The sequence below is a fragment of the Enoplosus armatus genome, chromosome 2 (assembly GCF_043641665.1).
Source record: "Enoplosus armatus isolate fEnoArm2 chromosome 2, fEnoArm2.hap1, whole genome shotgun sequence".
NCBI lineage: Eukaryota > Metazoa > Chordata > Actinopteri > Centrarchiformes > Enoplosidae > Enoplosus > Enoplosus armatus.
Window position 1 is genome coordinate 11,031,398 of NC_092181.1, and position 59,218 is coordinate 11,090,615.

Consider the following 59,218-nt stretch of genomic DNA (forward strand, 5'->3'; position numbering starts at 1 on the left):
AATTTGAAAAAAAACATTAATAACATACTAATGTTTGTCGCTTGTTATTTTATTTGAAATGGCCCAGGTCTTGTTCACTGTGGCAAACGGCATACTGTGTATCATTCCGATCGTTGATGCCGTCTATGCGTTTAACACTCTGTTGCTCTGACTGATGTTTTGCAGTCATAGTTTCTAGATGTCTCTTCATAATGTAAACCAGATTGTCCAAAGATCTCTGTTAGACAATCTTTAAATCCCTGAGTAATATGAACCTTATAATAATCGCTCTTGTAAGCTGATATTTAAACAAACAAAAAATAGTCAAAAGCATTTCCCTATCCCTATAATAATATTTTCTAATTTCAGGGCATTCAAAGCAAACAACACTCTGCTTGAGATTTAACCAAAGTAAAAGTAACAACACAATAAGCTGTTCAAAGAAGTATGACTGCTGATGTGTCTCTTTTTTTTAGACTGTGCATAATAAGAATGAATTGGTAATGTCATGGAAGTTGTTCCTGGTCATCCAGAGAATTACATTATTCACTTTCTCAGTCTGATCTGATTGGTATATTAATATTAAAGCAGCAGATGAATCCCTTTTTAAATTTAATTGACAAAGCTTTGACCATACTTTACATTTGCTATCTAATCCACATTACTGTTTTTTCTCTTACAACCTAAAACACACGAACATAACAGAGGAAACGTTCATGTTTGAATTCCAGTGAGTGAGTTTCTTGTTATTGGTTGACACACAAGGAGGCCGCACGGCTACATGCGCACGAGTTTCACTGCTGACGTGCTGATAACGTTGATCTAAGTCCGTTGCAGGTGAAATATAAAAAGATGCTGATGCACTATATCTGCCAAGGTTTTTCCTTTGTGATAAAAGCAATACTGGAAACAGTCATCCAGTGTTCGGTCGTGTTATATGTAATCCATTAATTGTTAAAACACCACTGCCCCATCTGCAGATTGGTCAAATTGTAATAAAATCACCCCGCTCTTTAACATGGCAGTCACTGTTAAGTCTCTTAAAATGTCACTTCCTCAGAAAGCTAATACCCCACGGCTAATAACTTAGATGTGTTTTGAACAGTCAGCGGAGAGCTTCATAAAGCTATGGTCTCGTTTTTCAGTTTTGACATTGTAGTTCAAAGGTCCAGATTTTTTGACTTAGCGGAGAACAACACATACTTGTAAATATGCATTTTCTAGGTATTTACAAACAAGAACTTTGGGAGCGCCTCAATTTTGTAGAAGCTGTTCAAAGAAGAGGTATGCCCTTTTTAATTATGCAAATTCACAAAAAAAAAATAATGATGACAATTCTAGAAATGGACAACAACAAACCAGTTGGCAGTTGCAACATCTTGTTGTAACTTTTTAGATTTATTTCTTTTTAAGATGGTGTCTGGTTGATTTGACAAAGAGGAGAATTTATGTTGCAGCTGTTATAAGACGACTTATTTCACTGTAAAATACATCATTTTCGGTATATGTTGCTGGATTTGTCCTGTTCTGTTTTCTCACCACTTCACAGCTGTACAACAATCAACATGGGTTCTTATTTTTTTTAAATGTGAAGACTTTTCTTTTCATGCATGTTGAGATGACCTGGCTGGTTTTTATCCCTGTTTTATCAGTTTGTATTGATTTGTGGATGAAAAAAAAAAAAGGAAAAAAAAAAAGCTTTTGTTCAACCTACAGAGTCAAATTTTGGTATATTATTTGATGTGTACAATAACTTGTGACATTATCAACAAAACTATTATAATATTTTACTAACATGTCAATCAAATATGTAATGGTCATGTAAGTTCTTTTTTTTTTTTTTTTTTTTGTTTCTGCAGTTACTTAGCAGGGCTAAAGCTGAGGTTGCTCCCTGGTGTGTGTCATATTTCCGAACCTTCAGTTTGGGGAATAATTTTTCCACAAAGCAGTCGTTGGCTAATCTCTGAAGTTGTGCAATAATAATATTTCACCACTTCTTCAACTACACTTTTATTTATTTTTGAAGTAGAAGAGATTGAGCCAAAGACATTTTAAAGGGATTTTATTTACACATTTTCATCAATGCTTATTTCTTTTTGAGGCTTATTTTTTTGTCCTGTCAAAAATCAGTTTCTCAGTATCTTTGCTATTAAAGTAATGGTCTTTACTCTTATAATGAAGTTGGATTTGAAATATTTTCACCACCCAATATTGCACCACATGTCATCTGATGAATAAGACATTCATCGTGTGTGGCACACGGAAAAGGGAGCAACCTTTTGCCCAGCCAGTTGAGAGCACTGTGTTCAGCCTTCTATAAACGCCACATCTCTTCCTGTTATCTGTTTGCTCTCCTCTGTTCTTCCCTCGCTGCAGTGAATCAATGGCACACCTGTTCTCCCAGCCTCCCAGTCCCATTGGTTCCTCCCTCGTGGGTACAAAATAATGAATAGATCTGTTTTACTCTTCTTCATTTCAATTGGTGGTGGTTATAATAAAGGATTTAGACTGTGTTTCAAAGGTTTATTTTCTTTTTTTATTTGTTTCTCTATTAAAGTGTTTTTATTGAAACTGCTCGAGTTCTGTCTTCGTTCTCATCTTCCTGTGCGGTACTATAGAGAAGCCTTTCTGCCTATTGAATTGAATGTATCAGCCGGGTCACTGTCTACAGGAATTATTAGATGCAGGGTTTTGCTGTTGTTTGAAGTGGTAACTGTAGTCAGAGTCTGGAACGTCAGTACCTCAATTAACCCTCACATTAAAACAATGAAAAATTCAGTGTGGAGCCAGTTTAAAGGGCTCTTCCATGGATGGCCTTGATTCAACCCCAAGAAAAAATGTCATTGTCAGCAGCAGCTTCTTATACTGGGAAGATCAAACAACCATATTTATTTAGAGAAATTGCAACAAAATACATTAACTAAATGTATGAAATGGTCGGTCAGTGAGTGTCAATGTGTAGTGTAAAGTAAAGTGCAATCAGACGAAACCAAGAAAAGACAATGTGGTACAAGGGGGAGAGCCAGCCGTGGAGTTACAGAGAGAAAAGGAATAGTCCGGTGCACCCGGGTGGACTGATGCAGTCTCTGCCTCCCAGGACCTGAAGAGGGACACACAAAAACAGAGCCAGAAGGCCGTCGCACCTTTCATCAACACCTTTTTTCTTTGGTACATGAAAACAAAGGGAACGAACAAAAAAAACACAAAGCAATCTCAGACAAAAGTTTTCCAAAGCTTATCAAGATTTAATTTTCATTACAAAGTTATAGCACATAAACACACAGAATCTACTGCATTCAAAAACTTGTTGCATGCCGTATTCAATGAAAAAGACAAAAACATAAGAAAGGCTAAGAATATAGAAATTCATGTCAGCAGTTGCCGCTACTATTACTATCCTGTTTGTTTTTTTTGTTTTATTTTACTTGTTAGTCAAACATACTGTGTTTGACTATCATAAAAGTAACACTCAAAGTCAAGTTAAAAGAAATGTAAATAGAAAACTAAATTGCCCAGAACAAGCTCATAACGTGGATGGTTACAGCTCTCACAAACAGCTGCAGATTTTGCACAAAAAGTTAAAAATATATGAGCTGCTAATCCTCTATATCAGGGGTGTCAAACTCAAATACACAGTGGGCCAAAATTTAAAATTAAACAAAGCCACGGGCCAACGTTGAATAAATGAACCTTTAATATGGACCCAAACAAGTTTTGCTTTAACATTGAATATGGAACAAGCAACGCTTATGTAACTTAATAGTGAAGACATGCAAAATCGAATTTCAAATAAAAAAAACATATCAATGGCATATTAAATAAAATTTAAATAGAAATTGTATGTTTTTTTTCTATTTGCAGCCTTCTGAGGTAAATATCAAAATAAACTTTTTCCACAGGCTAATAAATTTGAAAATAAAATAACAATAATGAATGAACCAACCATTCAAGCCTTGGAGTAGCAAGAAAAAGTGCATAAAGAAAACGTTAATTACTGCTCAGATTGCAACACACTGATCTAATCTGATGTGCCCAAGCCAGATACCTGGCATCTTTTCTTGGATGCTAGTTCATCAATGTCTGGGCTCAGGCTCTGAGCTGAGGAAATCCTCAATATTGAACGAGGGGGCTTTCCTGCCGAAGAACAGATCGCTACTGACACAGAGTAGAGGGCATGTCTGGGTCCTGTCCTGATTGACGCGCCAAAACAAGAGCAGAGCATTATGGGATTTGTAGTATTAGCGGTGAATGCGCTGTTCTGTACCGGCGGGCCAGCTCTAATATTAATTTTATATTGCCTCGCGGGCCACATATAATTACACTGCGGGCCAAATTTGGCCCGCGGGCCAGAGTTTGACACCCATGCTCTATATGCACGGGAGAGCAGCTATTTCATACAGGGCGTCATGCCAAGCAAAGTAAAAACACGTCTGGCTGAGAGACTCGGTGTGTCTCCTTAGACCCTCAGCTACAGTACAACTTCAAGATCACACATAGGTTGTTAGGTCTACTACAGCTTTTTGTTTTTATTATTACAATTTTGATGCAAGTAAGTATGCAAATTAGCTTCATTCCACTCGACCTGAATACTTTTACACCCTTGTTGTTCTTTTTCATACTTTCTTTGTTGTGAGGATGAGACTTTATTGATCCTGGGGGGTAAATTCACAAGCTACTCACCAGAATATGAAGTAATTCAAATCAGCCTCACCGATTCCAATAATACAATATGTATAATTCTGAAGTGAGCCATTCTGCATAAGGACTACCTTTACGTTTTGCACTTTTAAGTATATTTTAATGCTAGTACTTTTGTATTTTTACTTGTAACTGAGTATTCCTACACTGTGGTACTGCTGCCTGTGGTGGTTTGCGTGATTCGGCGGTTTTTTACAGTTGAAATAAAAGTCGATGACAGCTGAGCTGACACCGAATCTGCAGCTGTCTGCACACGGGGACGGGGTGTGGGGTTTTTTATGATCTCTGTACATTTGTTCTAGAAAGAGAAGGAACATGGACGGATGTAAATACCAAATCGCCGCATGTTTCAAATGGGTCACGATGACGCATGGAAATGAACAGAGAATGTTTTGTATCAGTTTGGTTTGGAAGCTGTTGACAAAAAGTAAAAGGCCTTAAATGTGCACCTGCTAGAGCTGAACCTTTTCCAGCATGATCAGTGCTGCAGACTGTGTGGGTGTTTAGCATTCAGCCTGCCACACACACACACACACACACACACAAACCTGCTCTGTGCTACTGTTTTGCTTGAAATCAGTCATTTATTCGCAAAATTCTTATTTTAATGGGATATTCTTCATATGTAAAGGTTCTTTATAAATCTGAGAAATGTACAACTTAACATTTGAATACATATGTCTCGACTTCGCTTACTTCACCGATATTTCTTGTAAGTGATTCCTTTAGCGATCCCATACAAAAATCAACAGACCAACATCAGATATGTACAAGATATCATACACAATGCAGTACATAAAATCACATAAAGTCGCTTCCTGTAGATGTCAGGCCATAACTGTATGCACTGTATTCTCAAAATGTGAATGAATCTAAAATCATCAAAAGTCTTTTTAACTAAGCTGCGCATAATGGTGACATGTGGGAGACCAAACCAGAACATGGTGAATCATTTTTAACATTTCTTTGTATATTTTCTGAGTTGTAGAGAAAAAACAGAAGCACACTAAAAGCGTTTACAAATAATTGGTAATGGTATTTGGCCCAGGTTGGCTTCTACTGAGAAGTATGGTGGTATTTGGGCCTCAGGGCAGATTTGAGCTCATGAACCACACAGGTATCTAAGGAGGTGTTGGAGAGGACTGCTTTATTTTACATTCTGGGTGGGCGTACATTGTAAGGCAAACATATGAAACTCTGACTAAAAGGCCCACATTCGAGTGGCTGTGTATTAAATTTCCTATCATGGCTATGGTCCATCCGCACCCAAACCAGTTTCTGTCATCATGACCTTACCCTTTCATGGCCAGCTCTTGTTCTTGATCTAACATCTGTACTCAAAACAAAAAGACACCGCCGCTCTCATCCTGTATTCATCTGTTTGTCTAGCTTTCACTCTACTTGCTCCGGCTCGGCATCCATGCAAGTCTCCCATGGATTCCTGGGCATCTGGGGCATGGAGAGGATCAGCAGGGCGATGCCAGTGAGGAAGAGGAGGACAAAGCCGGTGCAGGCACAAGCAAAGGACCAGGCGTAGTAGTACTCGATCCAGATTGTGTCCTCGCTCTCGATCATGCGCTTGACCGACTGGCGCATCACCTCCAGTGAGATGAAGGCACACAGACCTGGGAAGGACAGAGGAGGAACGTGTAAACTGCAGATTCCCACGCTCTCGTCACATGACGCGCGATGTGACCATAAAGTAAGCAAAGGGAGGTTTCTGCATTCCATACTGCAAAATGCTGCAGGGAGAATTGAGATGTTGTTGGTTAACTGAACCCACCTGCGAAGGCGAAAAACATGCCAGCAGGTTTGAGGAGGTAGTCTCTTCCTTTGCCTTTACCGGTGCATGATCCCATCAAACACAGAGAGCCCAGGATCATGAAGGCCAGACTGAAGATGGAGATGGCTGCAGCGGAGATGTTGTACTCTGGAAACAAAGAGACCAAGAGTGTTGACATGATGTGATTCATAAATGTCCAATGACAAGCTTACATTTGATGTTTTGTTCGAATTGTCATCATGTTATGTAATTTTACACTGTTCACTTTTCACATTTGTATATATTGGAGAGAAATTAACTTGTTTTTCTTGATTATTTCAGTAGTAAAACCTATCTCTCTCTCTATTTAGGAAAGCTTTAATTAGGCTAATGCACCATTTAATGTGTTTCTTTGATTCATAGATACAAAGAAGTAAGCTAGTGGTTGGGGCAGCACATGAGACACATCACATTTTCTACAATCAATAGGAAGTATGTTCCGTCCTTTGGAAATGGGCTAGTTTTGCACATGGGATAATTTCCTATTACTATATGTTTTTGGAGATGTTCTTAACCAGTCATTAGTGTCAGGTTAGGCCTGAGGATACGGCTTCTTATTGTCAACCAAGCAAACAAACCCATGAAACAACAATTCTGAAAACACATCAGTGTATCTCTTGAGACTTTCTGACTACCCTGTCTGTTGCACCCTAAGCTGTTTGGTTCCTGCTGGCCTTCCGGCCACAAATGTGTAGTTTCATTTTTCAGTTATTTCCAAAAACGACTGGGCACTGTAGTTTTTAGACAATACAATACAATAAACCATAATAATACACATTTGGCGCTTTGGTGAGTTTGTATAGCATGTGTGGTGTGGGATCTCCTCAAAGTAAACTACAGTGCCTGTGTTCATGGTAATGAGGGAACATGTCACCCAGTGCAACAGTATCTCTCACTGATATGTTTTTAACACGACTCTATGGCACAGAGAAACAAAATGTATTACTCAACTTATCCTTATCCTTTATTTCTTTGTGCTGTAAAGACAATAATCTCCGCTTTCACATGCAGATATGCTATATGAGTGTAATTCGGTAGATACAGTGTGTCTGTGTAATAGGAACAGCAGCTGGCTTGTTTTTCCTAGCCGAGCGGTGGATGGGATGTGAGGCCTTTGATCTGCCGCCTGTTTGCCTGTGAACCGTGCCCAGGGGAGGGGCACTCCTCTGGGGGAGGGGAAAGGGGGGTAAGCCTTCATCTCCTACTGGCAGGGGAGGATGGGGCGCACCCTGAACACTCTGTAGGTCTCTGAGATATTGCGTGTCTGTGGAGCTTGTTGGCTAGCTCAGTCTGAAACACCAAAGTTTCTCAACACCAAGGGCAAGGAAGACATCAAAAGATACCAGTCTTCCAGTCGTACAGGGATTACTTCATTGGACTGCGGAAGGATTTCTCAGCCCTCAGAAACATGAGATTGACATGTAAAGAAGTCAACTCTGTACCACAGCGAAGGGGAGAAAAAAAAAGGCTTCATTCAGGCCAAAATGTGTTTGGGTTTGAAATCACAGTATTGCAGAATATATCTTGATTTCTCTATGTGTCAATATGTCTGTGAGACAGTGTTATATAGCTTTGCTCTTCATGTGTATGCATGTAGATGTGTGTGTTAATACTGTATGTGTACATATTGTATATTCATGTATGCATTTGTGTATATACTGTGGGTTCATGTTTGTGGGATTATTTGTGTGTGTATAGGCATGTTCATACACTATATTGCCAAAAGTATTGGCTCACCTGCCTTGACTCGCATATGAACTTAAGTGACATCCCATTCTTAATCCATAGGGTTTATTATGATGTCGGTCCACCCTTTGCAGCTGTAACAGCTTCAACTCTTCTGGGAAGGCTTTCCACAAGGTTTAGGAGTGAGTTTATGGGAATTTTTGACCATTCTTCCTGAAGCGCATTTATGAGGTCACACACTGATGTTGGACGAGAAGGCCTGGCTCTCAGTCTCCGCTCTAATTCATCCCAAAGGTGTTCTATCGGGTTGAGGTCAGGACTCTATGCAGGCCAGTCAAGTTCATCCACACCAAACTCTCTCATCCGTGTCTTTATGGACCCTGCTTTGTGCACTGGTGCACAGTCATGTTGGAACAGGAAGGGACCATCCCCAAACTGTTCCCACAAAGTTGGGAGCATGGCATTGTCCAAAATCTCTTGGTATGCTGAAGCATTCAGAGTTCCTTTCACTGGAACTAAGGGGCCAAGCCCAGCTCCTGAAAAACAACCCCACACCATAATCCCCCCTCCACCAAACTTTACACTTGGCAGAGTGCAGTCAGACAAGTACCGTTCTCCTGGCAACCGCCAAACCCAGACTCGTCCATCAGATTGCCAGATGGTGAAGCGCGATTCGTGACTCCAGAGAACGCGTCTCCACTGCTCTAGAGTCCAGTGGCGGCGTGCTTTACACCACTGCATCCGACGCTTTGCATTGCACTTGGTGATGTATGGCTTGGATGCAGCTGCTCGGCCATGGAAACCCATTCCATGAAGCTCTCTACGCACTGTTCTTGAACTAATCTGAAGGCCACATGAAGTTTGGAGGTCTGTAGCGATTGACTCTGCAGAAAGTTGGCGACCTCTGCGCACTATGCGCCTCAGCATCCGCTGACCCCGCTCCGTCTTTTTACGTGGCCTACCACTTCGTGGCTGAGTTGCTGTCGTTCCCAATCGCTTCCACTTTGTTATAATACCACTGACAGTTGACTGTGGAATATTTAGGAGCGAGGAAATTTCACGACTGGACTTGTTGCACAGGTGGCATCCTATCACAGTACCATGCTGGAATTCACTGAGCTCCTGAGAGCGACCCATTCTTTCACAAATGTTTGTAGAAACAGTCTGCATGCCTTGGTGCATGATTTTATACGCCTGTGGCCATGGAAGTGATTGGAACACCTGATTTCAATTATTTGGATGGGTGAGTGAATACTTTTGCCAATATAGTGTATATGTTTGGCCGCGGTTTGTAAAATATATGAAGAACCTCCAAAGGCTCAGATCCCTTCCTGTGGCATGCTTGACTTTTCTCAACTTGCAAGATTTTCATTATTCATAAAGATTTTACTGTAAGGATGGATGTGCCTGTGGTGACATGCATCTACGACTGTATGTTCATTCAACCTTATGCACCATTCTGGTATAGCCACATGGCTCAGTCAAGAGTGAATAACACTACAGGGAACTTAGGTCAGTGCTGCAATCATTCCAGCAAACTTGCAGTGTGTCTCTCAAGGGCTTGCCGTCAGCACTGGGACGCTGCATGTGTGTGTGTGTGTTTGTGTGTGTGTCAGAGGATGGGGGAGGGGTACCCATGAAAGCTTGCATTAGGATCTGTGAGTTTAGGGTGTGGTGTTTGTGTTTATGACTTCATGCACAAAGCTATTCGCTTTTACACCCTAATAATTGACTCTGACAGTGTGCTTGGCTCCCTAATGCACATTACATGGGAGGACTAACATGCGCTGGCTGGGCTCAGTGTGGTCGCAGCTGTAAGAGGGTCACTGGAGAGAAGATGGAAGGAATGGAAGATGGAGGAAATGGGGGCTGGAGCAAACACACACAAGCTACGATAAGTTGACTGTACTGTACACCCAGTTCATGTCTTGCACTGTTCCTAAGGCACCATGTGTTGGCCTTGTGTCAGCACACACTGTGAATCCTGTGACTTGGTGAGTGAACTATGACCCCCCCCCAACTGGTGACCATCATAGGGGACACACACTCTAACAAAAAACATTCATTTTCAAAAAGCAGTGGTAAATGCATCAAAATCTTCCAACATAATCTGTGACAAAATGTCTGAGGCACACTATAGAAACAGAAACATATCACATACAAAGCACTGCCAGTGTATATATGGACTGTTTTTGCAAAGAGATAGTGTGGGACATAAAGTATTGCCAATTATGAGCCGTGAAGGTTGACTTTTGGCCAGTTGGGAAATGATGAAGGTGGTTGCCTGGTTGCCTTTCACCCAGGACTTCTTCATGGTTATGAAGGGTTTTGTCATTGACAGCCGGTCGAACACACCTGCTGTGGCATCAATGACTGTGCTGTGGTCAGAAGTGAAACATGAATGAAAATCTGAACCCACAGAGAGCAGAGCAGCAGCAGCAGCTGCAGCAGGTGAGGTCAGTGGGGACCTGCGACGCAGCCAGTTTGATGTTCGATTTCACACAGACAGGGACGTCCAAGGAACATATTAATGAATCTGACAGGATGGAATGAAAGTGAGGGGAACCAATGACAGAAACCTACCTTTTTGTGTTTTATATTCAAATATCTCAGCATCCTGCCCTGGAGTGAAGTGTCTGAAGTAAGTGCAGTTTTCCTCTGTGAAAAGAAAGAAAAAAAGGATTTAATGAAAAGTTAAAATGGCATTGATTGATTTTCTGGCCACCTGGGGGCAGCACAACAAGCTAACCCACATCCAGCAGACATGGAGCAACATTATCATTTATTTGGAGACACGTTTGTGACCACCTGACAAATGTAAGTCAAATATTCACTCTATTTTAGCTCCTTGTTTTGGTCTCCAAAAGCTCCTGAGGGAAATATCTGGCTCTTTAGCTGCTACGTGCTCCACTACATTGATCAGCCAACCGCTAACTTTGTCTGTATGTTTGTAACAAATAGAAAGGTGATCTAATATTATATGAATTCACAACTCGTACACTATTATGATTTAATAATAAAAACTTACTGGATTTGATTAAACTGTGCTTTATGTATTTTTTTTTAAGTCCTTGTCTCATGACATTTCGTGACATTAAATTTAATTTCTTCATGTGCAAATACGTGCTCCGTGCACAAAAAGCAAGTGAACCATCAAGAGACGGAGACGTGACTACAATAGTTAATTAGTTCATTAAAATGGCACCATGGTGGAAGTCTAGATTCTCTTGCTTTGTTGACCAAAATCTTTCTTTAATTTAAATCAAGTTGCCTAAGTTCAACCAAATTTTAGTTGCAGGCAAACAAACTAAATCTTTATCAAATGTCATGTAACAAACAACTTTCTTTTCGCTTTTGTCATAACAGAGTGAACTGTGTTTTAGAATTTATTTTTATTTCACAAAATAATCTGAAGTTGTCTTCTTTCTTTGCTCAACCACTGAACTAGACTGTGAATACTATTAGCTGTACTCCACCTGCTGTGGTATACCGTGTGAATATGATACTTCAATTGAACACTTCACACTCTCTCAGATCTATCTCACATTGTTTTTCCAAAGCATCCCACAGATTGACACCACCAGGATAATATTACCACTAAAATGGTTATGTGATGCCGCGCAGACCCTGGTCTGCCTTGTGTGGTTTGACTGTCTAAGTAAAAATGGTTACAGCAGACGTCACATTCAGTTTTTCTCCAGCAGACGAGGTGTTAAACCTTGGGGATTTGCACAAATAGTCAGACCGCTCTATGTGATCACAGGGTGGTTTGGTAAAGTAAATATTCTCTGATGATATGCCAAGTGTAAAAAAAAAATCTAACAGGCTTTATTTTCCGTTCAATTACATCATTACATTTGACTTATCTCATACATGCCGTTGGTGTTTAAAAACAGTGAAAGTTTGAAGTAGTTGATCAAGTGCAGACATGGCGGCTCACACTTAACATCATGTAACATGTTTCTGAAAGCAGAAGAATGTCTTGGCAAGAAAAATAAATGGCATGTAGGTTTGGATGATCATATTTGGCCAGAGAGTGAGAACGTTTATGTACAGTATGTAGCACCAGACAACAACTGCATGTCACTTCATCTCATGCAAAGTCAAGTCATCAGTGATCTTGGTTGTGCTATGAGGTTTCCACTCCACGCATGTTCCTAATCCCTTTTTCCATACTGTCTCACCATGGGACATTAGTGAAATGCTTTCATGTGAAAAATATGTCGTACTGCATGGTATCATATCACAGTTAGAGCTTCATGACCCATGCTGGGATGGCAGATAATTTTCCTGTGTACCCTGGAAACCATGAAAATAAGCTTAAAAGGGATGTCAGGTGGCCCTTCCAGGAAATAACACAGAGTAATTTCATATAATAGACATAAACAATATCTCTGAATCATATTTTTCATCAAACCAAGTCAACATTGCAATGTTTATAAAAGCCTCCTTTTTAAATTACAAGCTTTTATGTGCATTATTGTGTTGGCCCACATAAAAAAAAGATGTTTTTATGAATGAGGACAGGGACTGGCCATCAAAAAAAACCCAAAACAGAGGTTGTTACTAAGCAACAAGCTCCACTGTTTTCACTGTAGAAGGCATAGAGGCTTGTCTACTAGTTGTACTTCTGAGCCAAACCTTGCATTCAAAAGGGAGCCTGAAAAATATCACTTCACTTTACTCATTTCCCCCAAAACTGTGAATATTCATGTTTTTATGGAAATGCAAATCCACACCTCAATCTACTTTATCTCTTCACTGCAACACCAGACAACTCTTTCTGTAGGAGGAAACATGGTCTCACCTCCAAGATTAGATTTCTTTTTAGGTCCCAAGTTGAAAAGTGTACTACCAACAGGCCAAGTGGCTCTTCATTCACTCAATGCAAATATCTGGTTTGTTATGTATGTTTAACCGGAGCCACTCAGCACTTTGAGTGAGCTCATTATCTGTATCAAGCAGCTTTAGTCCCACATGTGGGTGTGTGTTGCCTAATTACACCTTTTTGTACCATCTTTAGAGTGCCGGCTTCAACAGAAAATATGAGGACGAGCTGGTGGTGATGAATTAATCTGTATTCATTTGTGGAAGCATGCTGCCACAGGCAAAGACACACACACTCGCTGCTGCACCACTTGTTGTTGGTCTTCATCCTGCTAGTCTCTGCTGACAAGCGCGGTAAAGCCTCTCTTCTTCTAAATAGGGCGAGCCGTCATCATTCCAAACATACAAAGAGGACACCGTATTAGTAGCATATCCGTACATTGTCATGTCACAGGCGCACCTTTCATAGCCTTGATGTGCACCGTCAACTAATTTTGTCTGCAGAGGGAGCTAAGATTGGCCCAGACCTCTGAGCCAGTGTTTTTGTTTTGTCTGCCTCTATTTAGCCGTCGTAACTTTCCTCATTTTTGGTCTCTCAGGAACTTCAATTAGCCTATGTTGTTGTAGCGTCAACACTTAACAAGTGTACATGCCATCACAATTACATTCACTGTAGGAGCATTAGTGCCCCGGCAGGTCTTAATGCTAAACTTTTTTGATAAATCATGCACAAAATGTATTAATTCAAGGATATTTACTTAACATTTTACCTCTGACACCTGTCTCTCTGTTAATTTGAGCACTTCCACTCCACATAAATAAAGTGGAACTTTGATTGAGCTGTAAAACCCACAGAGGCATATGGACACATGTCTATATAAGTGTTAAAGACATCACCGGAAATTCCCCATCCCCATATATGATGATACTTATCCCTGGGCTGGTATGTTATTTGAGTACCTACAAAAGCAAAATACCAGTGGTTCCACTTGCTTTTTGGACTATGCATCCCATCCCTGGGAGTGTAAAGTAATTTGAGTGGCTGTGTGGGCCGCACGGAGACGTGAAGCAGCAGCAAGGTCTCGTGGGACCAGTTTGGTGGGACAGCAGGCCTTAGAGCTATGCATGACTCTTCCAGGCGGCCCCGTCACTCAGAGGAACGCTGGACTTGGAGTGAACACCTGACCCTCACGGCTTCCCTCCAAGACAGCTGAGTATTTTACGTGGCTTATATTTATAACCACGTCTGCTTGCTGAGCAGTTTGCACAATATTATTTAAAAAATCACACCTTTTCTGTATTTGAAACCAAGGGAAATACATTGCCTGCCTTTGTATGCTGTGGCCATTAAAACTTCCAAAATGTCATTAGAGCACAAAAGTGTTTGTAATTCCTTTGACAACAATGAGGAGCTTTGTATCTGTTATTGCTCATTTACAGCTCACAGCAGCTTGGGAAGCCAGTATAAAAAGAGATCCCGATATGAAAAGAAAGCAGGACAGCTCAGGCTAGAGTACAGCACCTAAAACTAAAATAGCCCTCAGGTAGATTTAGTCTTTTTTTTCTTTGAGCTGAAGCAATGTATAATGCAAGTCTGCATTTCACACAAAAAGTTTTTCTGCGATCATCTCACCATCTGTGCTTTGTCAGCAGTGCCCTAAACAACAACTCCGCCCATATTTTCCAGATGAGTGTCTCACAGTGAACAGGACCTCCTCAAACAGCATTCAAGTCCTGCTTTGGATCAGAGGTTTGACACCTCTCTGAAGACATGTGGCTATGATAAACAATAATGTTCCTGTCCAAATACAGCAATTGTTCTGGGAGAAACCCCTGGAGACTAATGGAACATCTCCCAGATTGACTTACTACTTAAATAAAGGCTGCCAAGGTGGCCATCACAAATCACATGTATTGTTGTAGACATGAAAGCCAATTTGTTAGGAGTGGCTAGTAGATATATAAGTATAATAAGATATAATATTTATAGATCACCACTGTCAGTATGTGCTTCCAAAACTTTGCAGATGAAGGCTCCAGAAGCATGTGCCACTTGTCATTGCAATGTGATGACTTCCCTGCATGTCTGGGTGGGTCGAGCTGATTTAATATATTCAGCACATGCCTGCCATGCCAGCACAAATGAACCACCCTCAGGCATGACATCTGCTCCTAGAATGGCCCTGCAGAGCAGACAGAGTCCGGGATTCCCCAAAGTCTAACAGTCACCATCAGTTAGGACATATTTTGGGAGTTTCTTGTAGCTCTGTGAGTTGGACAAATTTGGTGGGAAGTTCCAAGTCTATTTTATATAAAGGGACATGCAGGGTCAGATGACAATCAACAGTCCGATAATGGTTTCTCAGATAACGGTCAGCGTGCCAGCAGGGTTGCCACCGCTCCACAGATGAGTGACTCTCACTGCAAGTCATTGAGACGTGAGTCACTGCTAGTCACAACGTTTACATCCATTTTATTCAATTACAGTCTGCTATTTTATTCAAGCAGCTGTAAGAGCATCTGTTGTCTTAGAAAATTTATTTTGAGACATTTATAGCAAGGTGAGTTCTTGTGAGGACATCGGGATACACGTGAACCAATTAGCTGACCACATTATCATCATGAAGGGTTGTGGTGGAAGAGGTATTTAGATCCTTTACTTAAGTACAAGTATTGATACCACAGTGTAAACATACTCCATTCTAAGTAAAATTCTTGCAATCCAAAGTACTGTTATCACCAGCAAAATGGCCCCTTTTAGAGTGTTGTTTTATTCAGTATGTTACATTAAATTATTGGACTTCTTTTACTGAATAAGTAATATTAAGCAGCATTTTAAAGTTGTTGCAGGTTAATTTTAATTACTTTATGTACTGCTGGGTGGTTTAATTGACAACCATGCATCATATATCATAAACTGTTGATGTGTTTTGTATATAAAATCTCATAAAGGGCTGCAAGTAAATATTGCTATCAAGTAATTTAAATATATAGTGGAGTAAAAAGGTGAATACACTCCATTTATGTTACTTGTTATAACATAACAAGTAACATAAAATGTTAGGGTAGCGCTTTATTTTATGGGTCCTGGGACCCATCTATTGGGTGTAAGTATTGGGTTGAGTTTATAAACTGTTGTTAATTTCAAGAGGAACTGGAGAGAAGGGAGGAGGAGAAACTGATAAATATTAATTTATTTGTTGGACATTTTATTCTTCATATTTTTTTAATTGTATGCTGTCTGTAATGTACAACTAAACAGAAAGACAAAACTTTTGTAAAAGTTTACGCCAGTAATTAACTGGAACAATTCAAAGTGTACCAATTGAATACTGTCTCCCTATAATTAGTTTCTACCTACCTTGTTCTTCTGAATAAACTATATCAACTATACTGAATAAACTACACTTACAGTTTATTTTCTCTGACATTATTAGGAAACTATGTGACCTATAAAATAAAGAGTTACCAATGGGAACACTAAAGTAAAGTACAAAATTGTATCTAAATACGTTATGTTCTTAGTAACTTTCCATCACTGATTAAGGGCTTTTTTAAAGTGAATTCCCTGAGGATGTTCTGTAAAGTGTTGTATGGAGCTTCAATTGTCTGCAGGCTCTACACTCGCTGGTTTTACTAATAAACATGACTTTAAATAGAAAGGAAATCAGCAGGTGTGCTGTTTGCTGTTTGCTTAGTGAAGGCCTGCAGCCTGTGGGGACTCTGTGGCTCATGCTTGGTTGATGTCAAATATCTACTGTGGTCTGGTGAAGTCTTTAGAGCTAACTGATAGCTAGCTTTATTACCTTAATATTAGGCTGTCCCAATAAGTCCCTGAGGACTCTCCAGCTGATCCAGAATGCTGCAGCACGTGTACTGACAGGAACCAGGAAAAGAGATCATATTTCTCCTGTATTAGCTTCTCTGCACTGGCTCCCTGTAAAATCTAGAATAGAGTTTAAAATCCTTCTCCTCACCTACAAAGCTCTTACTGGTCAGGCACCATCATATCTTAAAGAGCTCATAGTACCCTATTACCCCACTAGAGCACTCCGCTCCCAGAATGCAGGGCTGCTTGTGGTTCCTAGAGTCTCCAAAAACAGAACAGGAGCCAGAGCCTTCAGCTATCAAGCTCCTCTCCTGTGGAATCGGCTCCCAGTTTGGGTCCGGGAGGCAGACACACTCTCTACTTTTAAGAGTAGGCTTAAAACTTTGCTTTTTGATAATGCTTATAGTTAAGGGCTGGCTCAGGCCTGCCTGGACCAGCCCCCTAGTTATGCTGCTATAGGCCTACACTGCTGGGGGACTTCCCATGATGCACTGAGCTTTCCTCCTCTCCCTCCTCATCTTTGCACATTCATCACAGTCCAATGCATGTTACTAACTTTATTTCTTCCCCGGAGTTTCTTTGTGCTTTGTCGACTCGTAGGTCGCTGTGGATCGTGGTTCTGGTACGCCTGGGTGCTGCTGCCGCCATGGGCCTGCCTGACTCTCATCACTACAGTTATTATGTTTAGTCGTAGTTCTGTTACTATTAAAGCTGCTATTATTAATCTAAGCTAATATTACAGCTATTTCTACTGTTAGTGCTGCCATACATCTTTGCCTACCTGTCTGTCTGTCTGTCTGTCTGTCTATCTGTGTCTCTACGTCTATCTCTCTGTCTCTGTCTCTCCCTCCCTCTCTTTCTCTCTCTCTCTCTCTCTCTCTCTCTCTCTCTCTCTCTCTCTCTCTCTCCCTCAAACCCAACCGGTCAAAGCAGATGACCGCCCACCTAGAGTCTGGTTCTGCTCGAGGTTTCTGCCTCTTAAAAGGACGTTTTTCCTTGCCACTGTCGCCAAAGTGCTTGCTCATGGTGGGAACTGTTGGGTCTCTGTAATAACATTATAAAGAGTCGGTCTAGACCTGCTCTATTTTGTAAAGTGTCATGAGATGACTTTGTTGTGATTTGGCGCTATATAAATAAAATTGAATTGAATTGAATTGAATTGAATAGCTTGTCATGGGGCCTGGTCTGCCTGGCTGCTGTTTCCGCCCTGACCCTTTGGTTTATTGAAAGGCGGGGCAGAGGGAATCATCATCCAGACTGGGGCTCAATGACGGATCTGCAAACCCCCACAAGACAGCCTAAACATGGCCTAAGCTCAGGAACTAATGCATGTGTTAGACCGAGGCATTTTCAACAACACTGACGACCAACAATGGAAAAAATCTGATGATTTTCTTCAAGTATGTTTTAGACAAAAATTCATCTATGTTCTCAGTGTAAAAAAATGTTTTTTGCATTATGAAAGGCTCATGCCACTCAGAACAGTATCTGTTTCACAAGGAAGTTTATAATGTCTAGTGACCCTGCAACAGGACCTCTATTCTTAGCTTCATACCTCAAAGCTGTGGGCTCGATTGCATAGAGGCACCTCACAGTCACAGACTCATATTCACACAGTACAGAACCACGCCTTTAGTCGAAATGGCGCAGCAACACAGACAAAAAGTGAAATGTGCCAGTTGCAGAAGGTTTTTGCTCAGAGAGTTTCTCTTACCTCCAGGCAGGCTGATGGGTCCACAGCCGTGCCCTTCCACGTAGTTTTCCGAGCTGATGTAGATGTACTTCTTGCACAACCTCCACAGGCCGAAGTGAGCTGCCTCGCAGGTCTCATTGACTTTATCCACCCGCGGGCTGAGCACTGCCCAGTGGTCCGTTACCACCGCCGTGAACATGCAGGCCATGCCCACTAGCAGCACGAAGATTGCAATCTTTATCTTTGTGCGCTTGTGCATGTTTCCAGGTAGAGAGATTTCTGTTCCCTCGATGTAATAAAAAATAAATCTATAAAATTGGATGTTCTGCAATGTGGACACACTGGTCTGTGTCCCAGGAGCTTCTTTCCTCAGTGACTGCAGCAAGCTTCCCACAAAGTCTCTTCTCTTTTTCCCTCTCCGCCTAAGACTAGTGTCTTCTCTCCCCGTCGCAAATCTGTGCCTCTGGTTCGAAGGGAAAGGGGCCAGACTGCTCTGTCCTAGTTTCAAGTCCCCCTTTCCCTACTGACTATGAGTTGCTGTACAACTGAGGGGCTGCAAGTTTAGACTTACAGCTGTTGAGGTAGATCAGGAAAGTTGATGACCAAACCAACTGTCTGCCACGGTGGGCAATGGGCGTGGGGGCTGCTGCAGGTTGGTGGTTGTTTTGCTGGGTGCGGGCTTGGATGCTATAAATGTGACTGGTGAGTCAAGCTGTAAGGCCGTCGGCTTATTCGGTTACAGTGCCAGATAGATAGATAGAGATGTGTAACATGCCACAATACTCACATAAACAGTTTCTCTCATCCATATTTACACGCAAACTTTCAAAATGGACGTGGCAGCATTGTGAGAATAGTTTCCCCCACCTCTTGTTTCCATCCATCTGCAGTGGCAGTGCTCCTACTCTCCTTCTCCCTACAACACTGCCTCACTATGGATTTGTCACTGTAAACTATTTATAAGGAGAAAGTGAACGTGTTTATAAAGAGTAGCAGCAAGGCTCCAGCTGTCAGACAACAGCAGAGTTTCCCCAATGGAACAATATTGCTTTTAGTAATTCCTGTCAGGATTCCCCCTTAACACTGTGATGACCAATGTGTCATCTCGACAGTGTTGAGGTAAAACCTTTCTTTAATGTGTCTCCTCAATTGTGTGATTAGAAGTAGTTTTAAAAGGTGAAATCAGAAAGGGCATCCTGACAGACTGCTGTCCTTCTGTTTGGTAATAATCGATTCAGTGACACTGTCATTGAAAAACTAAAATTAAAATATGACCTGACGAGCTCAAACTCAGCACGTCTCTTCTAAAGAAAGGTAAACTAACTTAAAACTATTTCAACTTGCATCCAAGACAGAGCAGACCTAATGCCAAAACAGCTCTATCAACAGCAACAGCTCCGTGGAATACAGTTTTGTGTGCGGCTCTTAAGGATGATCATGCTCATATTAGGATGGAAATAATAGTTAAAAATAGTTACAAGTTAGATTAGTAATGTGAGCATAGGCGCCAGTGCAAGTCAAAAAGTTCTCACGGCAACAAAGTAGAATTTGAGAAACCGCTACAAAATCTGCACACAAGCTAACATGCGGCATGTATGAGTGCAGTCTCCAGCTGAGGGATCAGTCAGTCGTTACCACCAACTATATCCACCCACTTACGTCCGAGAAAGCATTGAAGTAGTTCCCCTCCACAGATCCTCAATCTAATCCTCAATGAAACAACAATAGAATCAGAATCAGAATCAGAAACTGTTTATTGCCAAGTAACATACATTACAAGGAATTTGCCGTGGTCTGATGGTGCTATTGTTTCGATAACAAATAAGTAGAATGTAAAAGGTAAAATAAGAATAAAAATAAAAATAAGATAAATAACAAACAGTGCAGTGACCAGAATAAAGTAAAGTGTCCAGATAAAGTGTCCAGTAGGGGGTGGGTGCGTTAATGTAACGCAGGGGGGACAGGGGTGATGTACGTTAATATAACGTATAACTTGTGTTTGTGTTCGGGGGGGGGGGGGGGGGGGGGGGTGTCAATGTGAGTTTGTCAGGTTGACTGCAGAGGGGAAGAAACTGTTTTTGAGGTGGGAGGTTTTGGTCCTGATGGACCGCAGCCTCCTGCCAGAGGGGAGGGGGTCGAACAGATGGTGTCCGGGGTGGGAGGGGTCGGCAGTGATCTTCCCTGCTCTCCTCAGGGTCCTGGAGGAGTACAGGAGATGGGAGGTTGCAGCCGATCACCCTCTCTGCAGAGCGGATGATACAATATACACTGTTACTGTTTTAAACACTATGAGCAACAGTTTCACTCACCATTTTACCCGCTGAGATGTGGCAACACGAGGACTCCATCGGGTGGCTTCACGATAATTTCCACAGCACATTGCAAACAGGAGCCATCAGGTTTTAAACAAGTCCAGTTTTTCCGAATTATGTAAAGCACCAACAGTATTTGGACATGAAATTGAAAGTGTATGCACCCAAAGTGTCCATTATAATCATCCATCCAAACAGGCAGTAGTGTTCCAAATATAATGGACATTTGAATAATGATTTTTTTTTTGTTTGTCACTTCCAAACAGGCAGTTTAGATAATAACAAATAATTGGATAAGTGGTTCATTGCTCATGTTTGTGATGCCTTGTGAGCAAGTAAAATACCACCATAAGCTATTGAAACAAAAACTCTGAAAATATGGCTCATATTTCCCTTTAACGCTGAAGAGTTGATAACTACATCAAAAGTTGATCACTAAGTGTGACACACGCTACCTTTCATGCCTTGTATTATGTTTTGCCTTTCTGCCAGAGGAATGTCAGTGTGCAGTAATGGACAAATCACATTGATGCAATAATTACTACCCAGCAACAAGGATTCAAATCCTGAGGATTCAAATGGCTGGGTTTGCTTGTTCTTCCCACATCTGCATTAGCCTGGTTGCAGACCTCTGAACTGCCACTATTTGAATTTGTTCAGGGATTTATGAAGTGAAATTCAGTCTGATTATCAGGCTATGTGTGTTTCTATCTGTGTATCTGCACAGGTGTCCTCACCCACCATATTTGGTGAAACTGTGACTCTAAATTGCCTCACATGTGTTATCCCTGGATATACATCCTGCCTCTCACCCAAAGTGAACTTGGATAGGCTGGAATTACTCCTCACTTCCTTTGAACTATAATTGGGATATAGGACACCTCTATGGTATTACATTTGTACTTCAAAATATCTTTACTACCCCCATGTTGATCTATTTTGGTCTTAAGAGTCATGCCTCCTAAATGCTGAGGAAACCTGATTTATAGCGGGTGTTTTCCTGAGTGTTTGATGAGTTTAAGTTCATGTTAGGTGAGGTAAGCGAGCAAACTCAAAGGCATTAAATTGAATATATTTTGATCTTGGGGTTGGACAAAACAGCAATCTAAACTCGTCTTTTCAGATCGTCATTTTTTAGACTAAATGTTTAATCATAAAGATAATCAACAGATTAATCAATAATGAGGATAATCCCGCAACTAATGAAGTTGAGCGTTTGTGGAAAACAAAATGGAAGTATAGGCACTGACATGACATGAATAATGACTATAAAAAGGAGCAACCACCACTGACCTTAATGACATTGGCTGGTTCAACCTCTGACCTTTGCTGCATTGAGACGGCCAGACTAGAGTCCTCAGTCTGAGTCCTCAGGGAGGCTTCTGGCTCTTCAAATATCTTCCAAGGGGAATAACCTCATTCTGATGGGCTAATGGTGTGGACAGAACCTGAACCACTAAACCCTATTGATTGTAATCACAGAGGACACAAGGCTGTATTGACTATGGCTTATTGTTGTTGGTTTAGATCATCTTTGGCCATATTTGACCGAAATCAACTTTGTTTTGTCTTTACAAGGTTAAAAGGTGTTCATGCAGCCAGGTTCAGTCCAGACTCAGACTTGTATACTGATGGGATGTCATTTCTGAACACTGCACACAAACCCAATATGTGTGTCAAGTATGTGTGACAGAATGAATTTTGTAATTTCACGGTGTAGTCGCTGACAAGCTGAATTAATTACGTCTAAATGATGAAAGACTGCAAAGAGAAAAAGCAAATGAATCAACCTTTGTGTAATTAATCTATGAAGGCTACTATAAGACACGTTGGATAGAGCTCATTGTCGAGCTAACTTTTAATTTAATTACACTTACTGACTCAAACTGTGTTGAAATGTACTTGCAATAATCAAAGAAAGCAATAAGACATAGATTGAAAATTATGAACTTTCTTTGAAGCAGGATTTGGGACATAAGTTTTCCTTACACAACTTTATAAATGAGAGCAACAGGTGGCTACGCTGTTTTTTGTTTTTCCAGCTTTTGGGAAGACGTGTAACATAATGTACAGCAGCCTCCGCCTGCTGCGAGGCCATGTGGTATTTTTTCTTGGGTGCTGTTAATCCACGACAGAGGCTTCTGGTGTGTGACAACCTCATTTACCAAAAGTTCCGTTTCTGCAGCATTTGAAGTAGAGTAGTGAAAATGTACTACGCTCACTTTTAAGTTACTGACTGAGTGTGCATGAACATGACGGGGATTGAAAAAGTTCAGCTTTCATTTACTGTCTTTCCAATAAGTGGTCTTGATAAATGAGGGACCTGGATTAACTACTGTAGCTGTTGCCTGCTGTTATCTTGGGTTAATCCTTACTGCAATGAGTGGAAAGCATGACGGATGCTCTCACTTGTGGTACCTCAATACAAACACTGGCACTGGTGACCATCCTCATCCCCCATCTCTGATTTCTCAATAATAATGACTGAATGAAGTGTTTAGTCTAGTCTCTCTGATCCTTAACGACTGGGATCAAGAAAAGAGATATATTGTTAAATTTGACTGTTTTTCATCCTTTAAAGTCTTTGGTGGCTGGTGGTATGATTCTGACCTGTCTGTCTTCATTTTTACCGAACATTTATCGCATGCACTCAGAGTTTTTGGGGGAGTTTTTACTTTTCTTCTTGGAGAACTATCGCTGTGGGTCCATAAAGTCCATTGAGTTGTATGTGATATTGGGCAATACAAATGAACCTGAGTTGCTTGACCAGTTATCATGGGGATAAGACAAACATATCAATAATCAAAGTAAGAGTAACTGTTAATCAGTGTGCTTAAAGATTGTTTTCAGTGGATCATGTCAAAAAATAAGCATGGACATAAATCATAATGAGAAAACTTTATGCCCTCAAAGCAAATCAAACAGATGTTCAATTTTCATTCACTCCTCTTTATTTCAAAGCAGTTTATCAGCAAAAGTATATATTACAAACCTCTAAATGATTAAAGACACTTTGTATTTACAGGCTTTGTTGTACCATATATTATTAATAATAAATGTTTATTATTTCACCGTAAAGAAATGTCCTCAACTGAAACACACAATGTAAGTATTTCACACAGACCAGAGGGTTGAGGGTTGTGGCAAGAATTTTATGCACAATTATGGATAAAATGACTTAATTATATTTATAAAATTATTTAAAAAAAAAACCCATTTAACTTAGTTTAATAGGGGAGAAAAAACAACTCCCGCACATCAGCTGAGGAGTCCTGTCCCGTGTGTTTAAAGGGTTAATTAGGTCTCAGGTTTACAGTGAGGGATGTTTGCTTGTTATCAGGTAAGCTGTATTTCTACAGACATTGAAAAATAATTGGATATATTACACTATGCCATGGTGATTTGCTGTTTTTCATGTGTCATAGCAGATAAAAAGGGTTTAAGCTCCGACTGCTTTTGGCTAAATCCAGTCTTAGCACAGTCACAGATGTCATCCTAATGGAAGCCTGTGGTTCCTGGATTGACAGTATGGCACAGATATCAACAGGGAGCAAGGAATCGAGCCCCCTGCTGGGAGAAATCTCAGCCATTTAAAATTTTCAAAGTGAACTTGGGAGGAGAGAGAGTGCCAGTGGAGATGGGATCTCTCAGGAGGAAATCGCATCTGGCTTTCACCACATTCACAGTACATGTTGTGCTAATAAACAGTATGAAGATCACATAATATCAAACTAACATGTACTGCTGATGAAACAGCAATTCCCTCATATAAATGAATGAAATTGCATCAACACGGTGTATGTTGCTCTCTTCATGTGGCGACTTCCTAGCAGTTCATGACATTATAGACAGTCCGACATCAGAGGTTTTAGAAAAAAAAAAAAATAATAAGATGTTTTTTTCCTGTTGTCAATAGCACAAATGATCTTTTCTCTGTGTGTGGAGATTGTGTCAGCCGGTAACTCAATTAATATAAAATCTATTCCCAGTTTGTATTGAATTTGTAATTGTAACATTTACACCTGCCAGTTGTATTTGTATAGTATTTGTTAGTCCAACAATGAGCCTTCGTCATCATTCCAAGTCTCACAAGAAGAGACGTATGATTTATAACTTTATATAAGTGGCTTTTACTGACAAAAACTAGAGCTGATGAATTGCCTTTTAAACAAATAAGTGCCAGCTGTAGATGCTTTGTCATGGCATAGTGTGTCTCAGGTTAAGTATAAAGATGAAGTATGAACTGCTGCTGAGCCATTTGTCACGCCTGCAAATCAGGTTACAAAGACAGAACCTGAGTTGAGACCCCAAAGTGTTATTTCATCCGTCCTGCACAGCGAGGTACCGATGCTAACAAGCATGTTGGCTAGTTCTGTGATTGCATGGAGGGGTTACCCTGCCATTTTTCCTCTCAATTACGGGAGGAGATGTTTCACTGCCACACAACGGGAGGGGCTTTGTTGTGGATGAAAATATCAGTGAGGGTCCATGGCATTCAAATTCACAGGGCTTAACAGCCTGGGCGATGGACAGAGGAGAGAGGTGAAGAAGAATCGCTCAAATTCAAGGTTGGCATTACAAAGATACATCACACACACGCAGAATGAAAATAAGTCTATTCTAATTCAAGGCTTCCCCTTCTCCTGTGACTTCAGTGACTTGAATGGCAACTACTGTATAGCTGGGAGAGCAGCGACGTCACAGAGTACATGTCCCCCTCATAGCGCTGTATGTTTAAATACGCATAGCGACCGCCGTGACTCTGATTCACAAACCAACAACCAAATTAAACCAATTCCAATTGCTGCTAAAAATATTCAACTGGGAAACAAACCATGAAGCTGACATGGAACCCAGTGAAGTGTGTACTTATACCAAGAATGAGTAATTTGAACTTCTACTCGCCCTCCGCACACACACAACACCCACTTTGCTCCAGCTCTTGTTTGGAGACAAGGAGACAGAGCTTTTTGAAGTCTGGATGAGCATTTGGGAGCCTGTTAGTTCAGTCAAGCATTACGTTGGCTGATGCCGAATTCCTTTAACACCCTGTGGTTGCCCAACTGCAGTTTCGTAGCAGAGCATAACAGGCCCATCAGCTGCATCATTAGCTACATACTTCTTTGATAAAGAACAGCAAAGGCTGTGGACCTCAGTTCATATTAGCATTAAAGCACAAGCAAGTCTAATAGTGAACTAAACTGTAATTACAAAGTGGAGTTTTGAAGGATATTCCTCCCTAGTCACTGTTAAGGAAAGCTGTTCTTTAATTCTAATGCAATGCAAATCACAGTATTTGACTGAATGTTAAAACTAAGGGTATTTAATTTGGGTCTTCTCCGCATGGAAGGAGAGGGGAGGAGTCAGTGTCACCTGTTCAGTGGTGGCTTGTTCATGACCTACGACCAGTCTTAAATTAAAGTCACTGAGACCCCCCAAAATATTATCTCATATATATATATATATATATAGTACGTATCATATCTGAACAAACAAAATCTAGTTTAAAGTGACAATTTCTCCACAACTTTTAATTCTAAAAGCCAATTAATACAGTACAAAGTCCTTCATAGAGCTCATTCAACACCTCACAAACTCTTCCATATGGGATTCTCTAATGATGGCAAATGGCCGTACTGTCCTCATGCAACAGGTAATTATTTTCATGCCTTCTGGCTCTGCACACCGCTTCATTCCTTCTGCTCGGATGTCACTGGCAAGCTATCCCAGATACCCTTCCACAGCTTCTCCTTGTGTCCAGCCATGTCACTGCACTTCATCACAGGGACTACAGATGAAAATGAGCTTCTAGCTATATATGGTACAATATATGTATTGTGCATTGTCCCTGCTAAATAAACAGAAATTCATTTATTTTAACAGCATTAACTGTGACTAAGAGGCTCATATTGCTCAGTTGGAAAAATAGAACTGAAATATCCATTAAGCACTGGCTCAATTTGTTAACAGACACGTCCCTTCAGTACTCGATCAGCAGCTTTGAACTCAACATATGTGTCATACCCGCCAATCCATCGCTATAACACAATGTGCTTGTTTCTTTTAAAATGGTTGTGTCTCCTTTTTTTGTTTTCTATTTCAATTGTGTTGTAATGTGACAATTTTTCTGTTTCATGTTGATGTTATTCAATATACTGTGTTGTTGTCAATTCCTTGAAGATGATAATTTTTGAGACAATTCTCATTGATATGGAGCAGTAAGAAAAAAAACCCTCTAAACACAAAGGCAGTCAATGCAGAAACAAAAGTCATGTTAATTAATAGCAACACATACAGCGTGATCTCACCTCTGTTTTTACACACACCAACTATCACAGTCTGTCTGGCTTAGGTAAGGAAAACCAAACACAACTTAAACATATTCTCGTTCTCTCTCATGCTCTACATCTCTAAAAGTAGAATAATTTGTTCCACGCGTCGTCCCTGAGCGAACGGAGAGCAAACCAGACAGTCTGTACAAATAATGTTACACCGATACATCACACAGGCATACTGGAATGTACTGACATTACTGTGAGCCTTGTCAATCCATATTGGTTGTATGAATGTGTCATAGTGTGGCAGTGTTTCAGAGCCGTAACACACGTTTCACGTACAGTAACTCACATATTTATCACATGACTCACATACAAGCTTGAGAGGGGTTATTGAGATACAGGAAAAGTATTTAAATGGCAGTTGAGAAGGCTTAAGACCATCAAAGGTGTACAGATTAAGTTAGCACCAGTTGTGTTAAGTAACAAACAAATACAATACAATAATACTCAAACAATCACGTAAATGACTCAATTTTAGCAAACAATTTTGGAGACAAACATCTTTTTCTTGTCTCAGAATAAATGAAATAAGTTCATTTCCACTTTACAGCTATTTTAGAAGAAAAACATCTTTACCTGAAGTTCAATATTCAGAAACTTTATTATATTGAGCATCAAGTCTATAAAAGGTTCATTCTTCTATCAGGAAAAGTTCCTTTCAAGAATACCACAACAAGAACAACATGTTTCAGCCTTTCTGTAAGAGAAGAAGTCACAAATAGAGGGTATCACATTTTAGAATGAAACTCTTAAAATATTGCTACAAATTGTCTGCATCCCCTTCAAAAAAAGTTGTTTTGATATCACATTCCCTCCTCCTCCAAATGAAACACAGATTGGCACTTTTCTGTCACAGAGGGACGCAAGGAAAACAATTTTAAGCTCTGACCTTTCAACATCCCTGCAGCCTCAACAGCCCCAGGGAGGAATTGTCCTTTCTCATCAACTGTACAATATCTAATGTGTTCCATCAAGCTTATTGTTTTACACAGCAATACACTCCTGACCTCATACCGGCGTGGTCCTCCTGTTCACTCCATCTTTCAGATCTTTCTGGAAGCAGTTGTGGACTTGTAAAAACCCAGAGTCCCTCTCTGGGCTGTAGGGCCTTGCAGTCCCACTTCCACCCTTCAGAGGGTTCCTACTGAGAGCGTACAGGGATATATCCCCCATGGGCAAACCCATACCCAACCCTCCTCCTCCTCCGCCGCCACTACCTCCACCAATCTTCATCCCCACTGGGGAGGGCTCGCGGGACGGGTCAGTTGACCTCGAGCTGGAGCGTGAGCGCCTTCGTCTGTAGCGGTAGCTTGGGATGCGAGAGTATGGCGAAGAGGAGGAGGTGGTTTTGATGAAGTCGCGTCGGGCTCGGAAGCGCGTCTCTTTGTTTTTCTCGATGTATATGTTGACTGCGAGAACCCCCACCGATTCAGCCACGACGAAGGAGAGGGCGCCGAAGTAAAAAGACCAGCCGTAACTGTAGTGGTTCTTCTTGTCCTCGTCTTTTTTGTCACTGGGATCTCCAGCGTTGCTGGAGATGTAGACGATGATGCCGATGATGTTGCTCAGGCCTGAAGAGAGGAGAGGAGGAGGGACGGAGAGAGAGATGAAGAGAATTAAGAGAGAAGATGAAAGGAAAGCATATGGATGTAAAATGCCTACAGTTTAAGCACATAAATGGAAGATACAGATTACACCACAGGGTGTGTTTTTACCAACGTTTGTTGGTACGTTTTGTCACAGCATCAGGAGGCTGACTCAGTTTGGGTTCAGATGTGCTATGAGTGTGTCAGATATCTATACTTTATTAAACAACAAAAAAATGCACATGTATTGTATTTTTGGTTGACATACAGGAAAAGTTAGGGTAACTTTAAAAGAATGAGACGAAACTTAACACAGACTCCAAACCATCTGTTGTATTGTGTCTGTCTTCTCCCTCTCCTTCTTTCTGTCTGTGGCTCTGCACAGAATCTATTTGTTGTTGCACCAGTTTGTGTGTTTATCTGTAGTGCACTGTCAGTCTCGTCCTACCTGCAGCCACAAACAGGATGCCAGCACTGAGCAGGATGTTGTTCTTGTTGCTGTAGATGCGTCCAACCCCGACACACAGGCCACCCAACATCAGCAGAATGGTGCTGAGGATGGGGAATAGGCTTGATGCACGCACTATACCTGTTCATGCAAGATAGAGAGAGCAGCAAGTGATACATTGATAATGACAATGGTGCCAATAAAATAATGTTAATGGTAGAATTAGCTGTAGTTGTAGAAATGGACTATTCGTCATTCATGATGTCGGTGGATGTCTAAGTGCTGAATGCTCCACTAGGAACAACAGCTATTCGCTAATTTTGCTGCTGTTTGGTAGTGTGTACAATGGTTTTATCAGAGCTTTTTCACTGCAACAGCTGCTGGAAAAGAGCGAAACAGTTAAGTTGAAGGTTGTAAAAACAAAACAATGTACTTAAAGATGCTAAAATGCTCTATAGAGCTGAGGGGAATTGCAGAGCCTGGTGATAATTCTTGGTGGGTTCTTCAATATGAGAAACACCTTTCACATTACATCTGTTGTTAATATAAAAATATGGATTTGAGCAGCTTTAATGATGTCATATTAAAGTTCCCTGTGGAGTTTTTGACCTCAAGTAGTGCATGCAGCTATGAGTGGGTCCACATGTTATTTCTCCACATTGCACCTTTTACTAAGATGCACTGTCCCTCAGCATAAGAATTATGTGTCTAGCAGCAGTTCTTCCAAAAGGATTATAAAACATAGAAAGTTGTTAATATGTGTTTTCTGATCCCTTAAACCCTGTGCGTCAAATTCTTTTTCATAACAAGTATCCCTCTATACGTTCATGGTACTACTCAAGTGCCAATTAATGGCATTTCTGAGTAGCTTAAGCTGTCGTACAATTAACAATATATGGCACGCCTGGCACATGCAGTGACTCTGCTGTATGTGTAGAAATAAAGGGAGTGAAAGAAGAGCAGAAACTGCCTCAGGTTCAACAGATGAATGCCTCCACAGATAAGGCCTGATTAGCAGACGCTCCTGCCTTTCCGCGACACTAACCAAGTGAGAGCAGGATTTAATTTCCATGAGCTTATTGAAATTCATCAATACAGACAACAGCGAAGACGGGAACAGTTGCTTTGGGGCACAGAGCGTCAAACGTGATTTTCAGAGTGAAGCTGATCTGAAACCTCAAGGATAGATTGATTGAACTGTAATAACCTGGACTACCCATACTGTTCACCCATACTGTTCACCCATACTGTTCAGTTTTCAGCGTAGCTGTAGTTACATGTCTTTATCAAACTACCTTGGTCAAATGTGAGATGTGCTCTTACGTGGGTAAAGTCACGTTTTAGACAAGCCCTATTACTCATCAGCACACAACACACTTCATCATCTCCATAGCTCCAATTACTGTCATGACATCAGGCTTTTATGGGGGAGGGATGGAGATGTCATGACACATTAAGTGCCCTTGTGAAAACTCCATCACCACTCAAAGAAAGAAAGAAAGAGGATTAAGGGTTGAAGCGTTTGAAGATGAAGAGGTTGCAGTGACTTACGTAAGATGTACTCTGAGCTGTCTGTATCGTAGTCGTTATCCTCTGGAAAATGATTGATCCGAAAACAGCTTCCTTTGTTGATACCTGCAAAAGAAGCCAGAAGCACACCGAGTGTGAGTGCGGCTGATGGCAGTGACAGCCTGTGCAGGGACAAAATGGAAAATACTGCACCTTTCTAATGGAGCTGGGCATGAGAAGCTCCAATTAAGATAGAAGGTATTAAATTAACTGCATGTTGACCGTCCTCTGAATCACCATAACAATTCATAGAAAACAAAAAGTCTCTTTTTGGTAAAGAACATCTAAAATAGTGCTGAACTGTCTTGTTTTCACCTATAACCATGTCAGAAACCATTTGAGGACAGGCTGCTGTGGATCTGAAGTTCTCAAGCCCTCGGGCACCTTCTATTCAAGCACCCAGTCTCTTCACTGAGAAAATCTTCCCTCCACTTTTAAGAGAATAAAACATTGGAACGTTATGAATATTGAAAGGTTAGACTTTGAATTAAAAGTCTGATGTCTGATTTGGCTGCTGCATCCTGTCATTTCTGCCTTTGTTACTGTGTTAGTTGCTCTGGAGCTTTGCTAGACACCCGTAACACACCTGCAGACGTATCAATAGACGTGCAATCGACTGTATAAAACATGACTAAAAACATAACCTAGACTCATCACAGCTTGGATTCTCTCATACACTCTGCAATAAGCTGTAATACTGTAACAGTAGTCTGAGCTCTTTGTTATTCCTGTAACAGAAGGCATTTTGTCAATAAGTGATGTTAAGATAAGGTCATGCTCCTTCAAAAGGCACAATATGTTAAAAATACTGTACAATTCACAACCATAGAAACTGATTACTTAATCAAATCCATGCCTACTGCGGTTGGTTATGTCTTAATAAATCATAGAAATTCTGAATTGCTGATGTGAGAAAAAGTTCAAATCAGAAGGTTGGAAAAGCCCATTATCAAACATTTCATGTCGACAAATCATGAGACTGCTGATCACTTTCTCCACGCTAAAGTCAGTCCTGGTACAAGTTCTGTCAGATAACTGTATTCAAGAGGAATTCTTTACATACAGGATTTAAGATGTAAGCACTGGTTTGTTTGTTTGTATGATTCACTTTAAAATGAATTCATCAGAAAAACTGAAATTTCTCCTCTCACGTGAAAAAACAATAACAAAAAGTAAGTTTGTAAGTTCAAAGCCATCTATCAAGTTTAAAAGCATTTGGACCAAATGCAATGGACCAGCAAAGTTAAGGAAGACGAAGACTGCAAGCGAGCAAAACTGGATGTAAACAATGCAGAATTTATAATGTATTTTTTACGAGGAAGGACATACACTCAACAAGTTTGTCAGGCTTCGAGGATACACACAATGTGTTAACACTGAATATAAACATCACTGCTCCACAGGGTACCTTTAAAGCCACCGTACTGTATGTAACAGTCTCACTGTTGACATTTAAATGCGCAGTTGCAAATACCGGTAAGAAGCTTTTCAGTTATGTCTGGGATTTTTGAGGGGCACACACTGTTTGCTGTGGTGAGCAGTGTTGTGGCTACAAAAAATCAGTGTGAATATTAGCTGGCTGATTCTTTCTATGTCTGACTGGCTTTCTGCATGCTAGTTAGCATAGCCTCTGGCCTCCTACATGGCATTTTGTGGTAGACAGCTCATCTAGATGAACTACACAATTTGTGGCGGAAATGTTTTATGAGCTAGGAAACACATTTACTGTGTTTGTTTGGCCATAAGGATGCACATAATGTTTGGGTGAGGAGCGCCAAATGTAAACAAAACAGGTGTTGTTGTTTTTATGTTTAACGAGAGTGCTGGGAAAGAGAATGACAGAGAAGCAGAGATAAAGTTATGAAACATCATTAACAGTCCAGAGTCTCAGTCTTCACGGACTCCACTCTCTCAACCTCACTTTTCAGTCTCTTTTAACTCTCATCCTCTGTCCTTGTTTTTTTACAACACTCTTACCACTATCATGTCTCAATTACCCACTATCGTGTCTCAATTACCCACTTCTCTCTCCGCCGTGTTCTAAAATGATTTCATCAACCCTCTCTCAGCTTCTTTTTTAGTTTTTATATACCAAGCACACTCTTTGGGTTGATACAGAAACAGTGTGTAATATGTTCATACAGGGTGTGTGAGTGTATCTCACATGTATTTTATATTTATAAGATCAGTGTTTCAGCATAATTGGATGGTTGGATTGGTTATTTCCTGATTGTGTCATCCAAAAGGTCCAGGAAACAGCAGTGATAGGTGCAGGGTAAAAGACAACAATCAAGATGAAAAAAGTTATTTTGTGAGATCAAACAAAAAGGAAATAATTGTGTTAAGAAATATAAACAGAAGGCCGGCGAGTTAATGATCAGAGGAATGACGGTGAGAAAGATAGAGAGAGGAGAGAGAAAGAGAGTGAGCTCAGTAGGGGAGGTATCTCCCCAGAGCCCATCTGTCTGAGAGACCGGAGCCCATCTTTTATTACTCAGCATAGCTTCACCATGGCAACCTCCCCCCGGCAACCCAGAATCACATTTCTAGCTTCGCTTCTCAGAGGACGCCTTTGACATCTTACTAATGCATTCACCAGGCAACACACACACACACACACACACACACACACACTAACAAAGCCAGGAAACCAGAAAGAAGCCTTTTTGACACAGAGAAGCTCAAACAACCACATGAAGAAAAAGAAAAACTTGGGGAGAGCAAATCAGCGGGATTTGTCCATTTGAAGTCAAATGTATGTTTGAAATATGTCATATCTTTTAGTGCCTCTCCGGCATGTGCAGCAATCAGGGGTGACTTTCTTAAGTGAGAGTTCTTGTTGGATTTCAGCATGACTGGCTGCAGAACAAGACTTCGCTTTCTTTCCTTTAAAACCTCATTTGCTGTCATTGCTCACCTTCAGTGAACCTCCTCCATGTTCTACAACACTCAACACTCATACAGATGTCTGTTTGGCAAGTGTTTTCTTTCTTCATTTCTTCTACAAGGTTAGCCTACGTGCCCCGGGGCTTGCCCATTATTTATGCCACTGATTTAACCTAATATAACTGGTTAGACGCCATCTTGTACTTTGTTCCTGGAAGAGTAAAATGAGTGGAGTAAGCTATGACCCTTATTTAAAAAAACAAAAAAAACAAGTCAATCATAAAGGGAAAATATGCACTAAGAATGACTTTGCATTTGGCAAAAGAGGGTGTAACTTTAGGGGATATATCCCAATTGTTTATATGTTTGTAAGTCACTATGATCTCTAAAGTGCAAGTTTTTGATTGGATGCCATTAACATAAGTCCTTTGGGCTCAGCTGGCATCAGTTGTACATACAGGTGTTAAGTGTGGCAATAGTGCTGATGTGATGTGTGTGTGAGAGAAAGAGCAAGGGAAGGTGTTTAACTTTTAGGTTCAGCTCTGTATGTAACACACATCCCAACAATGTGAGCGTGGAAAGAGAAGATGGTGGAGAAGACGACAGATGTTTAAGAACAGCAAAGCACTCCTCCATCTCACTTCTGCTGATGATGCTCTCAAAGGCTTGAAGCGAGAGAGTGAGATTGGGAACGTGTCTTTTGATTAAATTTACAGGAAAGTCATGAATAGTTATGCATCTTTATATATAAAATCTCAGTAAGAGTACAGTTCAGAGCAAAAGAGCCACACACACCATGTGTGATGCAGCATTCGTCGGCATATGAAACAAACCTCTGGGCTGAAGTGTTGCCTCTTCACCCACAACATTGTTAGATCTCTCTACATGTCTGAGAGATGCTGCCTTAATGCCACATGGAAACATCATGTCATGGTAAACACTACATGGCTTGGGAATTAAAGTAATTTCCTTTGATTTAGTAACTTCAGACAGACAAGTATTCTCTCTTGTGATCAAGAATTAAATGGTGAATGAATGTCCAGTGCCATAAAAAACAGATTTTCCTTATGTTATACTATTATTCTGTGATGCAATTATTGTCAGTGTTCTGATGTGGGAACAATGCAATCACAGTACACAACAAATTGCTGGATTTTTCCTCTCTGCTTGCAACTGAAACATCTGTTTGGCTGCAAAACATGAATGAGCATGCATAAACATGCCGAGGTACCACCTGTAGGCAAGTATGGAAAATCTGAACAACTAAATTCTGCAGAAACCATCACAGATCCCAGTTCATCTTGCAAATGCAAAGAGTTACTTAGTTGGGTTGTTGGTGAAAAGGAACCAAATCATTCAGCGTGGAGCCTTCAGTACCACCAGCAGTGGACAGCGCCACAACAAGCTGTGCTGATGGAGGACGCCACTGGTGACCACTTTCACGGCTCATATGATTGATTTCATTGATTTGGCTTCTCTCCACTGAAGCAGTCAAGCGCAAAAGTGTGCAAGCGTGTCCAAACAATAACGAGCTGCTCGACCAGCTCAGGAAGCCCAGCCCAAAACTCGTCAAGCGTGTGTGTTGGGGGGGGGGGGCGGTGGATGCGCAGCACAACAGCTGAGAAAACGTGGACAGGATTTTATGAAGCAAGTCAGTTTCTTGCTAAAAACGATACTTCTGTCGCTGGAAATTATTTCATCAGTCTAAGCAATTTTATGGAAGTAGTTGCCAAGCAACCGTAGCGAGTTAATGAGAAAATCAGGACGAGTCCTTAAATTATTACAGAGCAGGCGACATTTCTTGCTTGTAACAAAATGTAAAACATAAGAGGAAGCATTAGATTTGGCTCTATGCCGTGATCTGTCCACTGAGCCTCCTTTTTCAGTGACAAACTGCATCATATACAAAGGAAACTGCCTCAAACGTCACATTACGCACGCACAACACCGCCTTTGCGCGCAACAAGCAGCAGTTTCCCTCCAAATTTTCTCATGCAATATAATGCCCACGTCACTTCAGAAGTGATATTTAACGCATTTAACAATACAAATGACTGATAGTTAAGTTTCCATTGTTGGTGCGTCGTCACGCCACACAAACTGGGATATATTTGTTGCGAATGCCCGTGTACTTTTTTCGCACAAACGGACAGCGTTTCGGCTATTTTCACTCGGAGTTCCCAAATTTAAATCCGTTTTATTTCTTATCAATCACGCTGCGCAGATGGTCACCTCCCCACCGTGAAACAAACAATCAGAAAGAGACCAGCTGTTGCTCAGATGCTCACCTGTGCCAGTGAGCACTTGGTATGTAACAAAAAAAAGTTTGAGAAACAAAAGTTACTAACTTATTCGACTTTATTTTACCTTCGATACAGCAGATCCTCCACAGCCCGGAGTGCGTCAGGTCGCCTCTGACTTTCTTGGTTTGCATCTGGGTCTCGTCCGAGGTGGCATTAGTGGCGTTGCAGATGTACGCCCGGGAGTAAAGCCAGTAATCGGTGCCGATGGCGATGGTCATGAGACTGAAGGCGACGAAGGCCCCCACGACGGCCAGCAGAGTCTGAACCCCTCGGTCACACCATGCCATGGCGTCTCATAATGTGTGGAGCCTCCACAGCAGCTTACGCAGACGGCGAGGAGCGCAAGGTGCCCATGAACACGGTCAGAGGAAGCGCTCGCGTCTCGCGGTTTTTCCTCTCATCAAGCCAAGTCTCGACAATTAACTGCTCGTTTAGTGCTCCTCTTCCGCCTGAACTTCACTCGGAGTTCAATCCAAGTTTCCGAGTGTGACACAATCGCAGTTTTCGTTTAATTCCTTTGAGTTATTCCTTTGACTGGACATATCTTCAGTCCTGCTACAGGTGGAAACTTATAACTTACATAAATACTGAAATGCATTCCTTGATGAAGTACAATTTCATGATGAATAAAAACGAAGTTCATGGCATCTATATCGATCACACACGGCAAAGGCTTCTTTACTATTCAATATTAAACTGCACGGTTTAACAAAGGAGGCAGCGTCGTTCATCCAGACCACACCCTCCACGGTTGCAGCCAAGCCAATGGGAGAACGGCGGTGTGAACAGCTGCTGGAAGAAGAAAACAGCAGACCTTCCCTAACAGATACAGTAATGTTAGATAGCAGGAGAACTAAGTGATTTTCTGCTAGGATAAAATAAACGCTCAGGGTTTGCAGTTTGTCGTTCACACACAATTAAAAGGCTAATCAAGCAGGTCTGCTCAATCACGCACAAAAACACATCAAACACATACACACAAACGCACATGCAGTTCAGAAACTGGGTGTCAAATGTTTTCCAAAACATCTAGAAATCAAGCAAAGGATAAAAACACCACCCCTGACAGCAGAGCGGAGATTAGAGAGATTTGATGTGGGGCCGAACTACTGTAGCAGCAACTTTAAGGAAGTTGAAAGCATCACCACTGATGAAATATTTCTTTAAAAACATCCATCAAAACCACTTTGAAGTAGAAGCAGTCTGCTTCGCAAAAGATCACCCAGCTCATAAACATAGAAAAGTAAGACATAAATCTTTGCCACGACCAGATTTCATGTCCCTAAATGAATGCAGTCTTATACAGTCTACGTCAGGGCCAGGCCTGGCACGTTAAGCCCTGGGCTGTTTGCAGTCGGGGGTCTTTTTCTGGAGAGCGATCTTCTTTTTCACACTGACACAGCGAGAGAGAGGCTACCAGAGAGGGCCTGCGGGGTTTGGCCGGGGCTGCCGCTGTTTGTTCTGTCTCATCTCTTGGACTGGGAGCCTCATCCAAAGATCCCAGGGTCTGAGTCACTTCCTGGTCCCTGCAAGGAGATCAGAAAGAGTGCAAAGAGTCTTTGTCAGGGTCTGAATGTGTGTGTGTGTGTGTGTTTGTGTGTGTGTGTACAGAGAGAGAGACTGGAAATAGGATAGGATAGTGAGGATTAGGAGATAAAGTGAGGAGAGAGAGGTGGAGGAAGGGATGGGAGGAATGGTGACATGAGAATATGATATTGAGATAGGACAAAAAAGGAGCATACAGAGGAGGACACGGAAAGGAGCTCAGTAGTTTCACATTTTACTTATTTAGGAAAGCAAGTGACAAGAATGTATTCGTGCCACATTTCTGGCTGTGATGCAGCAGAGTGGGCGTAGCTCTCAATTTGTGGATCGTCCACTGCACTTCAGTCATATTAACAAAGGGGGGAGAGTAGGGGGAGTCACAGCCGGTGAGCAGACAGAGGCCGAGAGATGTGATATAAGGACTTAGAAAACTCCCACGATCATCTTGTCGGTCTTGTATGGCCCAATATCACATACATTGTCACAATGGGCTTGGCTCTACAGGCCCACAGCAGCAACAGTTCTTGACTCAGCCCTAACTCTGCACAAGTGTATCACCCTTTAAGAAGTCAAAACTACAATTTACCAAAGATCAAGAGAAAATGTGTGAGAAAAGATGCAAAAGATAGCAGTAAGATTGGAAAAAGATGTTGGACTCTACATGAGACATCTCTCGTGGCACCTGAAAAACTCCCCTTAGAGCAAACTACAAATCCCTATTAGGTGGATCCTGGTTTTCCAGTCACACGGTCCCACTTCATGTCAGTCAGTGCGTCTGTGTCTCTTCCCTTCAAATGCTGCATGTAGTTTGGCTTTCAAGTGTATTGTCCTTGGGCTATTTTTTGCATCCTGACAAGATGTGTCTGAGTGCTGCTCAGTAAAAAAAAAATGCTGGCTTTTCAGCTAGCTTGTGTAAAGTGGCTGTGGTAATGGGAGGACACAGGGGCCACTGATAATGAGTTTAATTCTCATCATCACCATGTTCCCAAGTTCTTTTCAACTTCACTTTCTTCCTCTCTCCACTTTCCAGCTCCTCCAATTGTCCCTGCTTAACTTGAGAGAGTGCTTTGGCGCAGCTTGCCATTTCACTCTGGTAATTGACGTCTCCTCGGCCAGCTTCCTTGTTTCTCATGGTGTTTTCTTCTTCCATGCAGGTTTTGGCCTGTGCCAAGAGCGACTCCTCCACGACCTTGCCTCACAAATATGCTGCTTTAAGTGTTGATAGTGTTTCTTTGCGGTTTCTTTTTCTCTTGTTTTCCACCCAGTTTGAGAAGCTACCACAGTCTGGCTTATCCAGTGAAAGAGATTAATGCTGCGTGGCTGCCTGGTGTACAGCATTAGTGAATGTGCCAATGTGCCATTTAGATTTAGAATTGGCTATTTAGATAGGAAATTGGGGGCAGTTGGTTATTTCTTTTGAAACAATTTTGTCAAAATTCAGGCTGATTCTAGCAAAATTGTAGGGTGAAGGAGGAAGCCTTTGGATATTGTTTCTTTTGAAAAACAAATGAGAGAAACAGGGACAAAGTAAGATAGGGAAGAAATATCAACAGAGGTAAGTAGAGAGGAAACATTCAAACTTTGGATGTGCAAAGGAGATATACGAGCTGAGACATGGTGGCAAAAGTCTCAGCTGGTATGATGACTGTAGTCAGCAACAAATATTAATATTATATAATATATTAATATGAATCTTCCTTTCCTTTAAACATGAACATGATTTGTGCACCACAAGTCGCTCAGTTTACAGTTCATTCAGTCGAGGATCATACAGTAGTAATTGTTAATAGAAGACTAGAGAAGTACTGAGCAGCTCAAAGGTGTGAATGTCTTTAACTACATTCATGCTCATTTTACTTTTTCCTAGATGAGTGACAGTTACAAATAATGAACAACACCTATATCCCCGTTCTCTTGCTTGTCTTGTAGTGTTGTTCAGGGAAGCTGCCTGCTGCAGACACCAGTGTAATGTAGTGTGCGCAGACAGCGCCTTGAGCAGAATAGTGAGTTAAAGAGCATATGATATTGGGCTTAAAGAAAGCAAACACAGACTCAGCCCTGAGGCTTCCAGAGGCTTGCTATGCTATGACAAGCTGTAGTTTACACCAGCAAATCTTTCTGTTTTTTTCCATTTCTTACATTAATATTAAGGATACACAGACACATATAGCTTTAAAGGAAAAATCCAGTTTATTGCAACCACTTATCTTAATAACTTCAGCCATCATTTCTCTCAGTTGTGATAACACTGTAGACAAATAATTGCTGCGATCTGGGAACATGCTAAGATAAAGTCAGAAAGGACAAGAAATGAACAGTCAGATGATCTGACAGTCTGTAAACAAGCCAAAAGTTAAGCCCTTTCTGACTTCTTTTTTCAGCCATGTCACCATGATCCCAGATCTCAGCCATTAACTCGGTCACTGATAGGAACAATGGCCCAAACTTGGACAATAAGACCCAAGTTGTAATAAACCAGAATTTCCCCAAACTAGAGACAAGGAGAGGGAGACAACAGGCCTTTTTGAATGCAGAGATGCATGTGAGCTCCAATGTCACACCAAATGAAACAAGCTGGCACAGGAAGGGAGGGGGGGCACAGACTTTTCAGTTTTCTAATTTTCTTTCCCGTTTAGCACAGAGTGGTATCGGCACCAAGGCATTCAGCCTCTTGGTGGTTTCACAGCCATCAGTGTGGACCATCTGTCCCTTGTGCCCGCCGACTTCCCAAAGTCCTGCATGTTTAGGTCAGTGGCTGCGAGCAGCCACTATTGTGGGTGGTTTTGAGACTTTGAAAAGCAGTGCATATTGGAGGGCTGATCTTCAAAGGCTTCACATCTTCAAGTCCCTTGAGTCCAATCAGGCTTTGAGTCTACATCACTGATTAAAAGCAGGGAGTTCTCTCTGATTCTGTCAGGAAGCCAAGCTGTTATATCCCCAAATAAAGTTGCTTTTTTGGTAATTGATTTTCCAATTATCTTTTGGTATTTTTCTACTTAAAAAAGGTAAAAATAAATAAATAAATAAATAAAACAAGCAAGCAAATTAATTCATTTCATTAATTAGTAATGAGTCTGGGTTTAATAGGTAACTCAGACTTAAAGATGAGATTTAAAAGCAATTGCTTATTGGCAGGAATGCTCAAATGTGTTTCCCTCTTGATCTCGCCTCTCTGCTCTGAACAAAGTGCAGCAGTGAGAAGCACTCTATGGGCTGTTAGTGTGTGTTCGGTTGGAAAAGTCTTTGTTAGAGTGCATGAGGTGCTGACCACAAACCGCAACATCCACAACTCGACTCCGGCGGGGGAACCTTTGTTGCATGTAATTTCCCATCACTCTCTCCCCAGATTTTCTGTCATTTCTCTACAGTCCATTCTCAAATAAAGGCACAAACGGGCCAAAATGTGCCTTGAAAAAGAAAGAAAAGTCTTTATTTCTGACTAGAAGATCCCTTTTCTCCACTCCAGTGCATTACCTAAATTAAACTGCCGCAGCAACTAACAGGGCAGATGCTTTATTGTCATTATCATCATCATCATACACATGCAAACACACACACCTCATCATACCACCATCATAATCATCACCAAAGCACATGCATTTCTGTGAGTCCGTCATTTGAACATGTATTCTCAGCTACAGTGTTCATCCTAAATTTTACACAGCTTCAAAATTAAAGCTGCAAAACCACTTCTGTCTGTCTAATTTCACCCCTGTGCCTTTTTGTGTTCTTTCTCCTCTACTTTTTAAATCTTGTCACACTGTCTAAACTAATATAAGTATATAATAATACTATTTATATATCGTTCATTTTATTGTAGTAATGGGGTTGGACTAACTAGCATGTTAATGCAATTCACTAACAACACTATCACAAAATATGGCCTCAAAAATGAGTATGAAATAGAAACCACTCTGACACAGCATTAACAAAAACTATATTGTTATCAGGCTGTTTAGGCTTGTAGAGATTGTACAGATTATTATCATTATTTTTCTCTTATGTTATTTTGTCCACCCTGTAGCAACTTTTTCGTTTGTTCTGGTGTGCTGTAAATTATATAAAGAAACAATTCAATTATTCAGTAATTGTTCAGCAATTTCTGTTGTTTGTGTTTTAATTAAAAATGCTATCTAAATAGATATATTTTGATATTTTTCCTCCTTGTACAATAACTTATATTTTGTTAAAACTTTAAAGATCTTAAGTTTGTTCTGGCCCCCGAAGAGTACAGTTGGAGTGAAACAAATTCTTCATAAAAATGTCTAATCAGTCGCGTTAGTGTAGTATAAGATACACACACACACGCACACACACACACAGGCCTACAGTGTCATCAGATCATGTCAAATCAAATGTAGTAATGAATCCCTCTCAACAAAGCAAACAGAGAAGCAATGACCTCTTCATTGTACAAATGAAATCCAGCAGGAAACATTAAAAAGCCACTGTCACCATTAATGAGACTGACAAACACCCAGACTTGTCCTTCAGGCATCCCATATCCCATCCAATGAAGATGAACTAGATGGAGAAAGGAGGATGAGAAGATGCAGGAATACTGAAGAGGCGGGATGGGGCGATAAAGAGAGAAATGCCATTAAAGGAGTGTGTGTGTGTGTGTGTGTGTGTGTGAGAGAGAGAGAGAGAGAGAGAGAGAGAGAGAGAGAGAGAGAGAGAGAGAGAGAGAGAGATGGACAACTGATACATTATTCATGAGCTTCCTTCCCTGGTCCTGTTAGGATGGACTCATGGGAGTTAGTGCTGTATGTTCAGATCATCATGGCATTAAAACATTCCTATGATTTACCGAGACTTTTTTTTTCACAAATTGAATTTATTCAGTTTTATAGAGTGTGTGAATGCATTAGTTATACAATAAAAGTGTATTTCAGCATTTATTTAGCATTACTTCTGGCCCAGACTTCCAGGTCGGCAGATTCAGCTAAAAAATAAGCCTTTGAGACTGAATATGAGACTATAATAAATCATCATGTAATAAATATTGAATAGATATAAATGGAGTGGGTGAAAAAATATACATGTAAATGAATATGCGATTAATGGTTCCACAGAGGACTAATGCATTCATATTGATATTTGTATGGGGACAATGTCACACCAAACTGCCTTCAGCAATCTGGCAATTTAATGTGGCCTTTACTTTTGGTAAAAACTCACAACCCTTAAAATACAAGTCAAGGCCATTTCAGTTCCACATAAGATCTGCCAGTCAGCACACACACTGGAGTAAAATACCAACTGTGACAATTGATTGTCCTGTTTTTCTCACAGGCTTCCTCCACCAAAATATGCTGCTGTAAGTAGAACCAAGCAGTGTGAACCACCTCTACTAACTCAAACTGTAGTTTAAAGTTTTAAAAAAGTGGATCATCATCATCATCATCATCATCATCATCATCATCATCACTCAGTTTACCAAAGACATGTGTGACTTTTTCATGCACCAGTGGGACACTTTTCATTTCAGCGCTCCTCCTTTCTTATCTCAATCATATTTCAGTGTTTCTACACGCAAATGTTAGTGTGTCACCTAGAACAACTAGAATAACATGGGGCATAAAAATAAACACTCATATTCATCCACATAAACGTCACAAAACCAAAACCAGGTGGAGGATCAAAAATGGTGCCAAAGTGCCCTGAAGCTGGCCTATTAATTGAGCATAATAAGTATGATGATGAGAGCAAATATTGTTTATTAGCTTGCGTATCTCTTTTTCTTTCCATGACATTGTGCAGAGGGACTTCTAGGAGATCACAATGCCCTCTGGGTAAGATGTGGCAGTGAAGTGAAGTGCAGCTTCCTCTTTCAGCCATGAAGGGTCAATCTCACAAAAGTCCCCTGAGTTTTAAGAATATTGAAACAACACTTAAGACGGATTAGCCAGGGCACTTTAAACCACTGTTGGAATACCCTGAAGGCCTTTTCTGACCCGGTGCCATTTTTGCATTTCACATATCTTTGAAAATGATATTGTCAGTCTTTAAATAGAGCATCTGCATAACTGTTTGTTACAACGTTACCTCGTGTTTACTTTTATTTGCTTTACTATATAAGTACAGTGTGTACTATAGTCTCATTAGAGGAGACAAGCATTTCAAACTGACTTTGCAACAACGCAGAAAGATTATATTAAACAAATTATAAGATATATTACAAGAATCTAGAATCACCAGACTCTCTACTTTTAGTTAAAAAGAAACTATTTTTAAATCCATTCCCACTGCAAGTACATTTTGAAAGGCCTTGAACATGAAGCAAGGGTTTGTGTTGAGTAAACCTGAGTGTGCTGCATAAGCAAATTACAGTGTCTTAGGTTGGAAAAGGGTGGACTACCTTTTCATGTGTATTTTAATTTAATTTGTCCACAATTAAAAAGATCTGACTGAAATGTCAGAGTTGTCTTTTACTTTACGGTTTAACCACTCATACTTGAGGAAATCCGCCACATTCTCTCACTCGCTTTTCAGTCAGAAAGCAGATTCCCTAATGAACCTTTTACTTCAGGTGGTAAACAGTCAGCACTTTACAGTTAAAATGCTAAAAGAAAATTGCATTAAATCAAATCATTTGGAATCACTCCCACTCTGAAAATGACTTTGACTCTGCATCTCTTACTTTACATGGAGCACCAGTGTATGAAAAAGTTTGGGGGATAAAGATTTCTTCTTCCTGGTAATAAAGACAATGAGAGGCTTCTGAAGTTTTACACTGTGACTCAACACTGATTACTCATGGGAAGCTGAGTGCCTCTGAAGAAATGACACTAGATGGAGCTGTTGTCAAAAGATACTGTGCCACCTCTGATCAGCAACAGTCTGTTTCTGAAGAAAGACAGAGGAACTTGTCCACTTGGGATTTGAAAGAAATAAGAAATAATCAAATTATTTACTTTATTCCCTAATAGTACAGCAGAACATGGACAGTTAAGAGTTTAAATTCAAGAGTGTACCACTAAATGTGCAATAATTACCACCAACAGTGACAAACACATGGTTTCATTGTTGGGGATAGTCAGTTTGGGAACATGCCAGCTCATCTGGTCAATAGATGAAACTGCTCGTTCAGTTTGTGGGCACATCAGTACACGAGGCAGATTAGCTGTTTCCCTCCCACTGATAGCGCCATTACGTCTCATCCACCCAGATGGATGAGTGCCAGCTCTCACAGTCAGAGCAGCGCTGGGTTCACACTGGCACTGTGTCTAACTCTCTGTGGCAGAGATCTGAGCTCATCACTGTTTGAGGGGAGAGCCATGTTAATGTGGTTTGATAACCCCAGAGAGAATTGACTCTTGTAAAGTGTAGCCTCAGATTACTGTGGGGGAAGAAATGTGACATTACATGATTTCCTTAAAACAGGTTTTGGAAAAATCACATAGTTGCGTGACCAAACTCTCAAAAATGAGAAGAATGTGATTAATAGTTAATGTTATTGTGTGTTATTCTGCAGTATTTCATTGACATACATTTCTGCTCTGTCTCAACAGAGGATGACATCGTGCTACACATTGACCATAACTCGTAGTTTACTGAGATAGTTTTTATATATGACTTTAACTATTTTCAGTTTAACATGATACATGTGTTACATCTAATGACACAGTAATGTTTTCACTGCCCCAGTAGCAATGACAAGCTCAAGTATCTGCCGTCTCAGGTCTGTTTACTGTCTTGACTGAGTAACAGCAACCCTACAATGTAGGCCCGGCCTACATAACTAATCTTTATACAATTATTTAAGAATGTTCTGATGTTTTAGAGGTGGCTTTTACAATGTTACTTTTACCTTGTGAGCACTCGCTAAAGGGCTTTGTTACTGTGATACAAATATATATATAATGATTTTCATTCATAGAACCGTGAAAAAATAGTAATTAATATCAATACAGGTCATCCTTCATTTAGCTCTATGACACATGCACAATAAATATGAATAGCCTCCTGTATAAGACATTTCAGGGACATAAGCATTTATAAAAGAAACAAGCGTAATGTTTATCAAATCCCATTAAATTTTATTTTATATAGTATACTTATTCCATTGCACATTTAACATCATGAAAGTGACTCTGATTGTAAAAATACACAGATATTGACATTTCATGTCCGACAATGACACCATTTGAATACTTTAGTAATGTAAGTATAATATTATGCAAAAGCTCACATTTTCAATGTGATAGCAGCTGTCACATATACTGCAGATGAATCTACCCAACAACAAAAACAACCATATTTTTTACATGTACTGCCGTCTATACAAAAATGAATATATACACAGTGACGATTTCCTATTTACAGCATTTAAAACGAACAAAATGTAACTGTAAAATACCAAAACAGTGCTTGAGAGAGTGAACTTAGCTTAGCTTGGCACAGTTTGTGTTTATTAGTTTGAAGTATGTTTGTTTTGTTTACATGTACTGCAGGTGGAATACTGCAGTATGTGGAGTGCACACCATGCAACATTAAATATTGACAAAAATTCTAATTTTTGTAATATATCAAACTAACATAAAAATATTGCACAAGACAAAATGTTTCTCTGTAATATGTTTACTCACACTTAATGCTTCATGAAATGTATATATTCAATACTTAACCTTAAGTCACTTAACCTGGATACAATTTCTTCCTTGGCACACAAAGGACTGCAGTATGTCAAACATCTAAGAATATTCTGTCATTATAAGGGGTAAATTAGAAAAATATGCATCCATAATTTGGGTTAATATATTTTACTATATTCAAACAAATCTCATTTAGCAGTGTTTCCTTCAGCACATCTTACATTCACAATGGCTCCATACTAAAACAGTCTTGCCACCTGACCTCATTCACATTCTCTATCAAAACCGTGGCCACACAAACTCCATCTAGTCCCCTTTGGCCTTCTCTTCTCCTTTAAATGTATAACAAATGTTTTATAACTCTGATAAACACAATCAAACAGTGGTGTCCCTGCACTACTCCACTACACTACTTAAGTTTGGTTAAATACACATTTTGTCTTTAATTGCTTGACTAACAAAGAAGACCACTGTATACAGGAATCATAGGTTCTCTGAGAATATAAAAGGTTTATTTACATCTGTATAGTTTAAAACACTGATGTATAGCAGTCCTGTATTGTTTTTAATAATGGGTTATGAGAACAAATAAAGATTTTTTTTTGTTTTATAACGAGGATTTTTTACAAGAATATACAGCAATACACTCAAAGTTTATACAACAATTAATATATTCATATTTAGGCCTTTAAAAAGAATGTATCCCATATGTTTGGACTAGCAGCCTGTAATACAAACGTTTCCTTTGGTGTCAATACTAAAACTGCTGAAAGGGACCAATGAAAACAAGCTTCCAAATGAAGCTGGAAGGCTTCGTGAAAAAAGTGAAGCCTTTCAGCCTTCAGTTACCGCTTAAAGAGTTTAAGGAAACACCTGTGGCTTCATAACAGTTACTGGCTCCTGTGCAAAGGACCTAAATGGGGAACATACTTCTGGCTGTTAACTGAAAGTCAGTGTGATCTGCAAATTATTTATAAATCTCATTGATACAGAAATACTCAGAGGGAAGTTAATATGGAAGGTCAAATACCATCTGCCTGCTTGTAACCCTAGTCTAACAGTTTGTTTCTAAAATGGTATGTCAATTGTGAAAAAGCTCAAGCAGAGTTCTAGCATGTGACTTCACATAAACAGTTGTGATGTGTGCATGAGAACACCTACAGTATAATACAACAGAAAGCCAGCACCTTGCAACTGAGGAGTAACAACAGAGGATCTGAGTGAAACTTGTGCTGACACAGCTGGTGCACATGTACAATTTGTAGAAGAAAGGAGCTTTAACAATTTTATTGTAACCTCATTAACCTTTATAAATCTCAAGTCTGTACAAGTTGAGCAATGATCTTATGATCAAATGAAGAAAATGTGTCGTGAAGATTTATTATTCTAAGCCAGTTTCCTCTACACAGAGGTGATTTCACTGATTAGCTTCAGGCTGAAAGCACATGCTGTAGTGTTCTCTGAATCCATTACACATAGTTGCCTATTCAGTTCTAACCCCTACTCTAAACTCTCCATGTCTGCAGATGTGCAGCGTGTAATCCTGTCAAAAAGCTATCGGGATTGTGGGAGTACTACAGGCAAATAGTGGACCTGCTCACAGCAGGTTGAAGCTACTCAAGTTACTCCTTTCAGATGACTTTGCCCTGAGTCTTCAAAGTGAGCTGGCTAACCCTCAACTTATTTAAAGGTGTAAATAAAAGAATCTGTTGTAGTGACGGTAGAGAGAATCAGGGTCATAGTCGGGACACTTGAAGACTGGGTTGATTCAAGCTGGATAATTTCAAACTATTGGACAATTTTATGTCAAAATCCAGGCATATCAAAATGACCCCTATGGTGTTGACACAACAACTCAGCCTCAGCAAGGTGAGGAGGACATTTGTTCATACTCTGGACACTTGAGGAGAGCAGGGTAGTTGGAGGAGTTCATCTGGAGGGAGGCCTCAGAGGAGATGGAGGAGGCACTGCGACCACGTCCGGCCCAGGCGTCTGGGTGGAGGAACTGGCCGGAGTAATCTGAGCAGTTGCTGAGGCGAGGCCGGTAGAAGCCCTGATGGGGCCGGTACATTTCCTCTGCTGTGTAGCGCTTCATGAACAGGTACACTGACATGACACCTGCCGTCTGGGAAAAGAGGGGGTGAGGGGTGGAGGCAAAGAGACACAAAGTTTACTCTTGTTTGGTAATATCCTTATACAGTACTACTGTTTCCTGAATACTTCAATTTAACTTTTTCTACTGGATTATGCAGCATTTTGAGGATGTTCTGTTTTAAATGAGTAAATGAAAACAAGGCCTAACATTTGAATGGTCACCAATAATAGCCAGTGTCACTTGTTATCAATGGAAAGATAATAAAATACATTATTTTCAAAAAATTCAGGTCACTGTAAAGTAAACACATAACAGCATTTTCTACCATTCAAATAAATTATTTCATGAAATGCAGATTACTGTCAAATGGCAGATTTTATTTGATGATTATTGATTTGCAAAAATCAACCCCCTAAAGTGAATAAATGAATCATGGCTTAGTTGAATGAGTTTACGCAAGCATGTATGTGTGTGTGTGTGCGTGTGTGTGTGCTGTATCTGAGTGGATTGTTTTCTTTAAATGAGATCGTTACCAACAAAAATTCACACAAGAGTTTCAAAGAAAATGAAATTCACAGAAAAATGCACATTAAACATTTTCTGTCAGTGTGACGTCAGATTACTGTGAATGACTAACCGCATAAAAAGCAATGTACAAACCATCAATGATTAGAAGAATCAATTATCCACAAAAGAAACACAATAAACACACGAATCATAGCTTATTAACCATAAATTATCATGTTTTGTGAGGACTTTTCTCACAACACAATACATTACAGTTCATATCTGAAGGAAGGGATTTGGCTAAATGAAGATGCTAAAAGATGCACCTACGGTTCGATGCATTTATTTTCTGTCCTTTTTGTGAACAATAACAGATTACATCTCTCACACAAAGAAGAGTGACTTGAGGATGAAAGAGACTGGTGTCTTTAGCTACTAATTTATACTACATGAGAACATAGGTTGAATGCCTAAAATGTACTTTCAATCATCATCATCATAAATTGACAGATGAGGATTAAGCAAATTCTTCTAGCCTGGGACCCTAAATTGAGAAGATCTGTCTCATGTTGATACACATCCAGGTGTCAAGCAGAAACAGACCCATGACCCATGTTTTGGTTAGTTAAGAAAGGTTTAGAAGACTAGTGAGTTTAGTTTGATGCATGCATGTGAAATGCGGCTATGCAAGATACAAGGTTACATTATCCATCCCTTGTAGTAGTGAAGTTACCTCAGTGAGCAGGAAGGAGATGGCAGCAAAGGCAAATGACCAGCCATACTTGTAGCTGAAGTAGGCCTCATTCGTTTTGGTTCTGTTCAACATTTCATCATTAATGTTGGAGATGTACAACACCAGACCAACAACCAGAGAGAGACCTGAGGGACAGACGGATGAAACTTGAATGACTATGGATAGAAAAGGAGATCCAACAACCGTATGTTTCACTGTGCTGTGAGGGACACAGTGCAGAAGAACTCAAGAACTAGCATGACAACTATTTATATATAACAACTTTAACCATCTCAAATGTGCACATCACATTTGTAAGTGTTTGTTGATTTATTAATTTGGGCATGTCGCGAGTAAAAGGCAAAACCAAGTACCTGACAGGATGAAGAAGATTCCAGAAACAAAGGCCAGGATGGTGCGATGGGGTCGGATGTGGCCGATGTTACTGAGTACAAAACCAATGAACATGAAGAAGAGACTGACCAGAGGGAACGGTGTGGCAGAGCGGATCATCTCTGGAAGAAGACAAGAAAAACAGATTAGTTTGTTTGGGGCTGAATTAGAAACCTGGACTTTCACTGAATTTGATTTGAGGTGTGTTGATTATGAAGTGGTTGTTACTACTTCCTCCTAATGCAAACTTTATTCCTTGTTTTTTTGTGCATTTTCTTCAGTGACTTTCTGAAACTTCTAATGGAAGTTCTTCCACTTAGAGTAGCAGCATGAGGTTTTCCACTAAGGTTAGTCTTACATGTCGAATCGGAATTTCGTGGGTTTAGGACATTGGTTGCTAATTTACATTAAGATGGAGCTGGACCTCCGTACTGTGAGCAAATGGTACAGTTCCTCCCAGAAGTAAAGCGAGTCTATGATACTTCTTTCCAGAGCCCTGTTGAGTTCTCCATTACACAAAGTATTACCCTTCCAGCTAAGTGGCCCAGATGTCTAAGGCCATAACCTTAATGGACCTGGTAATTTAATTAGGTGGGTGAAGTTTGGATTGTGTGGTAAACTTACCTATTACACACTCTACATATCCAACATCACATACATTATTGTTAGAAAAAAACAAAAATAAATTCTGAATAAAAATGATGGCAAAAGATCCCATGGCTGATGCAGCCACGACAAAAATAAGTTAAACTATAGATGCTGCTCTAATGACAAAGTTGCACGATAAGACAGAGGAACTCTGCCAGCTATCATATATCAATACATCAAAGCCATGTGACTTGATGTGATTGGACAGGTCCTGTATTAACTTTTCATGCTGTGTGCATTTGAGTTAGTATTTCTGCATCCCTGTTATAGCTAAAGCATAAAGTATGTTAACTTCATTTTACCAGCGTGTCTGGAAGTATAATTCAATTAATGGCACAACCATCGGGAACCAACTTAATTTAAACTTTCATCTCGTTTTTATAAAGAAGCCAATTAACTCTTATTATCATTGTCTAGGTAAATCCATACTGCCTATATTTTCTTCACTTCAGGGAGTCTTCTTATTTCTTTCTCACATGTACATTTCTTCACTCACTGCACTTCTTTCACATTCAAATTTCTGTCACTTCTTCTGCCTTCTTCACCCACCTGCATATCGTCACATCAATTCTCCTGTCTCTCTTCTTCCTTCTGTTTCTCTCCTTGTCCTCTAATGTAGTACTTAAAAGCATAATCACCCCTTTGATACTTTTAAGTTATTAGTTATTATTAAATGTGTGTTATTCATTACATCTCAGAAGTCATATGAAGTGTATTTTACCTTTTTTGTGCTCACAGAATAAACAGATTGTGTCATGACAACCTTCAGGGAGGGATGTGAGGCATGTAAATGTAACTAGATGATCAACTAGTTTACATTTTTGTACTGCAGCTTGAAGACACAAGGGACATGAGATCTGGAGTGTCTTGACAGCATGTTCACTCTGCAGGGAGTCTCTACAAAATGAAAATGGCACCCTTACATTCTTCATGCACACCTAGCTCTTATCTTGGGTGGACTGGCCATGGGGATTGGACTAGGAATAGCATGTGCTACCTCAGTGACACATGGTGTTACCAGACACTTTTTTCACCTGCCAGCAATGAGGTTCACTGGGAGGGTGTGATGGAGGTCCAGGCCATCTCCCCAGTGTCACCCACCACTGTGCAGGCACCCAACCAAACAGTAGAAGTCAATGACAAGACCCCTCACCTGGCTTCCCACCTGTGAACATGGCCAATTTTGTTCATTTCACTACATGGTAGACTGCAACTTAATTCCCAGGGCTGTAGTGGAGGGTAAATGCACAAAGGCTGTTCACCCACCTCTCAAATTTTGAAATACCATTTACACAGCCCCCCAGAGCGTTTATGCTACCTCACACCTATTGTGAACATATAGCGCACTAAAACTGGGTTCCCTCTCCTGGTTTCCTCTGTAAATTCTAAGATTGTTCATTTTGTTCCTCATATTGGCATAAAGTCCTGTTAACCACCCACTAGTGCGACGCAGGAGTCAAACAAAAGACAGCAAAGTAAATAGCTAGTTATGAGTACCTAAATTGAGCTAAAGTTTTTGTCATTTCGTTGTGTTGTTTAAACTGTCCAATTGAACAGCTTGTTCCTGCTTTACTGTCGTTTGATTGTAGAAGTTATCTTGAGTAGCTGAGGTAAGGAAGGTTTTACACAACAGTTTTACTACTATTACAACACTGTTTGCCCCCGACCTCTATTCATACTGAAACTAAACACTGAGGGCGTGAACAGTCTCACCAAACTGAAATATTGTTCATATAGTAGTGAAATGTTAACAGTTACTTACTCAGGACACTAACAGTGGACTCAGAGGTCATCTGGACGTTGGTGGGCATCACATACTCGATGGTAAAGCATCGGCCTTTCTCCTCACCTGGAAGAAAGGACGGAAAGAAATATATTCAACAACAGTTCACATAAATCTTGAGTGGAAACAGGGTTCAGCACTCTACACAACCAAGTATACTGCCAATTATCCCACTGTGACAACGAAAAGTCAAACACAGAAGCATGTACAGTATGCTAGCAGAACAAGGTTAGGGTTAGGGTCTTGTAGCCTTTGCTGGCATGAGTAAACTCTGTGTGATAGCTGTGATACAATTTCTCTTAAAAACAACCTCAGGAAGATGCAAGTGTACTTGGAATCAACAGCTTGTTTGATACGATGCACAATTTATGCTGTCAGTATTTGTACGAGGAACACCCAGCATTAGATTTTAGCACCTTTCCCTTTATCACTTTGACACATACAGTACAAAGTCTGGCAACCAAAACACACTCTTGCAGCTGATGTCTTGTCAACACTTCATTAACCGCACACACTATAAGGTGTTGGATTAGGTGATATCTTGTGGTTCAACATATGTGAGGGTTTGGTTCAGGTCAGGCCTAAAATATAAGTATATAAATGACACATTAAATGCTACTATTCAGCATTATAATGATACACTAATTACAGTGCATACTTATTTGATTCATTAAGCACTTGTTTGCTGGTTTATCAAGTGTTTTAATGTGTTTGTGTGTGAAGGTTACCTACTGCTTGGTGAAATGATGTATCAATATTTATAGTCTGTGCATGAGCTATGTCATTTGACAGAAGGGCTAATAAAGCAGCAGACCATGTCCTCATTTGCATTTTAGATTACAACCAGCCCATTCAGCTTTTGTGCATCTGTATATGTACAAGAGAGATATTGCTTCAAGGTCAAGTGGAGTTAGTGTTTAAAAGTTTGGTCAGAGGTGGCGCTTCTGCCTAAACTAATTGCATCAGGTCGGGTACTCCTCCAAATTTCAGTCCCATGCAGGAATCTTAGGCAAAATCTACCACATATAATATAAGGACGTAGGATCTCATGCTTGTGTCCTCTGTACTCAAGAAAGAATTCAAGGTTTCCCACAGTGTTTTATAGTGGAGGCTGTCCACCTTGCTTGAAAAGACCCCAAGAGCAATAAGGGAGTGTGTAATAGAGATGTAAAGGGTGAGCAGGCAATCACAACTCATGAGACTGTCAATTATCTCTCCCTGACTCTTGCTTTTTATTTCCCTTTTGCTTTTGGTAAACAGTCAGCATTTAATGCTACTAAATGGAAAACATCCGCACATTTACAATCAGCCATTATAAAGTATAGGGGATGGTTCAGGGTTATTCAAACAAGGTGTGGAAGGCTTCCTTATTAACAGTCACATTTGTAGAGCTTTGTGTTGTAGCATGTGTGTAAAGCTAGTGTTTTTTTAATTATTATTTACCTCTACAGAATAGCAACTGTAATTCTCAGCCCATTCAAATGTAACTGCAACAGAGGGAATTAATGACTATTAGAGAAAATGTTGACTATGCTTTCAAATAGCAGACGGCTCATTATCAGTCTTGAAGGAGTCCAGTAGCACTGCTATTGCAGACAATGAAAAATAAGTGGAATAGGTGAAAATACATAAAAACAAATATTCAAGTGTGATTTTAATAATACTGTCTAGCATAGCTGCAAAGCTAGACTTACAGTGCAATTGTAGGAAGAGGAAATTCTGCTTATGAAACAAGACAAACAAGGAATACTTTCATTTCCAATAATGGTAGATACTGCTAAAAATAAAAACCCAGCTGAATTCACATTTACTCAATGCATAAACATGCATACAACAACATAAAACTAGACCTACTGCAATACATAAGCAGTCCAGTGCCCTATATTGAACCTGATTTACAACACTCATAATGACAGACTGTAAGTGCTGGCTGTACGGGTAGAGATCCTCTACATGAACTCATGCTGGAATGAAATGCTATCAGCCAAACACCCGATGAACTCAAACCAACATCAATAACAGCCAAAACACCACGCAACCTCATTCATGCTCTCTGGCGTAACAACATACTGTGATAGTGAGCAGTAATTGTTTCTGGGTCAAACCAGAACAGTTAAGTGGACAATAAGGTCACTCAATTGCCCCTAAAACACACACTGGACCATTAGTCCATTTACACTGTAGCAACAGCCTGCCATGTGGTAGGAAGACATCTGTTACCTAATCGCAACAATTGCCTACATATGTGCCATTACTGAATGATTAACAGAGCAGGTCAGATGGGGCACAGGCGATAATGGAACAATTAAACTATAAAAGGAATAATACTATAGTATAGAATAACTAAATGGTATATTTGCAAAACAAAAGCTTTTTCCATTTCTTTAACAAAAGGTCAAAACAGAAATATAATTGAGAGTAATAAATGACAGAAGACATAGTTTTTAGTTTGAACACCCACAGTACACATCCAACAAGAGTAACACAGCATATTGATACAGTTAGCGAGTGCCATTACCAGAGGGAGCAAAGGGTAAGAGCAAAAGTCGATACCTGGTTTACTTTGGGACAACACTTGTCTGGAGAGTTGTGTCTCTAAGAAAAGAATAAAATCTAACAGTTAGTGTTTCTTTTCCAATCAACCTCCAAACCTCCAAGCATGCCTTTGAGATGTTGGAGCTGGGGAGGAACAATGTTTAAGAAGGCCAAAAGGTGCTTAAGCATGCACTGTGGACATACATGCGCTTTTCTAACTGTATGTCATACTTGTTTTTCATGTTGAGTGCTATAGTGGAAAAGCAATGCAGGTCAAAAAGAAGGAGAAAGAAAAAGGAACTGAGGGTTTTCAGCATCAATCCAAGGTGCCTCTGGTGCCACAGAATAGAAGTCAGCCACTGGGCTCAAGTCATGAGGAAAGACATCTAGCAAAGCCAATCTTTTCAACTGGAATAAAAACACTTGATACTTTCAAGGATGCAACCCAGAATTAGAGTGTGGAAATTAAATAAAACATACTGGTCCTATTGCCGCACAAAGGTTAAGGCAAAATTAAAACATTCATGCTCAAGTATCTAAACACTAAGCCAAGACTAGTCTTCCATACTCTACCAAAGAGGAGGAAAAAAAGAGGAAAGAAACACAGGTGACTGTCCATGTGCAATACACATTATACTGAAAACTGGACATTGAGGCCCAGATTCACCAAAGCTTTGTGTGTGGAAAGTGTATAGTGTATATGTATTTCCATATCTTCTTTATAAAGATCAAGGTGGTGTTAGCCAGAAGTTTGCTTATTTGTCTGTGCCAGACATTTCTCAGAGAATAACTGCTATGTGTACAGGAATCTTGGTGAATCTGGACCTTCATTTTTTCCTTCTCTGGGAATCTCTGTTTGGAACTAAATGGTCTGGCTGATTGCGGAGCTTACTTCAATATAAATAACTAAACAGAAGTCTTATACATCTAAAATGTTACTTCAAGCTTTGGCATTTTTACTAACACCTTAATTATAATCAGTATTTACCACTGATTATAATCAAATGAGTCACTACCCAATTGGTCATAATATATCTCTATATCTCTGAGCAGAACACTGCCTGGATGAAAAGGAAGTCCTGACTGAGCTGAGATACGTTGGGTTTACCTTGCCTTGAGGAGTGAGGGATAAAAATACTTCATCTATATGTTTCAGACTTCATATTATCTCACCAGCCAAGAAGCAAACCCTCCAGAGGCCAGAGTGGAGGGACATGCGAATCTCGGTACTCTGGTTGAGGGGAAGGATGACGCCCTCCTCCAGGTAGAGCCAGTAGTCGGTGCTTACAGCGATCCCCAACAGGCCCAGGGCGCAAACAGCGAACACGCTGCTCAGCAAAGTCAGCGCCTTCCTGCCACATAGGCTCATACCACAGCCTCAACAGCAGGGGGGGCGCCGCCGGCAGAAAGGAGAGCTGGGAGAGGGAAAGAGAGGAAAAAATCTTCACCCGAGTTCACCAAAGGAGGTGCGTTTTTTCTTTCTTTTCAAGGACACCACTTGTACATGCTGTCCCCTAAAAGATAGGCAAAATGACAGAAATTAACTCTACTAAGTCACACTTTTCTTAAAAAAACAGTGAAACATCATCATGTAATAGCTGAAAAACAGAATCACTTACCGGTACATATAAAACAAATCAACTTAATTTCTGTTGTCTTGCCAGTTAAACATTTCTGGATAGTTCCTGTCACAATGCTATGTAAATCTAAATCTAAGTAAATCTATTCAAACCAGAAGATGATATTTTTGTTATTTAAATATCGAAATAATTAATGCAGGACTACGAGATTAATAGCTTTGGTGAGGTAGTCTGTGGGTTTATTGTTTCATTTTAATTCAAGTATAATGGATATCTTCCACAGCTGCTACGACTGTACACCAAAGACTCCAATCAGAGATGAGTTGGAAATGAATGGAAGGTAATAGATGGGAACATGATAGCCTTAACAGAGGACTTTCTTTCCTCTTAGCTAACATAGAAATCTGGGAAAGATTCCCTCTCCTCCAAATCTCTCATTAGAATTTGAATAACCACATTGTTCAGGGCCAAAGGCTTAGTGGGGCATGTTTGGAAAAACATTATGTAAAGTTTTTCATTTGACTGCTCTCATGTTGCCTCCAGCCAAAAAACACTGCAGTATAACTCATACTACTGATAATGTTCAAAAGAAAATTACAAGGCTGGGTTTGTGGTGCTTTTCCATACATTTTCTGCTATAATCACACACAATTCCTAATATCTGACTTAAATCCACTTCCACTCATTACAGATGATGCAGAAGCAGCATTGCAGATGGTGTACAGTATGTGTCAGCACATGAATGAGCACACACATCACACAAAACGATGGATCTGTTTGTATGGTAGCTGATGCCCACATTTGCAGGAAGCTGGAGCGCTGGGGAGCTTGGCATGGGATACGTGTTGAAAGGAATTGATTTTACATAATGAGTTCTCAGTGGCCTGCCACATTGAGCACCCACTGGGGGACTGGAAAGATTGAGTGAATATGTGAAAGGATTTTGAACTTTTCATAAGATTCATGGCATTTATTTCTCCCCATGGATCAACTTCTTGTATCATGACGTAAAGCCGCAGTAGAATAGAGCAGGGAGACCTCCACACATCTGGCCCTCATTGTTAGAAATAAAGCTTTTAAGAAGAGGCAGCATCTAATGTATCATATTGCATGTTTTCAGCAGAGTAAGAGGAGACACTGACTTGTTTAAATTTACTGCACCTTTTTACATATAGCCACTGCCATGTTGCCACAACATACAAATACATACATTATAAAAACAATGGGATATCAAAGAAAACAAGACACACTAATCAACTAATTTTATCCGTGTGTTTACATTGTGTATAATGTGTATATCCTGTGCAGGATAACTTATAACCATGCGCTCTGGACCTCATCCCTCTTATGGATGTAAAGCCAGTTGCCCCACTTCTTGGATGGAAAGGGTTATAAATCCTAGAGGACTATTGTTGTAAGTCCAACACTATTAATAAGATGTGTATGCTCTACACATGTCTGTTCTGTTGTTTCTTTTTTTAATTATCTTGTATTCATTTCTTCTTTTTATGTAGCAGTGTTTATCTGTTTTGTCCCTGTAAACAAAACTCATGTCTCAGAAGTAGAAATTAAAATGTATCTCTTTTAAAATTGGGGATGATACTTTTTCTTGCTTCACATGTCAAGATATGAAGTAGTTTATCTTGGTTGTGCATGTGTGTATGAGTGCACATGCATGCTTTAAGCTATTATTACTCATTTTATTTAGATAACCTGAGAAAAATAGACCAAGACATATTTAGATCTTCTAATGTGAAATGACATTTCTAAGATATGTGAGTATGACCAAAACATGCATTATTTATCACTACAGTCACACAGCAAGAGAAAATATGACTTTTTATGTCACCTGTTTAAACAAAGGCGACTATTAGAATTTCAATCTTGACTATTTTTAGCTAAAATAAGAGTAATTTTCCTGTCTATTGAGACTGGACTTGCCTTGAAACTATGAAACATGGGTCAGCATGTTATGCCAGAAAGAGTGATGGTGATTGGAAGCACTTGGGATGTATGCATAAGCAATCAGAGTTCACTAAAGTACAAAGAGCTGGCATTAATGAGACAGGACTATCATTAAACCGCATCCATTCTTGACCATGGTGCAATCAGTGGCCATTCATTTACAATGTCCATGTAAGGGCTCTATTTTCCGTCATTTAGCATCAAGCTACAACTTGCGGACACCTCGCATGCTTCCCAGTCACAGACCTTCCTGTGTTACTGCGCTCGACCAGAGGGCTGTTTTTAGGCGCACAGCACAAAAAGCACACACTGAAGTGCTGATTGCACCTAAATATGGGCTTCCATAAATAGGGTATCATTACTGAAGGAGAAAAAAGGGGAGCTATTTAGGCTGGTAGTACCCTTCAAGCACCTCCAAAAATAGACGAGGATATTGTAATGATAGTGACGAGGCTTAAAATAGCCACATCATCATTAATATTCATGTAACACTACGGTATGTATTTGAATCTGGATTTAAAAGTTGATGATACAGATTACATTAGAAATATTTTGCTGTTACATAGAGCTGCCATTCTCTCTCTGCCATTGTATTTTCTGCCACCCACTAACATCATGGCACAATTTACACTACTCTCAGGTTGTTATAACAGTTGTTGCCAAAAGGTTTTCTGACACAGACACTATCCTCAGGGTTAAAGCAAGAAGGGGTCAAGAAAGTCTGACACCTGATAGATTAAAAAAAGGTGTGAGGTTTCCCCCAGACAGGTAGAAATAAAGAAAACCAGATTTTCTCTGTATATCTAAATCACAATAAAGCACAATGCACCGCGATAACGAGGAGCTGCTGAATGACACTGC

The 59,218-nt window shown here is 40.3% G+C and overlaps 3 protein-coding genes across 5 annotated transcripts; all 3 read right to left on the reverse strand.

The window, feature by feature from the left end:
- Positions 1-5,863: 5,863 nt before the first annotated feature.
- On the reverse strand, positions 5,864-21,453 carry LOC139302011 (voltage-dependent calcium channel gamma-1 subunit-like). 2 transcript variants are annotated; one of them, XM_070925570.1, is made up of 5 exons: positions 21,439-21,453; positions 18,556-18,784; positions 10,769-10,843; positions 6,461-6,607; positions 5,864-6,302 (listed from the first exon to the last, which is right to left on the reverse strand). In XM_070925570.1, exons 1-5 carry the CDS (start codon positions 21,451-21,453, stop codon positions 6,070-6,072), a joined length of 699 nt encoding a protein of 232 aa, XP_070781671.1. In that variant the 3' UTR covers positions 5,864-6,069. The 2 variants fall into 2 exon arrangements, with proteins under 2 accessions (XP_070781671.1, XP_070781663.1); XM_070925562.1 differs by lacking the exon at positions 21,439-21,453 and having other exon boundaries at positions 18,556-18,793.
- A 6,739-nt stretch (positions 21,454-28,192) lies between these two features.
- LOC139295727 (voltage-dependent calcium channel gamma-4 subunit-like) lies at positions 28,193-36,263 on the reverse strand. Its single transcript, XM_070917981.1, has 4 exons — positions 36,041-36,263; positions 30,770-30,853; positions 29,219-29,359; positions 28,193-28,755 (listed from the first exon to the last, which is right to left on the reverse strand). Exons 1-4 carry the CDS (start codon positions 36,261-36,263, stop codon positions 28,193-28,195), a joined length of 1,011 nt encoding a protein of 336 aa, XP_070774082.1.
- Positions 36,264-47,979: 11,716 nt separating this feature from the next.
- On the reverse strand, positions 47,980-56,181 carry LOC139298182 (voltage-dependent calcium channel gamma-5 subunit). Of its 2 annotated transcripts, XM_070921090.1 has the most exons (6): positions 55,986-56,181; positions 54,831-54,872; positions 52,257-52,343; positions 49,828-49,968; positions 49,454-49,599; positions 47,980-48,243 (listed from the first exon to the last, which is right to left on the reverse strand). In XM_070921090.1, exons 1-6 carry the CDS (start codon positions 56,179-56,181, stop codon positions 47,980-47,982), a joined length of 876 nt encoding a protein of 291 aa, XP_070777191.1. The 2 variants fall into 2 exon arrangements, with proteins under 2 accessions (XP_070777191.1, XP_070777201.1); XM_070921100.1 differs by lacking the exon at positions 54,831-54,872.
- Between the last annotated feature and the right edge of the window lie 3,037 nt (positions 56,182-59,218).

What these genes read in the sequence shown, in the direction of transcription:
- LOC139302011 (XM_070925570.1), bottom strand. An exon ending in ACCCATCAGCCTGCCTGGAG is followed by an intron (nt 10,844 to 18,555) that starts GTAAGAGAAACT and finishes TTCTTTTCACAG; the next exon opens with AGGAAAACTGCACTTACTTC. An exon ending in TGAATATAAAACACAAAAAG is followed by an intron (nt 6,608 to 10,768) that starts GTAGGTTTCTGT and finishes CTTTGTTTCCAG; the next exon opens with AGTACAACATCTCCGCTGCA.
- LOC139295727 (XM_070917981.1), bottom strand. Translation starts at nt 36,263, where the DNA reads ATGGCATGGTGTGACCGAGGGGTTCAGACTCTGCTGGCCGTCGTGGGG. An exon ending in GAGGATCTGCTGTATCGAAG is followed by an intron (nt 30,854 to 36,040) that starts GTAAAATAAAGT and finishes CTTCTTTTGCAG; the next exon opens with GTATCAACAAAGGAAGCTGT. An exon ending in CATCCTGTTTGTGGCTGCAG is followed by an intron (nt 28,756 to 29,218) that starts GTAGGACGAGAC and finishes TCCTCTCTTCAG; the next exon opens with GCCTGAGCAACATCATCGGC.
- LOC139298182 (XM_070921090.1), bottom strand. Translation starts at nt 56,181, where the DNA reads ATGAGCCTATGTGGCAGGAAGGCGCTGACTTTGCTGAGCAGCGTGTTC. An exon ending in GAGGGTTTGCTTCTTGGCTG is followed by an intron (nt 54,873 to 55,985) that starts GTGAGATAATAT and finishes TTCTTTTCTTAG; the next exon opens with AGACACAACTCTCCAGACAA. An exon ending in GTCCACTGTTAGTGTCCTGA is followed by an intron (nt 49,969 to 52,256) that starts GTAAGTAACTGT and finishes GTCTTCTTCCAG; the next exon opens with AGATGATCCGCTCTGCCACA.